Source organism: Hibiscus syriacus, unplaced genomic scaffold, assembly GCF_006381635.1.
Source record: "Hibiscus syriacus cultivar Baekdansim isolate YM2019G1 unplaced genomic scaffold, ASM638163v2 tig00110108_pilon, whole genome shotgun sequence".
NCBI lineage: Eukaryota > Viridiplantae > Streptophyta > Magnoliopsida > Malvales > Malvaceae > Hibiscus > Hibiscus syriacus.
In genome coordinates, this window is record NW_024062592.1 from 398,476 (window position 1) to 470,416 (window position 71,941).

The 71,941-nt window shown below is 34.4% G+C and overlaps 5 protein-coding genes, 1 long non-coding RNA gene and 7 pseudogenes across 9 annotated transcripts in view; 8 read left to right on the top strand and 5 right to left on the bottom strand.

The window, feature by feature from the left end:
• The window catches only part of LOC120214768, a 4,542-nt gene extending 3,550 nt beyond the window's left edge, over positions 1–992 (top strand). For all 3 annotated transcript variants that reach the window (XR_005524898.1, XR_005524900.1, XR_005524899.1), the window contains one exon: positions 12–992. This is a non-coding gene — a long non-coding RNA (uncharacterized LOC120214768). The remainder of the gene's footprint in view (positions 1–11) is intronic.
• A 7,308-nt stretch (positions 993–8,300) lies between these two features.
• On the top strand, positions 8,301–13,058 carry LOC120214812 (phosphatidylinositol/phosphatidylcholine transfer protein SFH8-like). 2 transcript variants are annotated; one of them, XM_039212619.1, is made up of 15 exons: positions 8,301–8,388; positions 8,564–8,694; positions 9,106–9,409; positions 9,795–9,894; positions 9,975–10,241; positions 10,342–10,419; positions 10,534–10,635; positions 10,725–10,774; positions 10,960–11,059; positions 11,169–11,267; positions 11,383–11,496; positions 11,594–11,711; positions 11,822–12,210; positions 12,604–12,678; positions 12,790–13,058. In XM_039212619.1, exons 2-15 carry the CDS (start codon positions 8,661–8,663, stop codon positions 12,808–12,810), a joined length of 1,851 nt encoding a protein of 616 aa, XP_039068550.1. In that variant the 5' UTR covers positions 8,301–8,388; positions 8,564–8,660; the 3' UTR covers positions 12,811–13,058. The 2 variants fall into 2 exon arrangements, with proteins under 2 accessions (XP_039068550.1, XP_039068551.1); XM_039212620.1 differs by having other exon boundaries at positions 10,725–10,771; positions 10,957–11,059.
• Positions 13,059–13,531: 473 nt separating this feature from the next.
• On the bottom strand, positions 13,532–16,878 carry LOC120214813 (annotated as a pseudogene).
• Positions 16,879–17,790: 912 nt separating this feature from the next.
• On the top strand, positions 17,791–19,453 carry LOC120214761 (annotated as a pseudogene).
• A 949-nt stretch (positions 19,454–20,402) lies between these two features.
• LOC120214763 (salicylate carboxymethyltransferase-like) lies at positions 20,403–21,430 on the bottom strand. Its single transcript, XM_039212578.1, has 3 exons — positions 21,356–21,430; positions 20,853–21,259; positions 20,403–20,649 (listed from the first exon to the last, which is right to left on the bottom strand). The coding sequence occupies exons 1-3, from the start codon at positions 21,428–21,430 to the stop codon at positions 20,403–20,405; spliced, it is 729 nt and encodes a 242-aa protein (XP_039068509.1).
• Positions 21,431–22,782: 1,352 nt separating this feature from the next.
• Positions 22,783–24,816, bottom strand: LOC120214764 (annotated as a pseudogene).
• Positions 24,817–26,810: 1,994 nt separating this feature from the next.
• LOC120214765 lies at positions 26,811–27,469 on the bottom strand. Its single transcript, XM_039212579.1, has 2 exons — positions 27,259–27,469; positions 26,811–27,217 (listed from the first exon to the last, which is right to left on the bottom strand). The coding sequence occupies exons 1-2, from the start codon at positions 27,467–27,469 to the stop codon at positions 26,811–26,813; spliced, it is 618 nt and encodes a 205-aa protein (XP_039068510.1).
• A 4,548-nt stretch (positions 27,470–32,017) lies between these two features.
• Positions 32,018–33,378, top strand: LOC120214746 (40S ribosomal protein S25-2-like). Its single transcript, XM_039212570.1, has 4 exons — positions 32,018–32,129; positions 32,198–32,272; positions 32,374–32,508; positions 33,085–33,378. The coding sequence occupies exons 1-4, from the start codon at positions 32,127–32,129 to the stop codon at positions 33,196–33,198; spliced, it is 327 nt and encodes a 108-aa protein (XP_039068501.1). The 5' UTR covers positions 32,018–32,126; the 3' UTR covers positions 33,199–33,378.
• Positions 33,379–34,251: 873 nt separating this feature from the next.
• LOC120214766 lies at positions 34,252–35,930 on the top strand (annotated as a pseudogene).
• A 644-nt stretch (positions 35,931–36,574) lies between these two features.
• LOC120214814 lies at positions 36,575–38,193 on the top strand (annotated as a pseudogene).
• A 2,978-nt stretch (positions 38,194–41,171) lies between these two features.
• LOC120214767 lies at positions 41,172–46,602 on the top strand (annotated as a pseudogene).
• On the bottom strand, positions 46,586–48,361 carry LOC120214815 (annotated as a pseudogene).
• A 7,242-nt stretch (positions 48,362–55,603) lies between these two features.
• LOC120214816 (polyphenol oxidase I, chloroplastic-like) lies at positions 55,604–57,482 on the top strand. The gene is made up of 2 exons (XM_039212621.1): positions 55,604–55,728; positions 55,811–57,482. The coding sequence occupies exons 1-2, from the start codon at positions 55,619–55,621 to the stop codon at positions 57,399–57,401; spliced, it is 1,701 nt and encodes a 566-aa protein (XP_039068552.1). The 5' UTR covers positions 55,604–55,618; the 3' UTR covers positions 57,402–57,482.
• The last annotated feature ends 14,459 nt before the right edge of the window (positions 57,483–71,941 follow it).

Genomic DNA, 71,941 nt, shown 5'->3' on the forward strand with positions numbered 1-71,941 from the left:
CTTGATTCAAGGTTTTGATGATCCATTTAGTGATGACACTAGTGTATCCAGCGTTCAACCTCCAAATTTGGATACTCATTCTCTGCCAATGTTACTCTTCACCTAGTGTATCCCGTGTTCAACCTCCATCAACAAACTCTCAGTTTCTGCCTCAAGAATCGTCAACTCTAAATCAAGAAAATGATATATTGGTTGATGTTTTCTAGCTTCTTTGACCTACACAATCGAGGGTTAATATGTATGGCCAATATGTGCACCCAAGTGCTAATCCATATAGTCCACCGCCACAACCCGGTGCTAATCCATATAGTCCACCGCCACAACCCGGTGCTAATCATTGCGGCTAACCCTTATAGCCAAATACTAATTCATTTGTTCAATGGAAACAAGTCATTTAGCTATAACACATGAGTGGGTCCGTTCAAGTTAGATTCGACCCAATTTTTTGTAGCTCAAATTAGGAACCCCTCTTGTTAGCTGGTTTATTTTGTCTATAAACTCGATTGTTTGATTGGCCTGGACCTAACCGTCAAGCCCAATAGACTCAATTGAATTGAGTTTGACCCAAAACTTGTCTCGGTCCATTTTTGTTTGAGACAATATGACACAAGCCTACTTAGTGTGACCTATTGCCTCTGGATTTGGTGGCCAAGCCCAAGAATCTGACCCAATCATCTAAACAACTTTGCTTGAGCTTAGGTTGTATGAGCTCAAAACTATGTCGAGCCCAACTAAGATTGACCTAGTACTATCCCATATCTCAAATAGACATTTTTAACTCGATTTTATCAATCAATTTTGACTAAGGTTGGCCTTATTAAATTTTGAATCATAGCCCGATTTGTTGACTGAACCAACTTATCTATTATTCTCTATGAGCTCATAAGTATATCAAGCCCAAATAGGATTGACTGAGTACTGACCCATATCTCGAATAGACATTTTTAACTTTACCAATTGACTTTGCAAAGGTTGGCCTTTTCCAATTTTGACTCATGACCCGATTTATTGATTGAATAAACTTATTAATTATTCTGTATAAGCTTGGAAGTATGTCGAACCCAAATAGGATTGACCTTGTATTGATCCATATCTCGAACATACCTTTTTAAATTTATTTTATCGATCAGCTTTGACTACAGCTGACCTTATCCAATTTTAAATTATGACTCTATTCGTTGACTGATTATTAATTATTTAAAAATTTAAGGCATTTGTTACAATAGATTAGGAACTCGGAAAATGTATATTTTATTGGAACTCGTCACATGGATATGATGAGTTCTATAAATAAATTTCATAAAATATAATTATTTATTAAAATTCGTCATGTCTACGTGATAAGTTTATGTTCTACTATAAAAAATGTCTTAGATTCCTATATATTTTTCACATGTCGTATATTCTAAAATAATTTTGACGCCCGGATTATTCTACTAAATTTGCCAAAGATTTGATGTGTATATTCCGTAAATTTTTCTGCTTGTATTTCCATGATTAGTTTATTCAAATATGCGTTTTGTTTATAATATTGGGTATGAGGAATTTCTAATAGTTTCACAAATGTAATTTTTGTATTGTTCACGTCATTAACCCATTGTTTTTTAAAATAAATAAATTTATTTATTAAGTTATTTCTTTTTAGATTTAAACAAAAAAATACGATTTCAATGATTTTATAATTTGTTGACAAATTTATTCTAATTATCAAAATTGTGTTCTTGGAGCTTAATTAAATTTTATAATTATATATTAATTAGTTGGAGTTTATTTTGAATACATCTAAGAGTGGTCCTTTGATTTTAAATTCTAGTGTTGCTATATATCATGGTGATGCTATATATTTTTGAATGGTATATCATGTTGCATTATATATAGGACATGTTGTGTAGGAGGAAGTCATTATTTTTGTAGTATGTATCATAATACAATTTTATATTATCGTTTGCTATCAGGGATTGATCGAGGGGGCCGAGGGGGTAAAGTTGTCCCTTAAAAATATAAAATTATCTTATATTTTTTATTCTTTTATATATTTTCTATTGAAAATCTTTTTTCGTCCCCTGAAATTTTATAAGTCTGTCCCTTTGTAAAATTTTATAAGTTTGTTCTCCTAACATAAAATATTGCGTTCGTCACTGCTTGTTATTGTAATATGATATGTGTTAATGCTTTTTGGAGAATAAAATGTTATTTAGTTTAGGGAAAATCTACTAGGAGAGATTAGAGGATGGATGGATAGATAGGACTTACCATCATGCACTTCATGTCTTGTTATGTGATTGACATGGGCGTGGTTGAGGGTGTGCAAAGTGCGCTCCGGCGCAGGGCCCAAAAAATAGGGACCCCGAAATCGAGTATTTCTATCTGTTGTTGCCATTAAGAAGCATAAAAATAGGTATAGAGCAGTGGTGTAATCATTGGGCCCATGACTTTGTTGATCCTAAGTTCGAATCTCGTTAACAAACAAAATTATTTTTGGGAAAACAATGCAAGTGGGTTTGCTCAGTGTAATATAGCAATAAATTTTTTATTATTTTAGAAAAATAAGTTCGAGATCTAAGGGTCTCTTTATAAGAATTTGCACAGGGCCTCTAACAACCTAGCCACAACCCGGGTGATTGATTTCAGTTGACACACTCTCTGGTTATTTTTACGCACTTGACTCTATAGAATTTTCAGTATAATATAGATGTAAATAAAATAAGTTCGAGATCTAAGGGCCCCTTTATAAGAATTTGCACATGGTCTCCAACAACCTAGCCACGGCCCCGGTGACTGATTTCAGTTAACATACTCTGGTTATTTTTACGCACTTGACTCTATAGATCATTCCTCGTTATCTTCTCATTTTAGATTGGTTGTTTCTTAATGTTAGACTCAATATATTTCGGAGGTATCTCGTATTTAGTTTATTTCGATTTTTAAGTAATGTATTATGTTTTCAGTTTGAGGCTATGTAATTATTTTATCGAATTATTTTGAAGTGTTATTTTGGAAAAAAATTAATTGTTTTAAACTTTGTGACATCCTGGGTTTGGTCGTAATGTCTAGGCCTGATTTAAGGTGTTACAAATAATTGTTTACGAAATTGTATTCTCATGTTTGGTTTGCCATTATTTTTTATGTATGTGTTTGATTTAATTATTAATTTTTAGATTAATTTTCATAAAAAAATTATATTATATTTTTTGTTTTTCATTAATTTTATTAAATATTTTGTTATGATTTTTGTTTGTACAACTCATAAATGTTGTATGAATAAATTATGAAAAAAAAATGTAGAAATAAATACTTACTTACATCGCTGAGTGTACGTACATCTCCCAATATCATTATATTTAAAAACAAACACGTACTTACATTAGTGTAGTATTTTTATGTTTATCACGAAACAAAAATGATAAATGGTAGAAAAAATATATTAAATTATTAGTATAATTTTTTTTATAAAAAACATAAATTAGAAAAAATAGAAAAAAATGTTAACGTTCCATGTATATATTTTGAATGTGCCTCATGACCTTCAAGGGTAATTTTTTTCCATAAAATAAGTTACGAATTTACTGGAAAGTGCTGGGTTCATGTTACTGCATAGCTTGTTGAAGTCATATTTTGAATTCATTGTTGTTTGGTCTGTAAATAATTTTTCTTGAATAATTTTTTATCTTAGTATCTGCCTTTACATTTTTAGATGAATTCGTGCTTGCATTTCGACTCAAAATCCAAATAAATCTAATACAATTTTACCAACCTATATCGTTAATTAGTGAACTTCGAGATGTTGAATAGACTCGAGAGTGAGGAGTTTAATAGCAATTGAGATTGAGCATTTAACTTGGGTGTTTCAAATTATTAAAATACTCATATGAGGTTAAAATTATTGAATTGCCACTACGGGCCTAAGTAAATGATATAACATGAGAGTTTGAATTGCATAGTGATTGAATAATGGTGTAAGACTCGAGTGAGGAGCCTAAAAACGTTGAAATTGATTAATAATGAGAAGAAAAATGATACTCGAATAATAATGTGAATGACTAATAATAATGAGATTTTTAATGATGTGAGATGAGACATTTAATTCTAAAGCAAGAACTTAATGATGAAGAGTCGTTGATAATAATGTGATGATAATGTTATATGTGTGATATTATAAGAATCTTATGATGTGAGATTCTATAAGACTTATGTCTTTATTTGATACTCAAGAAACGACGAGGACGCCAAATTTACTTTCGTCTATTGTGTTGATGGATGTATATTCCATGAGCTATGTGGATATCCTAAAAGTCGTGCCAAGACACTAAAAGGATGCCAGTCGGATGTTGCTCTAATGCTCTTGTGACATAGACTCATCCATTACTTTAGAGGAGTAAACTAGTCGTGTGTATGTTCCAAATGCAAGGGTGACTCATGTCTCGTCCAAGGTACTGGTCTTGAGTGCCATTCGATGTACGTTCCTGATGCAAATGTGGCCAAGTCTCATCCAAGGTACTGGAGTGCCCCAATCACAGTAATAACAAATTAGTGGGTATATGAGGTTGTGATTTGAGAATGATTCACATACTTATGTTTTGATTTTTTAAATTGAGGCTCTACTTTTGCAAATTATTACATTTTCGTACTTGATGTAAATATTTTAAAAGTCGAGTATGATTTAAAAAATGGTCAGTCACTTTGATAATTTCATGTGACATTAGAATATCTGGAATTAACAGTCAAATTCATTAACTCCACAAGTGCAATTAAAATATATTTTGTTCGAAATAATATATGGTAAGGAGAAGATAGTATATGTTCATAATTTAAAATAAAAGTCATAGTGTAATAATAAAATTAAAATGTTCAAAAATTTAAAGACTAATTTAAAATAATAATAATAATAATTTAAGGATCAATTTAAAAAGAATGCCATACTCGGAGTACATGTGATATAATTCACTCAAGCAAAATAAAAAGTCAAAGGAGATTTGTGGAAGCATATTATTCTAAATTAGCCACGTGTAAATAAATAAATGAAGGGTAAATTACGCGTTTGGTAACTAAACTTTATTCTCTCTCCTATTTTACTCACTGTACTTTCAAAATTTTCAATTTATTTACTGAACTTTACAAATTGAATTTTTTTTATCACTCTACAACAACAAAACCCTATTCTCATATGCAATGGGGTAATGGGAGGTAGGGTAGTAGGCTGCCCCCAACGCATGGTTGAGATCAGCTTCCGTGGAAGACTTCTGGCAATTAAAAATTAAAATAAAGATAAAATACAATGCATATAAATAAATAAATAAATACATAGTTGAATTATTTTCATATGCAGTCTTTATATGCGCGTTTGTACTGGGAAGTACTCCCTGCAAATAAATCTCTGCGTAAAAAATCTCTGTATAAAGACAGAATCGTAAGACCCGACTAAAACTTAAAAAGAGAAAACATGAAGAGAATGATACACAGTAGTCAACGTTAGCAAGCTACGAGAAGGAATAAAGTCCAATGGGATAAAACCTAAACTAAGGTAACACTACTCCGCTATCCTAGTTCTAAGCCTTCATAAATTCAAATGACAGAAACGTATAAAAAATAGAAGTCATGGAAATTACTATAAATGCATTAAAAGAAGACAGAGATACACACCCTATAGATGTGACCCGCACTACTCTGCTACCCTAGTCTTAAGTCTTCATAATTTCCTATCAGAGGTCATGTCCTTGGTAAGGGCTAAATCCTTCAAATCAGATCTCAAGCAGTCTTCCCACTTCCGCCTTGGTCGTCCTCTCCTTCTGGCACCGTCGACTGTAATCGACTCTACCCTCCTGACCGCATCAGATGGTTGTCGCCTAAGGACATGCCCAAACCATCGTAGTCTTCTCTCCCTCAATTTTTCGGATACAGGTACCACCCCAAGGACATCCTAATAGCAGAGTTTGGTGTCATGTTCCACAGAGTCTTACCACATGCCCATCGAAGCATTCTCATTTCTACGGCCTCCATCCTCCTTACGTGATCATTCTTGATTGCCTAACATTCTAATCCATACAGCAGCGCTGGTCTTATTGTCATTCTATAAAATTTTCCCTTAAGTTTTAGAGGCACATTCTTATCACACAAAACTCCAGTTGTAGCCCTCCACTTTAGCCATCCCGCCTTTATACGGTGTGTAACGTCATCATCTACACCCCCATCTTTATGTATCATATACCCTAAGTACTTGAAACAATTCTTTAAGGGGAGAACGTGTCCTTCTATGCATACTTCTACATCTTCATCGTTTTGGTTCCCACTGAAGTTTGAACATAAATACTCTGCCTTTTCAATATTGATCCTTAGACCTTTTTCTTCTAAAGCAGTCTTCCAGGTAGCCAGTCAACTATTCAGCTCAGTTTTTTGTTTCAGCAACTAGGACAATGTCGTCAGCGAAAAGCATGCACCATGGAACACCGTCTGATGTCACACAATAGATGTCGTCCATAATCAAGGCGAAGATGTAAGGGCTAAGTGCCAACCCCTGGTGGAGTCCGATTTCCACCGGAAAAGCCTCGGTGTCGCCAACTGTAGTCCTGACATATGTAGTAGATCTACAGTACATATCACGAATCGCCCGGATATAAGCAGTTGGGATCCGTCTCGTTTCCAGGGTCTTCCAGATCGTCTCGCGGGGAACGCTATCATACGCCTTCTCAAGGTCAATGAACGCCATGTGAAGATCTCTATTTTTTCCCTATATTTCTCCATAAGCCGTCAAAGTAAATGTCCTTTTTTATTCCTAAAAAATTAAATTTTAGATTAAAACGACATCATTTTAATTAAAATATGTTCATGTTATAAAGCCGTTAATTATTTAACGGCAGAGTAATCAAGAAAATTCAATATATAAAGTTTAGTGAGTAAATTGAAAAAATTAAAAGTACGATGAGTGAAATAGGAGAGAGTAAAGTTCAGTTACCAAACGTGTAGTTTACCCATAAATGAAATCAGCATTTAGCTTCCACCGACAATTAGACCCAATCATTTTCCCAATTATATTTTCCGTTAACAATTTACGGAATTGCATACACGGATATGTTTGTCAGGACTGGATTGATGATGGGTTCGATCTTATCAGCGTTTGATTTAACTATTATTATTATTATTAGTTAATAAAATAAATAAATGAGACATTTTCATTAAAATAATCTAAATATATAAACTAATTACTTAAAAATAAGGCTAAAGTATACTAGGAATGGGCAAGGGACCGGAGACCGACAGATTTCGTCCCGATCCGATTCGATCGGGTCGAATTTTCTAAATAAATCGAGTTTGGATCGGTTGAGTTCGGATTTAGGGTGAAAATATATGATCCGACTCGAAAAGATTTAATTTTATCTTATATATTTAAAAATAATTGCAATCTATCGATGTCTTTTAAGTTTTTTTTTTAACTTTCTTCTTTGGAAGTGATTTTAATTTTACTGGTTTAGTTGTTTCCTTTTCTTTTCTTTTTTAAAATTTTCTCTTTCATTTCAATTGTTGAAAACCTAGATCTTGCTACTTTTTTGGAGTGAATTTCTTTGTAATTTAGATGTAATTTTAATAGCTATTTTTCTACTTAAATTTTGGTTTGGTTTCAACCTTTTTTTGTCAATTTATTATTTATATTATATATTATTTGCATTACATATAACTTAATATATTATCTATTATTCATTGTAGTATTAAATTGAATCAAGTTGGGTGATCAAAACATAACAAAAACTTAAGTTTAGTAATGATTTTGAAGAAGAAAAAGTTGAGTAACTAAAAAATAAACGTATAAATAGTTGGGCAACTAAATATGAGGTAATGATTTAAACTACAGGCGCAAAACGTTTCGAAAAATACTTTAAGGGGCAACTTTATACAAAATGTACAGTTTAGGGAGCAACGATACATTTAAGCTTTTATTTTTTAATTGATGTTCACTAATTTAAATAAAAAAATAAATTAAAGAGTGATATCGTGTTTTTGTTAGTCATTGTTTTTTTCCTAATGAAATTAACTTTAAAATAAATGATATAATAATTTAAATTTCAATGGATAAAATATTTCAAAAAATACTTTAGAAGATAATTTATACAAATAATATACTTTAAAGGAGAGAGCAATTATAGTACGAATCAGTTTATCTCGTTGATTAAATGAATTATTATTATTTTTAAAAGTTGAAAAAAAGAGGAGAGAGCAATTATATATTTAAGCCTTGATGTAATTAGATACATAAAATTTTGATTTTGATTTTGATTTTGATTTTGATTTAATGCTAATATATAAGGATTTCATCAGACGCATTTGTGACTGTCGGATCAAGCTCGCGATCCGTGACAACAAAGCACAATTTTATTTTCACTACTGATTTCGTTTAAAGTATTATTATTAATATTATTACTCTTACCTTTTTTTTTCTCATTCTTTCATCTGTAATTAATTTCAAAGAAGAGCAAGAAAGGCAAAAAATTCAAAGCACCTGAAAATTTGGAATCTCTGATTCGATTTTTTTATTTCCCCTTTGATTGTTGATGGTAATGCGGGTTCTGATAAGGCGCGTGGGCCGTTAAAGTTTCCCCCGTTTTGAAACCGGTGGATCGGACAGTTAGATTATCGGCGGCGGAGCCTTGATTCTTACAAAGGAAGCGTAGATGTCGGGGCCACTCGATCGATTTGCTAGGCCATGTGAGTTTTTCTTTTTCTGTTTCCCGAACTGATTTTTATTAATTCTAGGGTTTCTTTGTTGCTTCAGTTTGGTTGCTTAGAAAATTTTAGGTAGTGTGTAGATGAATCAAGCTCGATATAGCTACAGAGGAAAGGAATTCCACCATGTATGGTTTTCTATTGGGAAATATAACAGTATTTTAATTTCTTTAAGTATTTGTGCATCTTGTATATACTTATTTATTCATGTAAGTTCTTATTTTTGCATTTTTATTTATTTTTTCTTTTATTAGGGTTTCTGAAGAGTTTCAGAAATATGAATGTGTAAAACGTGTAGAAAAAAAATTAGTATTTGATTTTTAGTTTTTATTTTTCTTTATTCTTTTCTTTCTCTGAAAGATCTGATAATAGTACATGTCTATAATGATGCAGGCTTTGAGGGGATTTCAGGTAGTGATGACAGGAGAGAGAGGAAATCTGATTTCGAGAACTCAGAGGATGAAAGACGCACAAGAATTGGATCCTTGAAGAAGAAAGCAATAAATGCATCTACTAGATTTAAGCATTCTCTCAAAAAGAAGAGCAATAGAAGGAAAAGTGATGGCCGTGTAAGCTCTGTATCGATTGAAGATGTTCGTGACGTTGAAGAGCTACAAGCTGTTGATCAATTTCGACAAGTGCTGATTATGGATGAACTGCTTCCAGGAAGACATGATGACTATCACATGATGTTGAGGTGCTACTTCGTAAATAGCATTGTTAAGTTTCTGGAAACCGCAGTTCACTTGTCTAGTTGACAGTTTATAGCCTAGTTCTTAACATTCTATCTACAACATATAGTTATTTCCATAATGAACTGTGAATGGTATGCTTTATTTGTTAAAATCTTTATGTGAATTTAATTTGGCTTGCTGGGGAAAACGGTAAGAAAAGTTTGAATTATATATATTAGTCATGCTCTATGTTTTGTTTTTCAAACACATGCTTTTATTTTCTGCTTGCTGATGTGATATCTCCTTTTCTTAGTGTTGGAAGCCTTTTGCATCATGCTCCCTTCCTCTTGATTACTTGCCAACTTCGAGTACGATGACAACTAATAACATAGCCTTATTCTTGTGTAGGTTCTTGAAAGCAAGGAAGTTCGATTTAGAGAAAGCTAAGCACATGTGGGCAGATATGCTTCAATGGAGGAAGGAGTTTGGTGCTGACACTATCACAGAGGTAATTATGGTTAATAATTTGCCCGAGTGTGGTGTATTTTGTAATCTATATTTTCACTTCATTTAGCTTTTATGTTTCAGGATTTTGAGTTCAATGAGTTGGATGAGGTTCTAAGGTATTACCCTCATGGTCATCATGGTGTTGATAAGGAGGGAAGACCTGTGTATATTGAAAGGCTGGGAAAAGTTGATTCTAACAAACTCATGCAAGTTACAACTATGGACCGGTATGTAAAATACCATGTCCGAGAGTTTGAGAAGGCCTTCACTGTGAAGTTTCCTGCATGTACAATTGCTGCAAAGAGGCATATAGATTCAAGCACGACAATTTTAGATGTTCATGGTGTGGTATGTTTCATGCATTTATTTTGTTTCTATGTTAACTCCTGAACTTTTTGCTGCTTATTAGTAGCTAACTTCTAATTATTTTCTTTCATCTATGTATCAGGGCTTTAAGAATTTTACTAAGTCCGCTAGGGACCTGATTATGCGGCTGCAAAAGATTGACGGTGACAATTACCCTGAGGTCTGGAATCCTGGTGTGCCTGCATATGAAATTTATGAACTACAAATTCATGCTTGTACCCTTATTTAATATTGAACTGAAATTCCGTTTTGTGGTATTTTCAATTTTTTTTAGACTCTTCATCAAATGTTTATCATCAATGCTGGACCTGGGTTTAGGCTGCTATGGAACACAGTGAAGTCATTTCTAGATCCCAAAACAACTTCCAAGATACATGTATGTTAATAGTTTCTGGTTTTTCCTTTTTGGACTTCACATTACATTATTTGCTGGTGATCTATAATTGTGTTACGGAATGACTTTAGGTTCTTGGAAACAAGTACCAGAGCAAATTGCTTGAGACTATCGATGCTGGGTAAATGGCCTTTGAACTTTCAGGACATGTTATATTGTCCTCTTTAACTTTATATTCTCCTTTTTGCAATCTACCTTTCATCATCATCTGTCTCCTTTCAATGTATATTATATTCTTTTACTATTTTTCACTTCGTGGCCGCCTCTCTGTCTAAAAGCTTATGGGGATATTTTAAATCCATTCAGTGAGTTGCCAGAATTTCTGGGTGGTAGCTGTACATGTGCAGACCAGGGAGGTTGCCTTCGGTCTGATAAGGGGCCGTGGAAAAATCCAGAAATATTGAAGGTTATAAACTGGCCTTGGTATTTATTCAATATAGTTAATGCTGTCATTTTCAAATACTTCAATAGTGTACTTAATGAAGAAACACTTCACTGAATTTATTTTATCTCAGATGGTTCTTAATGGCGAGGCACGAGTTGCCAGACAAGTTGTAAAAGTTTTAAATAGTGAAGGGAAGGTTATTGCTTATGCTAAGCCACAATATCCAATGGTATATAATCTTTCTAACTTCTTGTGATGCTTGTCTATTCTGGAAAATCTTGATATTCCTTTTTCTGAGGTAATATTTTTGCATCATCTCATTCCCTATGTGTGGTATGAAACAGCTTAAAGGTAGTGATACTTCTACAGCAGAATCTGGATCAGAAGCTGAAGAAATTGCATCCCCCAAAGCAATGAAGAGTTATTCACAACTTCGGCTGACTCCTGTCCGTGAAGAAGTGGGTTTTTTGGAACCTCTTAGTCTTTCACAGTGGCTAATTGTTTTTACTTCTTTTTCTCTGGATCATCTATTCACATTCTTTGCAAATTATGCAGGATAAGGTCATTGGTAAAACGAGCTATGCTGGTAACTTCTCGGGCTATGATGATTATGTTCCTATGGTTGACAAAGCTGTTGACTCTACTTGGAAGAAACAAATGTCTACTCCCAAAGGTTAACAGATCTAATCTTGTATACCTTGTTATCTTTTAGACGCTTCATTTCTTCTTAAAGGCTTGCTTAGGCCATTTATTAAGAAAAGGAAATGCTGTTTCGCACTACAGGTGCATTGATGTTGCCAGAAACTCCCAAGGCCCCAGAAGGAATTCTCTCTCGAATTATGTTGACTATTATGGCTTTCTTCATGACACTTTACACTCTTCTCCACTCTGTATCGTGCCATATAACTAGAAAGCTTCCTGACACAGTTTCTGATCGATGTCAAAATGTTGATGCAACTCAACAAGCAGAGTCTCGTCTACCTTCTCCGACCCCTCCTTTTACTCAGGGAGATCTTTTATCTTCTGTGCTCAAAAGATTGGGCGAGCTTGAGGAGAGAGTTGATACATTTCAAGCAAAGCCATCTGAGATGCCCTATGAGAAAGAGGAATTGTTGAATGCTGCCGTATGTCGTGTTGATACCCTAGAAGCAGAGCTCATTGCTACCAAGAAGGTACCATTGGCACTCGTAATTTTATCACTATTTTCGCAAAATATTTATCCAGAGTGATAAATCTGAACCTTGGTACTTTATTTATTGATTTTTTTATATGGCTCCATAATACATTAAATGCTATTTTTATCAAAGTTACATTACACATTAGTGCGAACTTGGTAATAAATCTTCTCGGGAGTCAGGTTTAGGCTCTACTGATTCTCCAGGCCACATGTATTTTCCAGAAAACGCTATCTCCATAGGAATATTTGTGGTCACTAGTCAACTAATTGATCACTTATTTTGGCACGCTTTCAGGCCTTCAAGTCTTTAGATTCTTGCATTTACAGTCTTTATTGCTTTCAATATCTGAAAGTTTCGTCTGGTTTGCACGTACGTGCTATTGAATAGGCTCTTCATGAAGCTTTGATGAGGCAAGAAGAACTGCTTGCATACATTGACAGTCAAGAGGAAGCCAAACTGCGGGTACACCATTTCATCTAATGTTCCTATTGTTTTATGTACTTTTGATGGTTACATCTGATGTTCTTTATCATTTTACGGGGTTTGGCTTACGACTATATCCCTATTTTTCAGAAAAAGAAATTTTGCTGGTGATATGCTTGTTGATGATGGTGAACCTACAAAAGCCACTACCCTATTCCGAGTCCGTCTCCATTTTACCGATGAACATACAACCACTTATTTCGTTCTCCTGGAGGTTAGACTGCTTTAAGCGACAATGTATTCGTCTGTCCGAATACAAACCCTTCTGCACAGAAATGCACAAGAACTGTAATCAAAATTTCTGTTGACTCTTGAATTCCCTTCTCTTTTTAAATGTAATGTTTGATTTGCTTTTCGAACTTTGTTGTCATAAGTTCTACAATCTTTGATCTTCCTAATGCATACATGCTAGCTTAGACCTATTGATTATACGAATCCAAAACCTCGACTCCATCGGCTTGATTCTAAACCCTTTTCTATCTGAACTGATTGTAAAAAGTTTACGATCTAAACCTGTTCAACTCAATTCAACTCAAAACAACATTAACCTGAACAAATAGCTTAAAATGATTTGAATCTGAAATGACCAAAGTTGAAATGGTTAAAACTCAAAATTGATTCAACCCGACCCAGAAGTAGTAAGACTTGAAGTGAATCAGTTCAGATTGGCTAAACCATTTTAAGCAAGAGGCATCAATAGAATATTAACCAAAGAGTTCATTTTCAGGTTATATATTTACAGAGTTTTTCTACTTCAAAGCTGAAACGCCTTTCATGGCAATCTTGTTGGTGTTGGGTTATAAGTACTCTTTTTTTTTCTTCTTCTTGCTTCACTCTTTCTAATACATACATATATGTATGATTGTATATAAAACATCTTGCAGAACATCACAACTAGGACTGACCAAGACCATTTCTACAAGGCAATAGTTGTTAACAATATACACAACTATGCAAGGGAAATGCCAAATCTCCAGGGGTTGTAGTCTGAATTCATCTGTGGGGCTGAATATAACCAAGCCACCAATGACATCATAGATTGGTCACGATCGGTCAGCTTACCAGCGGAGTGGGTTCTGCAATCACAGTCCAGAGAAATGAAACGTGAAGAAAAAAAACTTCAAAGCACAACTAAAGTTTGCATGATCTCAAACTATTGAAGCACTAAAGAACTTTGGTAACTTACAAACTTTTTCTTCCTGGCCTTTTTATCAATGTAGGTTTGAAGTTCCTGCTGCTTACAAAGGGCTTCTTCAAGTTCCTGAATAAGCAAAAGACAATAGGGGAAAACAGGTGATGAAAATTCAGAGACTGACAAATACATTTGCTGCTATATGTATGTATGAATGTACCTTCCTAGCTGCTGATATCTCTTCTTCAAGGGTGCAGACCCTGCTTAAAGCAGCATTCAGCAATTCCTCTTTCTCGGGCGGCATTGTTGCTGGTTTCCCCATGAGAACACTCACCTTGCCTTCCAGGTCAGCCATGCGTTCCATCATGGAAAAGTAGTCGGCACTAGTAATAGGCGGTGGCAAAGGAGGAGCATGGCATGCGGTCTTTGGGTCAGCGTAGTAAACTTGACTACCATACATGTTTGTTCAAGTAGTTTATTTGGCATGTTGTGGGACAAGCGAATCATGGTTATGAGTCCTGTAATGAATCCCATGATTCCTCCAAAAACTTTGTTGCTCATTCTTTTGGTAACCTTCCCATCATCCTTCATATGGTAACCATCTGTGGTTTTGGGGGATTAAAACAAATGGATAAATGGATGGTAATTTGGTATAGCATTGGAAAGTTTCGGTTATCCGGAAAATCTCTACCTTCGGAAATGGAAAAACGTTCATATGCCATTGATTTAGGCCATGAAGCATCCATGGTCTTGTCAACCATTGGAATAAACTTGTCATAGGCAAGGGAACTCTGGCACTTTTTATTGATGGGAGACAACAATGTACAAATAAGACAATGATCGACATAAAAGAACACGGAATAAAAAACCAAAACACAAAATACAAAGTATTTGATTAGTTGCCATTCTTGACATTGGCATGATAATGAGTCAAACATACTTCAGCAACAGGAGATAAATGATCCTTCTCTGCAAGCCTTTTAGCGTTGCTCGTAGCCACCTTTTCTGCATCGAAGGAATGGCTCGTCTTCATGTTTGGAACATCAGAGGGAAAAAGGTTAGGCATTCAGTTTGTAGATGCATGATATAAGTTAGGTCTAGTATAATATGTGAATGTTGAAAATGGCAAAACAATGCATACCTCTAGGTATGTTTTGTCCTCAAAGCTTGACATATTTCTCCTTGTGCACTTGGCCTCACCATTTTGAACCCTCTGCTCATGAAATTAAAGTACTCCGTTTTATTATACCAATTATCGTAAAGTATCCGTATTTAACATTTGTATCTCATTTGTATCTGATGCATATTCAATGTTAAGGCTAATTTTACCTTTAGTATTTCGGGATCTTTCCATGGACCCTTGTCGGACAGCATGCATCCACCTTTATCCGTGCAATTACAGCTACCACCCAAAAACGCTGGTAGTTCACTGTTGAAAAAGCCACAACAAAAGAAATGTTTACATACTCACACAGAGAGAGATCTGTATAAACAACATGCTAAGAGAAACTCTTCATGCTTTTAAATACTCACTTAGCATCAATTACTTCAAGCAATTTGCTCTGGTATTTGTTGCCCAAAACCTGGTAAGAAAATACCATAATGTTGTTAAACAACATTATGTAATCGAAAACCTAATCCGTTTTAAGGTAAACTTGGTGAATCATATACTTACATGGATTTTTGAAGTGGTCTTTGGGTCAAGGAAAGATTTAACTGTGCCCCATAAGAGCCTAAATCCAGAGCCAGCATTGATAATAAACATCCTGTTCAGGGTCTGCGGACATTATCAAAAGCATTCGATTCAATTAGTTTCACCATGCTAGAAATGGACCAAGAATCTCCGGGCACATTTGATCTAATAGAGCAACGAATACCTCGGGGTAATTATCACCGTCGATCTTCTGAAGTCGTTGTAGGAGCTCCCTTGCAGTCTTGTTGAAGCTTTTAAGACCCTGAAAGTTCATTTATGATGCGGGTATTAGAGCTGCAACGAAGCAAGATTTGGACCAGTAAACGGAAAAGAAACGCAGTAACAATATCACATACCACTCCTTCAACATCCAATATGGTGGTGCTTTGATCAATGTATTTTTTTGCTACAATTGATGCAGCAGGAAACTTGATGGCAAAGGTCTTCTCAAACTCCTTTACATGGTACTGCAGATATCGTTCAGTTGTGGTCACTTGAATTAGCTTGTTAGCATCAACTTGACCCAGTCTTTCGATATAAACTGGTCGTCCGTCTTTATCGACTCCGTGATATCCTTGTGGATAGTACTTAACCACTTCACCATATTCCTTGAAATCAAAATCATCCATGATTGTGTCAGCCCCGAAATCCTTCCTCCATTGAAGCATATCAACCCACATTTGCTTTGATTTCTCAATATCAAATTTCCTGGCTTTTAGAAACCTGTATCATCATCATCGTCATCAAATTTTCCTAAACATTTATTCATCTAAAGCCTTTTGATCTTTTGAAAGGAAAAAACCGAAAGATTGTCACCTTAGCATCATATGATTATCATCATGTTTAGCAGGCAGTAGTTCATCTAATATGAGCGCTTGGCGGAACGCATGGACGGCTTGTAACTCTTCGGCATCGAGACATCTTCTATGCTAACTATGGACATAACTCGACTATGTCTCCTCGACTTCTTTATAATAGAATGTCTAAACTTGCTCGAAGCATTAATTGCCTTCTTCGTGAGAGAACCGAGCTTCCTTTTCCTCTCGTCCTCAGAGTTCTCTACATCCGATTTCTCGAGTCCTGTAAACAAGACATTCAAAACCCCCCATAAGTCTGAGATTTTGCACAATCCAACCATCTATAACCAATGAATGTTAACCAAAATCCGGGTTCTTTCGAGTTCTGTTATTTCGTACGCATATTCGATTTTCGAGGACTCACCCATTTTAGAAGTGTCAGCCATGGTTACAGTTTTCTTCAATGTCGTTCAGCTCTGGATCAAACACAGCCCGTGCAAAAGATGTCTATGACCTGACCAGTTGGTTCTATACCTATATAACCACATCAAAACATCTGCAAAAAGGAAAAAATTGATATCAAAGACACAACATGATCTTTTGCAAGACATAAACATCAACACGATCATAAACAATGTCCATGGAGGATCAAAAAGATAAAAACTTTGAGCCATGGCAATGAATGGAAGTGCACAAAAGAAGAAGAACAAGAAGAGGAAGAAGAAAGATTCATACCATATGAAAGAAGGCTGAGAGCTAAACCAATAGAGAGAGGGAAATCAACGAATGATTCTCTTATCGAGAATGTGTTTATAAGAACACAAGTAATGGATTGAAATTTGACATATTTAGCTGTTTCTCGAGATAGATTCTTTGTTAAAACATCTTTACTAATCTTTACTACGTCTAAAAATAACACAAATTCTTGTTTTTTATTGAGTTTTTGCCCTATATGCATGGCACACCATTCAAGCATATTTAAGATTAAATCTTAAACTTAAATATTAAATATGTCGAATACATATCCAAATATTATGAACATATTTTTAGTATCCATATATATTCGTCTCATATGCATACCTTAAACGAAATTAAATATATTTATATCAAAGATATACTCAAATATTATAAACCTAAATCTCGATGAATACAAATAAAACATGTGTATAAATGTTAAGTAATTTCATTCATATCTCTTATATTCCATGTCTTAATAATAGTTTAGTTTACTCTCAAATTTGGTGCGGAACAAAGTCAAGATTTTTATTAAGAGTCGAGATGAATTATGATTTTTGTTTTGCGGTTATTTTTAGTTTCTCTTCTGACTGTTGTCTAAATAGGTTTGACTATGATCAAAGAGTTGTCTAAATTTTTGTAGATTCGAATTATATATGTGTGTGTATATATATATATATAGATTTCTGACTTCGGTCGTGTTTCTGATACAGGTTTTATCGAACACAAATTTGGAAGACTTCCCCATTGAGTTTATGTTTTGCTTTAGTTCAAATATGTCTGCTAACACCATGGTGAGCATTCCTAATGGAAACTGTAACGGCAATGCCGATGTCGATGTCGATGTCCTACCTGATCCACGATGAACTTACGAAGTCGATATGGCCACGACTAAAGATTGGGGTATCGGTAAGGATGGGAAGTTGCCTTGGAAAATACCTACTGATATAAAATTCTTCAATGATGTCACTCGGACTACTTTAGACCCTGGGAAAAGGAATGCAGTCATAATGGGTAGAAAAACATGGGAAAGTATTACCCCTGAATTTCGACCCCTTTCGGGTCGTCTCAATGTTGTTCTGACTCGTTCAGGAAGTTTTGATATTGCAACCGTTGAGAATGTTGTTATATGTGGAAGCCTGGCGTCCGCTTTGGAATTATTAGCTGCATCTCCTTATCGTCTTTCGATCGAAAAAGTCTTTGTAATAGGTGGTGGCCAAATATTGAGGTGCAGAGCATACATTTAAAATGTTTGCAAGATCTCTTAAAGTCATTCTTTTCCTCCCCCCTTGTCTCATATGCACTACCATTTGATGCAGGGAATCCCTCAATGCAGCCGGATGTGATGCTATTCACATTACAGAAATTGAGACAAATATCGATTGTGATACTTTTATGCCTGCCATTGATTTCTCTGAGCCAGTCGGATCGGATCTCTGAATAGAATTTGATTCTAAAATATTTGCATCACTAACAGGTCCTTCGAGAAAAGGGCATTCATATATGGAATGGTAATGCATCCAGGGAGTTTCTTGACAGGTATTATTGGACTCTTTTGCTATCAGTTTGTACTGTTTATCCTGTTGTTACTAACTTACTTTTGAATCACCAATATCAGTATTGGGTTGAATGGAAGGGAGGAGGGTGACTTGGGACCGGTGTATGGGTTCAGTGGAGACATTTTGGTGCTAGGTTGGTGGATTTCAACTTTCCATTTTTCCACCGGCTATGCATTTTTCTGCAACGGTGCTGGTTCAGTTGTTTTGTATCTGATCTTTTTCAGGTATACCGACATGCATGCTGACTACACTGGACAAGGATTTGATCAGTTGTCGGATGTTATTGACAAGATCAAGAATAATCCAAATGATAGAAGGATTATACTCTCAGCCTGGAATCCTTCGGATCTCAAACTGATGGCACTTCCAACTTGCCACATGTTTGCTCAGGTTAGTATTAAGCTGTGATTTTTCGTCTCACGCTTTCCTTTTGTACTTAGATTAAGTTTTCCGACATGAATGTTTGCAGTTCTATGTAGCAAATGGGGAGTTATCATGTCAATGTATCAGCGCTCATGTGACATGGGCTTGGGTTGCCATTTAGCATTGCATCTGATGCTCTCCTGACGTGCATGATCGCTCACGTTTGTGTATCCTTGAAATCGCATGCATCTGGTACGCATCCTAGCTAAGTTGCCATGCAGATGCTCCGCTTTTAGCCAAGTGGATACGTCTCATTGGAAATATGAAAATTCGAGTTTGTACCAATGTTTTGAGCAAAATAGTTTCACCCGACCTGCAGCATTTGATTTGCACAAGGATTTTATTCTGCGAGACTGACTGTTTGTTCCGTGCAATATATTCAGGGCCGGTCACCGGAAGGCTTACGGCAATGTAGCGGCTTACACCGATAAAGAAAGGTTTGCTACCAGTTCGATACAGTTTCGAGGATGATATGTAGCGAGAATCCTTTAGTTCCACATAGTTGGTGTTGGTTTCTAAGGTGATTTAGGATACTCTATTTTCTTGTTTTGCAAGTTAATGTTTATCATTTACTTTTTGGGGTTTCATGTTTACATGAATCATTCACTCTCTGAATTACCGTACACATTCTTGAAATAGATTTGGAAGAACAAGTTTTTTAAGTGAAGGTGCTTTCTTTGGTCAATTTTAGTCCCTATGCTTTTTAAAACTTGAAATTACAGTCCTAATCTTGATGTAGTCATTTTAAATTCTGCTATTAGTCATATTGTCCTTACCATTTGGGTTAGGACTTAAATTTCATGTATTTGAGAAGTATAGGGTCTAAAATTGTTCAAATCAGAGGTCTACTATTTAGGCATAGTACATGGATTAATTTGACATTTTTCTTTATATGGTAGGGCAGTGTAAGGACTGAATCTAAAAAATTTGAGTATGATGGAAGGATCAAAATCATAATTTATCCTTAAACTAAACAGATAAAATGAAATCGAAATTGGAATATTCAACCATTTGATTAGCTGGTTAACTTATAAGATATCCCCTACCCTTAGAAAAGACTAATTTAGTCCTTAAATGTTACAATGTTCTAACTGAATACGTAGACTAAAGTTTAAAACGTTCTGATTGAACCCTTAAACTAAAGTACCATTCAAATCAGGTGCAAATGGAACATTTTGTAGTTTAACACTAACTTAAAATTCAATCCATAGTTTAAGAACATCTAATGTAAATAATACGTAGTTTAACTTAAAATTCGATCCATAGTTTAAGAACATCTGATACAACTAAACCGTAGTTTAAGACTAATTAAATCAAGACTCGATATTCGAATTCATGAAAAATTCAGAGTTTATGGAAGGTGATCAAGCCTTGATCATTGAAAGTGCAATAGTGGTACATTGGCCTCTTTCCTTCTCCAACTCCCAAACGGTGCAAGTCTTCGAAGACGAAGTTCTGATTTCGGAACCGACGATGGTTAAGACCATATGACCTCCTGGAACCATCTCTTCGAATCGCGCGATTCGAGAAACAGCTTGAAGTCCCGCTCGAAAATGTTGAAGTAAGTTTTGTGCACGTTGTGGGGACTTGTCTTCGCCATGCAAATGTTCCCTTTGTTCAATGCAACTCCCGACTCGCTCACAAGACTTTCAGGAACCTGATTATTCATCACCATGTATATACCTTTGAACTTTTGTTAATTGTTCCGTCGTAATTTTGGAGACGAATCACATGTTGCAGACAAAAGTTTCCTGCAACATGTGTTTAGCGTCTTGTTAATTTGATATCCGATAGTAATTATGGTAAATGCTAACCTGATATCGCTAATGAAGATGTACGAAGAGTGAACGAAATGAAGAAAGTTGTTCGGAAAGAGCCTCCCGTAGAAAGTTCCCGGCATCGCAGCGATAAAACACGGTCCGAAATTGCTTCCTTTCTCTTCCATCAACCTCGTGGTGAAGCTCGGCAATGACCTGAAAACGGCATTGAAATCATTACCAGGTAGATCATTAAGGAAAACTTGAAACACGGGTGCCTTGTGATTCAAGCAACAGCATGTCTCGTCGACAACGTCTAGGATTTCTTGAACAAGCAAAAGGGTGTTCGGTCCCGAAGAACACCCCAAGTCTGCAACCTTCAAGCATTTAGGGAAGTTATTGTTGCCGAATAACATCTTGATGCTGTCTTCCAGCATCGGTTTTGCCTTGTACATTCCCTGTTTCTGTAACAATTAATGGTAAAAAACACAGCAAAAATCTCATGAAAACTAAACAATGTCTGAAATTGGACAATCAAGAGAAGTAAAAGAGGAACGGACTTGAATCGCTGAGTTGTTGGCATAACTGGTTTTGCCATCTCCTCCATTCATGTGAAGAAATTGTTCAATCTCCATGATCGAAAGGGTGTCCATTAAAGCTGAAGAAACGACCTATTTATCATCTGTTCTTTCACTCGATCTCAAGTTCCTTAAAGCTCAAGTAATCATGTGAATTTGTGAGCAAAAACAAGGTAAAACAATTCTTAATGGCGGGAAAAGTCATTGGAAATATATATATAATGCAAATTGCGTACGCTATGATTGGATTACATTTCTCGTAGCTCTCAGCAGCTGCGGATCTTTGAAACATAGTTTGGAGGTTTTATTTTAAAATTTTAAAAATTGTGTCTAAATTAAAATTTTCTTATGATGTATCTAACTGAAAATTTCAAAAAAATTAAGACTTCATAACGATTTTTGAAATTTTGATCGGAAACTTCATTGAAAATATTCAAAAAAAAAAATGAAATTTAATGAAAACTTCTAAAACTTTTGAGGGATCAAATTTTGATAACGATTTTTAAAATTTTTCATTAAAATTTTGATGATAGTTTTAGCTGGACGTTAACCTGTTGACTGAAATATGATAGTCGTTTGAGATTTTGAGATCAGATTTTATCATATCACAGTCATCGTGTTAACATCCGTTTCAAACTGCCGTCAATTTTTAACAGAAAATGACGAGTTTGAAACATATGAATAGTTGAGTGACATTTTATAACTTTTAATAGTTGGGGGACTCAACAAAGCAATACCCTATAGTTAAGGGACAATTTTGTAACTTTTAGAAGCCGAATGATTCAATAAAGCAATGCCCTATTCGTAAGAGACCATTTTGTAACTTTTAATGGTTGAAGAAATCAATAAAGAAACACCCTATAGACATAACTTTTTATTTATTCATCTTTCGCTCTGGTAAGTTTGATAATATTACCAGAGCGATTATACAATACATGTAATAACTTGATTTATTCGATTACCTCCGACAATTATATAGGACATACGATTAGTAAACTAGCACAAAGATCTCATAATGACCCTAACATACTTATGATCATAAGTATATAAGAGAATTTTCGTGAGAGAGCACTTCATTAGGACTCTCCTCTTTCTCTCATTCCTCCTTTTCTTTTATCTCAATTTTGTATCATCTCTATTAAATTTTATTATCACCATCTTCGATCACGATATCGAAAACTATCGATCAAATCAAAAGGAATAAACCATCATCGACCGCCTCAACCACCCTCCTCCAATATTATACATCGACTTATCATAAAAAAGAGTTTACTTACGTTAAACAGAAGAAATAAAAAGGTTGGATTTTTCTTTTATTATTATTTTTATTATTATACAATACAAAGTTAAACATCATTCGTTTACGAACGACCGACGTATATTGAAATCCTATCCCATTTCATTAAACTTCAATATATGTTGTCCTTCTTTGTCAATGACATAACTATATTTCGTACTGACATTTATGGGATTCCATGTAGTCAAAGACAACCCCCTCAAACCTACGAAACAACTCATCCATGATGTCTTCCCCAAAATTACTGGACAAAATAGGTTCACCAACCGCTCTAATGTTTTTAGCAATAATTGCAGTCCTTGCTGACTCATCAAGCACCTGGTTTACGTCACCTTTCTTGATGCAATCGTCCCAGTCCATTTTGAACACCTCCATTTTCTGCAGCTCGAAAGATCCTTGTGCTTCTATCACGCTTTTAATTTCTTCTCTACTTGCTGCGTAATATGGCAGATCGAAAGATTCCAGTTTTTGTTCCTCGATCAACCCGTGTACCATCGAAATTAAACACATCATGTCATTGTCTTCAGGGTTTAGGATACTCATTTCATTCGGATCCGACGGTTTCGATCAGATTGGTTTTTTATTTTGAAATTTAAGTTTGGATTGAGTCGAGTTTTTTTAAGGGTAGATTGGATCAGATTGAATTCATGTTTGAGTAAAAAATGACATAATATTTTAATTATATCTTATATATTTAAAGATAATTATGATAATACTTTTTTATTTTATTTTCAATTAGATTCTTATTTTACCTAACAAAAATAAATTATATATACATAGGTCAAATCGGTTCGAACGTGGGCTTTAACCTAAAAAAGGAGGTTGCATTTTACGTCAGATGAGATTCTCCTAAAGCCAGATCAGATGTAGGTGGAAGAGTTCAATAGTCAGACCGGCCTAAGGTGTACTAAAAACCTGATCCAACCCATTATCATCATGGTTTCATACATTAGGTCAATGTCTTTAGGGTTTCATACCTCGGCGACCATGTCATGTAGTTTCAATCCAACAAATTCCTACATGGTAAGGGGATCACTGCTCTTGATGCTGCCCATGGTTGTTAGCAGCATGCGACCACCGGGGACAATCTCACCGGCTCGGCACCGGAGAAACTGTGCGAAATCTCTTTTGAATTGCTTAAAGTATGCTTCGAACACAGCAGGCGGGCTTGTTTTGGCCACACAAATGTTTCCCTTGTTCAGTGCTGCTCCTGTTTTAGTGACCAACTCCTTTGGAGCCTGAAATCAATAAGTGAATGACTGAATTCCTAGTTATATTATGCATGCATGCATGCATGTATGTATATTGTATGTATGTACCTTGGAGATCCACATGATGGCATAAGAAGAATAAAGAAGTGCAAGCTATTAGGTGGGAAAAGTCTGCCGAAGAAAGACCTTGAACGCCTGAAACGAAGCATTTGTTGCTAAATCTTTTTCCTTTGTCTCCCTCCAGTCTCTCATAAAAGCTAGGCAAGGAGAGGTTGAAAATGGCGTTGAAATCATTTCCAGGAAGATCGTTCAAAAATACTTGTACACATGGAGGGGATTGCTTCCGGCATGTTTCGTCGATGATGTCGATGATTTCGGACAACACTAGAAGTGTGTTCGGTCCGGCAGAGCAACATAAATCTGCAATCTTCAGGCAATCTGTAGAGGGTGGCATTGAAGTATAAAGCTCTATTATGCTTTGTCCGAGTAATGGTTTCACCTTTGATATCACATTCCTCTGGGGGGGGGGGAAGTGCATATATTAAAGAAAATCACCTAGAGAAAAGAAGCTCATATAAGAGTTGAGTCTATCGTCCTCAATTTCATGGTTCCAACTTAATGAAACCTTCGGAGATCTTAACAAAGTACGAGAGATAAAATCTCAGTCGAGAACAACACCTAATGTAGTAATGTTGGTGTCTCGACTCTATGAACCCTAGCAGCTCTCGATGTATAGCTTGCTAGGGTTTTCGACAGAATCACACATCAACATAAGAAGATGTTAACGATATTTTACAGGTTTCTCCTATCATAATAACAAAATTAAATACGAGATAATAATAAAGAGAGTGTATATATAACTTGAAGAGAGGAACTGTTTCCATAGCTGTATTTCCCACTCCTCCATTCATGTGAAGAACTTGATCAACCTTCATTGCTATACTTTCAAGGCTACTTGTGAAGACTTTGGTTGCCTCTGGTTAATGTATTCCCTTGTATTTATAGGCACAAGCTACTTATGTCACTCCACATGTAGTTTCTATTATACTATATCGTTTTAATTATTAAATTTCCAAAAATTAGAAGATCATCATTAAGTTTATTCATAGATTATAAATAGTTATCAAGACATTAAAATAATATAAAAGTTCAATAAATTTAATAATGGGGAACATTGAACAACTACTTCTCCAACAGCAGATGGAACTAGACATGCATGCCAATTGCCTAGATTCTAATTCTGATAAGAGCTGATGGGCACAAGTCTAATCCAAGTGGGTGGACAGGATTATCCAAAAACCCAGAAAAGTATATTAAACAAACAATTATGGGTTGTTAGAATTAGAATTGATGCCTAAACCCAACACTTGAGTGTGCTGTTTACTTTTTATGTTTTAACTTTTGTGCTAAGGAAGCCGATACATCGAATTTGTGTATAGAAATTTAAATTTGATTGACTTATCGAGCATTCCTAATAGTAAAAAAGAATATTATTTTTTAAAAAAATTCGAACAATTATAAATATTATTTTGTAATCTTTTTTTATCTCGGGTTAACATGTGGAACTACCGTAGTGTAAATGACTTTATAAGTTCATGTGAAACTTAGGTGTGCAAACATTGGGACCAAATGAATGGCACGATGTCTCTCTAGGATAGGATAAATATTTAAAGACGGTTTGGGGCATGTGGACCTCATATTGCGTTCTTGGCTGACGAGTGAGGTTGCAACTAGGGACGAAGTTTAGTGAGTGCCCAAAGGGGCCCCGATCCCTGTTAAAATTATTAGATATAATTTTGGTCTAATAGTATTTTGATTTATGTAAAAATAAATATTTAATTAAAAAATATAAGAATTTGTTAAATATTTAATCTAGTAATGATCGAACTAAAGAAAGATAACCTCGTGTTCTCAATTTGTTATCTTGTGAATTTTGAGTTTTTTTTAAATCTAGGGTGAATACAAGGTAATATATGTACAAAGACTCTTAACTATTTGACAATGAACACTCGTACCTCTACATGTGCAGTGTTTGAACTCAAGACCTCAAGGATAGCAACAAGCCTTTAATCACTAAGGTCGTTTGATTTATACTTAATTTTGAGTTTAAATACTTAATAGGTCTTTATATTTTTTTTAAATAGTTCAATATTTTGGCCGCTGTCAAGATTTAATTCTGGTTTCGTCTCTGATTGCAACCTAGCATTTATTATACCCCGCGAGATCTCTTTTCCAAGAGTATTTGTGGCTTTGAAATTATATTGTGGCTTGTAGACTAATCCGTTGCTTGTCTATTTAGACAGGTTGTTTTAAGATTAACTAATGAATCGAGAGAATGACTCTTGTCAATTATGTTTTGGCTTTATGATGGGTTAATTTGAGGCACGAATCATTGTGGGAAAGACTGATTTATCTGGAAATTATCTCATTCAAGTGTCACACGACATAACGACTAAATCAGGATATTATTACCTATAGATTTTAGACTCGAACATGTCATTTGTAAAGATGTTTGGACTTTGATTACTAAGTAAGATTATTACACAGTGAACCCGAATTTTAGAATCAATTAAAATCACTGGAGAATAAGAACTCAAATTGATTAGAATTTGTGAATAGGAAAATCGGCATCTGAGAGGATACAATTTTCCAAATAACAAAATTCGGAATACATTCGGAAACCGTGATGACATATCAGCATATGCTCATCTTTTTACATGCATCAAATCCAACTTTCAGCACCACAATATCTGCAAAATCAAGAATTATCTTTTTCACGTAAGGATTCCAATATTAATATACCGAATAATAATCTTTCGAAACTCGTAATTCAATCGAATATCATATCATGTGATTAATTAAACCATGTACATGATAGGAGTATTATGAACATACAAATCATACACTATGGTAAAAAGGGAGCACCAATTCACTCTAAATCTCTCAAAATCACAGAGTATTCTTCTTCCCTTAGTAGCTTCTTTTGCCTGGCAATGAAAGCCTCCACCGTGTTCCGGAACTGCTCGTTACTCATTCCATCCTCCGGACACGAACTCTTCACCGGTTCCTCTTCGGGATCACTTTGTTTGACGTATTTTTCCGACCCCAATCTCCGAAGTTGGTTGCAATGTTGTTTGTGACTTTTTCTTCTCAAATTCTCCGATTTCGTTCTTCGGATATTCTTCGTTTCCTTCGGACTGTTTACCTCGAGACTAACTATTCTCTTTTCTTCGACGGATGATAAACTTTTCATCTCGGTTTCGTACCGATGAACCGCGTTGCTTTTCTCCCTCTTCTCGATGAACTCCTCGTAATATCGGTTCTCGAAGGCGAAAACTGCCCGGCCTTTGCGAAGAGAGTGATGACGATAGCATTACCGACGACGAACACGAATCGAGGGCTGACTAAAAGAACCGATAACCCGCGGAAATACTCGCCGAAGGCAACCGGAAGATGAGTTGTGAACCTGGAGATCAACACCAGAAGGATACAAACTTCAACGAACCTCAACAAGTTTGCTACCTTACACAACTGGTGTTGCTTCGACATGGCGTTTCGCTTCTGGAGTTTGATATCGAACGCATCCATTTACGAAACAGAGCAAGAAAACTCGAAGAAAATCGAAGGAAAAACCTGGGGCTTTTTTCTCACTGGAAACAGAATTGGAGGAGTGTCCCTTTAAGTAGAGAAATGGAGTGAGCTAACGTAACCATAAGAATTTCTGGAGAAGCAAGTGGAAGAGGACATATGAAAGTGTGGATTTTTCCCTGTTGTTGTTTATGGGTTAAATTCTACTCTCCTGTTTGTTCCTGTGTTCTTGAACGCTTGCTTCAATTATGTATTGTTTTGATATATAGAGAATTGAGGGGATGAGGGATATCAACTTTTTCAACAAAAATAAATAATTTCTTAAAAAAAGTACAATTTATATTCCTTACAAAATAAAAATTTAAAGTATTATAGTTTTTTAATGCTTATTAAACTATTAAATTTTCTAAATCAAAAGATAATATATGTTTAACCATGCTCGAATTTATGTCCTCTTGAATCGAAGGCTTTCTATTATACTTTTTAATTCTTGGAGGAGTGAAATTTTGAGATTCTTATTATTTTTAATAATATAGGTGATTACGAGGTAATATATGTTTATGATTTTTTTTAATAAATTAACAACGCACACTCTCTGTATATGAAGCTATTCGAACTCAAAATTTCTAAAGGGAATATTCTTTTTTCAATAATATCATTTTTTTAAAATGGTGGAAATGTCATTACCTCCAAATTCTTAGGTATTACGTAATTCCCGTCACTTTGGACAAAAATACCCTTGGACTAATGATTTTTTTTATAATGATCCTTCTCAATTCTTATTTTTTGTGTTTTACTCAAAAGTATAAACATAATAATAATATACAAATACCTTGATTTATTAAAATATTAATAAATTTGAGAATTTAAAATATTTTATATTTTTAATATTCAATATATTTACTATTTATAATTTTATGGGATGAAAAAAATAATATTATTGTAAAAGTGTAATTATTTAAAATAATATTGAAAAAAGAGATGTTATATATTGAAAAAAAAAACCTTTATCCACTCAATATCATAATATTTTTTCATATTATATTATATTTTGTATAAATAAATATGATACTTATGAATATTATTTTATAATATATATTTAATATACTAATTATATGAATTATATATTAAGTGTATTTTTTCCTCCAAAGTTAGATATTATAACGATTAAAATATTTTTATGAATTTTCATTCAAATATTTATAAATTAATATTAAAGTTTAACTTTTAAAAAACATATATCATAAGGATAATTTGGTAAAATATGCATCCAAATAGTCTCATATTCCTCCAACCAAACATTGTAATCTTACATTCATGCTAAACAAACCAAACAAGGTAATACAATATTCCCATAGTAATGTTATTCCCAAAGGTAATCTTAAATTCCGTAAATCAAACACCCTAAATGGAAGCGACCACCGAAAAGATAGATCAAGGCAAATGCGGGTGGTGTCGTTCGTTGCCACAACTTTTTTTTATTAATCCGGAATAAGTATAAGGTAATATCTGTTTACATTCGTTGTCATGACTTGATGGCTGTTGTAGGGGAAGTTTTATGATCGATGCGAGTAAGGAAGTTCGATATTTGGATTTGCTAAGAGTCGTGGAAATTGTTCAGTTTTATCAATTGAGCTTTAGGCGATACATGAGACACTAAAACATGCATGGAGGTTTGGTTTCCGTGAGGTGATTGTAGAATATGAAAATGCCTGAGGCATTTCACATGCTACCATCATCGATTATGGCTGCTCGAGGAATTGACATTGTCGATCGTATTAGAGCTCTTATTGAACAAGATTAGGAGGTCTGGCTTATGCTTGGCGGCTGACATGCTTACACGTATGACTCGTGGACGTCCTGTTGACGAAAATTTGTATCAAAATGTATTTAAACTATCGTCTTGTGTATCATAATAATTTATAAAATGATAGTTCATATATTTTATTTTATTGACAAAATATAAACACCAAATTAAATGTTTTAAAAATATATATATCACGTTGAATTAAGAGATGCGGATCACATCAGATATTTTAAAAATATAAATACTATATTAAATATTTTGTTAAAATATAAGTATCAAATGTGATATTGTTTTTAATATGATATTGAAATTAAATTTTATTAAAATTCTATTATCTTTTGCCATAAATTAATATAATCATTTGTTATGATTGTGAAAGGAGAAAAACCTAACAACCACGAAAGTAGTATTATTTTATTATAAAAATAGAAAACAAAAACAAAATTGGGAAATATTTATGAAAATATATATTTATAAAAAGTTTTAAAAGTTAGCCACGTGGAATTCAAGGACTATATCCCACCATCAAATAAGATTCCAATGTCAATTACTTCATCACTAAGCCATTGCCACGTAGCCTTCATTTTTATTTTCCATTTTTAACCTTTGACTATCTCAATTATAAAAGACTGAACCAGTAATTAGAAGTGGTCGAACAATTATTTTTTTATTTAACAATAACTAAAAAATAAAATAAAATATTAAATTAATTTAAATTTTTTAACTTTTAATAAATTTATAAATATTTACTCAATTTTAAATCATATGTTATCATCAGTTTTTGATTCAATGATATATCTGACAGATGTCTTACATCCATCTAAAAGGAGATAAAATTATTAAGAAATTTAAGATACAAGATTATAAAAAATATATATATATAAATTAGATTATTAATAAAAATATAAAATTATATATAAATTATATGAGAAACTAAAATTTTAAAAGGTACGATCATATATCGATACCCACTCGGTCCTCTCTAACAATAAAAGGTGGTAAACAATAAATTATTAGCATTTGCATTAATTAATTAAAAATAAAAAGGAATATAAATCCCACTTGTAAGGGAAGAAAGAAGGGAGTGCCACTGATCTTTGGGCTCCATTTGCTTCCTTTAATTTAGGGTTATCCACTTCATACCCTTTCCACATAAAATCCATGTTATTTTTTTAATAAAAAAATATACACTCTTCATAGTTTTCAGTATAAAAATTAATATTCGATCGATTGATTGATTAATTAGATTGAATACTATAAAGATTCATTATGACGATGACTTTTTCGATATAATTTATTTTATTCATAATATTAAAATTTAGACCTATGTTTTATTTAAAAGATCTAACACCTCGTCCTGCTAGGCAGATTCGTCCTAGATTTGAAGGCGTGTGTTATATTTTAAAATGAGATTTCTAAAATATTTATAATAAAATGAAATAACAAAATATTAAAATTCTTATAAAATATAAAAAATAAATTCCAAACATATGAAATTAAGATAATCTCATAAAATAACTCTATAATCGTGACATTTTATTTAAAAAAATGTCATCATTCAAACGCTCTTAGAAGTAAAATCAATATTTTTTAAAGTGCGAGGCCTTCAGATTTTAAGACCGCTAAATCGACTTCGTCCTACTAAATCAATTAATAATAATAAACTTTGAATTAGGGGTTTATCTAAATATAAACCTTTTTATTTAAGAACTTAATATTGCAACTTTTCTTACTCGTAAAGGATTAATAAAGAAGCATGAACACATGGATAAGGCAAAAAACCTCAAATTCAATTAAAGGTCTAATTTTGCCATCAATATATGTACTCTTTAAACTTTTAAAAAAGTACTTTTACTTTTATTCTGTGAATTTAATTTCTCTACTTTTATCTTATTTAAAATTCGAAGTTTAATTGATAAAAAATTTGAGTATTTTCTATTAAATTTGAATATATGGTTGGAATTTAAATTTTAAATCATCTATATGAATAGTTAAATATCACAATTCAAATATATTAAAAAAGTAATTAAAAGTGTTATTAATTGAATTTTAATTTTTAAATCAGACAATTTAGGGAGGCAAATATAAAATAGCAATAAAAGGGGAGGGGTCGAGGCTGATTATTTAGCCTTCGATTTCAAAGTTAAACATCAATAGTTATTTAGCCTAAATAGTTAAGGGGTTTGTTGTTGTTTTTTTAGGTATCGGGTTCAAACAATGCATATGTAAGCATATGAGCAGTCATTATTAATTGATTAAAAGTATCTTTGAACAAATATTATATTGTATTCACTCTCGATTTATAATAAAAAATTTATCAAATTTTGAAGATTAAAATGATAGAGGGATTAACTTTTTGTTGATAGTTTGAGGTAGTATATGTTCATAATCTTTCTTAACCATTGACCGCACACATCATGTAGTCACAGTTACTCGAACTTAGAATCTCAAGAAAAAACAACACTTTTTTTAATCATTAAGGTCGCTCAATAAATTTGAGGGATTAAATTTTAAAATTTTGAAGATTAGAGCAAGTGTGGGTATAATTTTAAATTTATATTCAAACTCATTGTGATTCCACTCATAATTATTTATTAAATAAATTTTAATTTTTTTTACATGAAATATTTCAAGAGATATTTCCTTTTCGGCCTGTTGAAATTCTTTCCCAACGGAGGCCCAAAACTGACACGGGAAAACTGAAACAAAGCGACGCCGTAGCCATATCTAGGGCAAGAGCGACAAACCCTCCATCCTTAAAGCTCTCATCACACTCAAAAACCCAAACCCTAACACTGCGCCTCCGTTGATTCCCCGTTTTCTTTCCACTTCGAGGCTTGAGCAGATCGGATGGTATGTTTCTCTGATCATCTTCGTCTTTCAATACAAACCCTAAAATTTTGTTTACTTTTCTTTTGCAGGCACCAAAGAAAGACAAGGCCCCTCCTCCTTCCTCTAAGCCTGCGAAGTCTGGAGGTGGCAAGCAGAAGAAGAAGGTCGGTTTCTTTAATTTTTATTCAATGGTGTTGGTTTAATTGCATTTTAGAGTTAGATAAGAAGTGGACTTTTATCTTCTTTCTTTTTTGTATGTTAACAGAAGTGGAGCAAGGGAAAGCAAAAGGAGAAGGTGAACAACATGGTCCTGTTTGACCAGGCTACTTATGATAAGCTTCTCTTGGAGGCTCCTAAATACAAGCTCATCACTCCCTCGATTTTGTCTGATCGTTTGAGGGTACTTTTCGTTTTCATTTTTGACCTCTTTTTTTATGTTTTATCATTTGTTTTGGTTATGTATGGTGCTGGTTTCCCTTTTGATTATATGTTGTTTTTTTTTTGCTTGATGTGTTGCGTTTGTGATTATATATGATTTTAGCTTGATTATCTCTGTATTTCTGTCAATTGTCTGGAGGTAGAGATCTATGGATGGATGATTTTGGGTATCTTTTCGAAACTGGATTATAGGGGTTCCTTTGCAGGGATTTGTCCTGGTTTTTGGTTATTCTCCTGTGAATGTGTATCATATTCATTTAAATTGAGCGTTCGTTCTTAGTGGGGAATGCAAGGCCTTAGTTCTAGAACATTTGCTCCCTTCCCCTTGCTAATTTGTGTTCGTTCTTAGTGGGGAATGCGAGCATTCCGGGAGTAAAATACTGAATTCATCAGTGCATTATGGGAGTGCTTCTTTAAGTCAAACTAGTTTTGCCTCGTTTTATCTACGTTCTCCTGTAGATGCATTTGTGAACATATCATTAAATGAAAACCAACATTCTGCTATCATGTCTAATATGATTTTGCATACGCCTTGCAGATTAATGGATCACTTGCAAGGAAGGCCATAAGGGAATTGATGGCAAAAGGGTTGATTCGGCTGGTGTCCGCTCATTCAAGCCAGCAGATTTACACTAGGGCAACGAACACCTAGATGTTTTGTTATGTTTTTGCTTATTTAGCTCTTTGTATTATTTCCATTTCCTTAGCTTGACTGCTATGAATTAGTTTCTGTTTACTAAAGAACACTCTCAAGTGGGATCTTTCTATAATGTGTGAGCAACTGTTTCTTTTTATTGCTATGGTTTAATCGATACTTTCTTCTTCAGATTTACTTTGCTTTGTTTTGGCCACTAGATTTCCTAAATTTATTCTCTAAATTAGATTTTGATATGTGGTTTTGCCTGAAAAAGAAGTTGCATTTCCATACAATTACTGCTTGTGGAGTGTAAGATAGATGTTGGATCTCTCAGAAAATGAGTTCCCAAAATGAATGACAGCTTATGAGCTTTCTCTTTTCTTTCTATCAGGTGATTAAAATCTCATATTTTTTATATTTAGAGGTATAAATGAATTGAACTTGAATGAATAAGTCTGTGTTCGTTTAAATTTTTAATGTCATTTTTGTATGTGTGTTTATTTTTGAAGGTGTTTATAAATATGTTCATTTAACATTATTAAGTATGTTTGTTTATCGATCTCGAACATGTTTATTTATTAAAAGAGTATCAAGTAAACAAGTTTATAAATATTTGTATAAATGAACTTTTAAATGTATCACTAATTAAGTTACTAAATGAGTTTGTTTATGAATATTAATCATTAAATGTATATTAGTATTTATTCATTTATTAAATAAATATAATATTTTTGTATTTTTTAAATAAATATAATACAAATAATTCGTAAATAATAATTTATCGAACATTTTGTGTATTTAGATTATTAATAATACTTTTGCTTTATCCATTTGATATGAATAAAATAAAATTTAAGTGTATTTGAACCTACGTCGACTTGGTCCTATGTTATTTTAAAGTACTTTAAATGCAAAATTATTAGGTTCCACGTGCTGGTTCAACCACACGTGGCCTTGTTTACACTCTACCATGTATCCACTAATCCACATGCATGAATACCGAACTAAGAGAAACAGGAGACGCAAGAAGAAGAGATGGGCATAAACTGAAACAACAAACGAATGGAAGATACGAGGAGAGCAGATTTGCAACAACTAGAAGATGTTATTGAAGGAAGCAGAAGAGACCACAAGGGCTGATCATGTCGGAAACAACTCCGGAAACGATTACGCCACCGCTCTTCAACTCTTTCTTGATCGTATCCCCATTAACAACTCAATCCCTGGCATTAGAAACGCACCTGGTAAATTCATTTCCGACAACATATATAGATAGTTCATAGACAATCATTGTTGAAATCCGACTTGCGTTTTGATTTTTTTTTTTGCAAGTTGTGGAATTGAGAACTGGGGATAGTGTTAAAGATTCAATTGAGTTGTTGTATACAAAAAATGCATTTGGTGCTCCCATTTTAGATGTTTCAGACAGGTTTCCCAACTGCTACATCGGTTTTCTGGATTTTGCTGCCATCGTTCTCTGGTCCCTTGAGGTCATCTGGTTCCTTGACTCACATTCTCATCAACTTGATTCTGTTTTTACTCCTCTCAGTGTATATATGTATGTATGTGTATATGTCCTTTCTGCAGAAATGTGTGCCAATTGTTGGCTATGGCGAGACTGGCAAAAGCAGCAGCCTCATGTCCTTGCTTGAAAAGAATCCCGAAATCGGCAACACCAAGGTAGGGGAGTTGGCGAAATGTTTCCTATGGAATCCGTTTTTCGCTATATACTTAGAGGATACCCTCTTTCATGTTCTGCTGCTGCTTTCAAAGCATCGAGTCCAAGTTGTGCCTGTCATCGACCGATCTCATCTTCAGGTCATAGGTTTTGTAACACAGGTATATTTGAAGGCATATTGAAAATTTTATTCATTGGCGAAAGACTTTTATCAGTAACTTTGTTATTACTTTATCATAGACTGCTGTTATCCAACTACTGCTTCGATTTGATGGACTCACTTGGTTCGACAGTATTGCAGAAAAGCAGCTAACAGACTTTCGGTAGGATAAAACCCAAGCATTTCTTCAGAATACATCATTTGAGTTTTCATTATCATACCCGTTTTGGGTTTTTCTCATTCGTATTCAGGTTTGAAAATGAGAGTGTAAGCTGTGTGTGTGGTGATGAGAGCGTTGCAGAGGTTCTTCATATCCTGTTCAAAAGTCGGATAGGCGTCATTGCCTTCATCGATAGACAAACCCAAAGGCTTATCGGCAGCGTCAGAAAAAACGACGTGTACCTTCTAATGGAGAACGATAAGATCTTCCACAATCGAAAGTGAGAAACGTCTTCCTCCGATGCTACACTGAATGCCGCCATTGACATGTCGTAAAACCTATAGACTTTTCCCTATTTACAGGATTGTGACCGTGGAGGAATTCATTCATACGGAGACTACCAACCCAGACCATGATCCTACCATGGACCGAGACATGGGAGCTCTTTTATCAGCAGGGATGCTTCAGCTACAAAACAAGTACCTTCCGAGAATGGACACGCCGGTCACTAACAAGAAAACCGACACCCTCAAGCAAGCGATGAAGAATGTGGCAGGAACTAAAAGCGATTTCAGTTTTCAGGTTGATGATTTGCAGCGTCCACAAGGTATCCTCACATCCAGAGACATTATCCTTCAGTTTGCACCACCCTCTATGAACTCGAACATCGATGGAGGGGCTTCTTTGAATTGGCTCTTGAACAGACTAGTTGTCAGATCCAAGGTGGAACCCTTGTTTGCAATCATTGATGCATTTACTTGATTCACGAGTTTACGGTTTGTTATCGCATTAGTAATCACATTGTTGCTAGAATTAGCCTTAACAAACATGTCCTCAACGTCACCATGTCCTCAACGTCGTGTTACCACTCTACGTGGCCACGATATTAGCTTAAGGTTTAGTAAAATGGTGGAAATTGAATCTTCACCCTGATCAGTGCTCCAGCATCAACCGCTTCGTTGCTCTCTTTGATTTTTCATAAATAATCATGTTACAAGTCGAGTGAAAATAAAATCAAACGATCAATCAATGTCACTGTTCCACATAATCAAATAGTACCAAATTAGTTGATTTATTACGTTACATCAATATTTATTACCCTTACCAACGATAATTTATGACAAATAATCGATTTATTATAAATTAATATATTAATGATTAAATTATTATCTTTAAAATATCACTAAAAACGGATCATTTATGTAGTTTACACATGTAACAATACAAGACAAACGCAACGTATACGCATCTACGAAAAGCTAAAAAAAAAGGGCAAATTCTAAATTCTATCCCGTTTCCTCGGCTCCGTTCTTTTCAACGGCCCTGTCACCGTCGGTAAAACTAAAAATCAACGCGGTAAGAATAAGGATAAAAAGGGGAAATATCTCCGAATAGATCTGCTCGTTTATCGGCTCTTTGCTTCATCTTAGTCATAAACCACCAAAAAGACATAATTTCTCAGAGTCCAAAGCTGAACAACGGAGAGTCATTTTGAGGTTACCCTTTTCTCATTTCAGCATTTTTATAGTTTAAAGCTTCTTCTTTTCTCAGTTTTATGTTGATTGTTCATAAAGATCTCAACTTGTTTTATTCAACGATTTTATGCTATGTAAATATAGGGCTTTTGTTGTTTTATGGATTTGGGTTTTTGAACCTTAGTTGTTTCCTAGGTTCTATTGTTTGGATGGTGAGAAAGTTGAAGTAAAGTTTTGGGATCTCATGTTTTATAGGAAACTTTGGGTTTCTGGTGATGTGTAATTGGTTTTTTGTTGCATTTTAGTTTACGGGTTATTTTAATATCAGGTTCTGGATTTTGATAATGAGATTTTTATACGAATTCCTGGTGAACAAACATAGCATTAGTCTTTTCCTCTATATTGGATTCATTGATTGAAAATTACTAGCTACTTTGCTTTGGCTTTTGTTGGTCTATGTTCATACATTGTGATGCTTATATCTGATGATTTACACAGCGGAACTTTTAACAGTTACTGTGATATTTTTGGGAACTTTAGTGGATCTTTTTCTCAAGTTGATTGGATCTTCTCTTATAGCATTTGAAGTTAATACCGAATGGAGGGAATCGGAGGAGATGCTGCACCGGCGACATCGCCGTTGCCTCAATGGCGTCACGATGCTTGGAGGATGTATCAGTATTATCTGGATAAGTCAACTCCTCATTCAACTTATAGGTGGATTGGAACCCTTGTTGTGGTTGCTATCTACTGTTTGCGGGTCTATTATGTTCAAGGGTTTTACGTCGTCTCGTATGGCCTAGGGATCTACCTGCTGAATTCGCTGATTGGGTTTTGTCACCGCTCGTTGATCCTGAACTCGAAGGCTCCGATGGACCTCTGTTGCCGACGAAAGATTCAGATGAATTCAAGCCGTTTATTCGTAGGCTACCTGAGTTTAAATTCTGGTAATTGGAAACTTTATCTTTCACTTCCACATGTAATGATGCGGTAATTGTTCCTTTGTGTGTTCTGTGCCTAAGGGATCAATGTACTCGAGCTTTGTTGATCTATTTAGGCCAACTCGAAAGCACTGTCTGATTTTCGAGATAGATGGAAACATACCCTTTATGATTACTGAAAAGAGAAGATATGTAGAAACATGTGCTTCCAGGTTCGGGTTCATCAGGTAGATGTTAATGTTAATGTCCTACTCGGGTGCTAGTTAAAGGTTTATTTAGATAAAGTAGTAAACTTCATGATCTTGGATGCTGGTTGATGAATTAGTGCTTTAAGTAGAATAGAATACTCAAGTTTCATGATTTTTTTCCAGGTACACGATGACAAAGGCTTTCTGCATAGCATTTCTCATGACTTTCTTTTCTGTATTCGATTCCCGTCTTTTGGCCTATATTGCTCTGTTATTGGGTCGTTCTCTTCGTTCTTACGATGAGGCGCCAGATTGGGCACATGATCAAATACAAGTATATCCCGTTCAACATCGGAAAGCAGGTCAGCTCGTGAACCGAAGAATTTATTTCTACTGTATTTGCAAATCTGTCGATGATCACCTTTTGCTTTTAATGGAAAATATGCAGAAGATACTGACATCCCAGAACTGAAACTTTATTGTTTATACACATTGCCAAGATTTGATCAAGTTTTTGAGATTATTGGCCAGTAATGTGTATACAACAAACTATGTTTCTCTCCTTTGCCCTTTATATTAGTAGCTAATTGTTAGTGACAGATTTCTTTTATGTAATATGTACCTATTAAATATTCAATTAGGTACATGTACTTTGTCAGAATGTCAAATGCAATACTTTTACTTTTGAAGTGTGCAATATGATATCGAGTTTTGACAAAATATCCAATATAGTACATGGAATCTTGTTAGTTGATGTAGCACTGATGATGCAAAACCTATATATCATAATCGTATATAGAATTTCATAATATTCTACAAGTGCTGGTAGCATATTGGATATTTTACGAGTGTAAATATCGCAGTTTAAGTATTAATTTGAGAAGAAGAAGAAAATCATATACGAATTTGAGAAAAGTTGAGACCTTCAGGTACCATCTTGTATATAAGCCAACAATATTTGTTAGAAATTAAAAATTGGTCTTGATGTTTTATTCAAATAAATTTATATTTTACATATATAAGCTTCTTTTTAATTATCTTTAAAAACCTATTCACTCATCCCGCCGCCTCGTCGTCTTTTGTCTTCTGACCTTAGACCCTAAGGTAAAGTTTTGAAATCCTAAACTTAACTTGAAGATTGATTTCTACTTTGGGCATGAGATTTTGAGTTATATGCTCTGAATATGCATTGCTTTACTATATATGATTTTCTGTTTCGATCCTACTGATTGATACTGTGTTATTATCTTTAAAACCTATTCACTCATCCCGCCGCCTCGTCGTCTTTTGTCTTCTGACCTTAGACCCTAAGGTAAAGTTTTGAAATCCTAAACTTAACTTGAAGATTGATTTCTACTTTGGGCATGAGATTTTGAGTTATATGCTCTCTGATATGCATTGCTTTACTATATATGATTTTCTGTTTTCGATCCTACTGATTGATACTGTGTTTACTTTGTCGAGAAAAGTGTGTGCATTTAAAGCTATCGATTTATCTATTTTTCTATTACAATGCATTTGCGAACGTTATCCGTTGCTGTTGTTGTGAAAGTTTGTTCACGTTGCTATTGAGCTCATTGCCCCGGACCACATAATAGTTACAGAGAGAGGGGGTGTGTGTTTAGTTTGCTGATTGTTAATGAATGTCCGTAGTTGACATGTAATTGTTATGATGGATGTATGGCAAGATTAAGAAGATATTGAGGGTATTCCATTAGTCTTTTAAATCTTAATTACCTTTGGAAATGGTAGTTAATCTTAGGATGATAAATGAAGTGGAAAAGGAGCTCAAGGCATTAGGTGAAGACCATAGGGGATAATTGATTCCTGCCTCTGTTTGTGCATTGCTCTGCTATATTTGATTTTCCGTTTTTGATGCTTCTGTTTGTTACTCTGTCTCCCTCTGTTTACTTTGCTTTGTTGAGGAGGAGATTTTTTTATAAAAAGGCTAGGTTTAGTTATTTTTGGTTTGGGTCTTAGGGTTTGGGAGAAATTTTTAAAAATCATTTTAACTTGCCATTTCCCTTTATCTTCTTCTCTACCAGCTGTTTGGCGTTTAATTTGGATTCGATTGAAGAGGGGATATGGGAAAAGTGAAAGGGAGCATAGGTTAGATAAGTTTAATTTGGATTCGATTGAAGAGGGGATATGGGAAGTGAAAGGGAAGCATAGGTTAGATAAGTACTATCAATTAGCCAAAGAACAGGGAGGGTTATTTCATTATATGTTTGCTCAGGGTTGATGGGTTGATGATTGGATCAACAATGTCAATTCATGCCCAGTTGTTTATGCATTCGTTGTTAGTGATATAGTTGACAATCTCATATTTTTGGGGGGTTATAAATTGGGTTGCAAGGTCAGCTAATATGGACCCGATGCTTTAGCAAGGCTGGAATAGGCTAATTTTTATGTTGTTTGCTTTTCAGTTTAGCATTTGATTCCTGTTCGGGTGATTTATAGACTGTTATAAGGGTTATTTCGAAGAGATCTATCTAGGTTGTAATCTTATTTTCTTTAATGAAAATAGGCGCTCTTTCTCCTTTCGATGATTAATGGAGCTTGAATCCGATGATTAAGGAGCTTCTTTTCAAGCTCCATTAATCAAGAAAGAGGTTTTAATGAGGCCTTCTAATCTTATCAAAAAAAAAATAGCCAAAGAACACGGCTACCGTTCCAGAGCATCATAGAAGTTAGTCCAACTGGATTCCAAGTTCTCCTTTCTAAATCAGGCATGCTGTCCTCGACCTTTGTGCTGCCCCCGTGGTGGATGCAAGTGGCCGTGCAGCGTGCACCAGTCGCAGTCTGGGTACTCGGTCTTGATCTTGTTCCCATCGCTCCTATACGAGGTGCCATTGCTCTCCAACAAGACATAACCAAATCCGAATGAAGTCCAAGGTTAAACGGGTCATGGAAGGCACAGGGTTATGGCTTTTGATCGTTTTGCATGATGGTCCCCTAATGTTGGTGGAGCTTGGGCTCAAAAGCAATGAGCCAAATTCTTTGGTTATGATTCTTTTAAATTGGCTACCCAGTTCTTGGCTCCTAAAGGCACCTTTGTCACTAAGGTTTTTAGGTCCCAAGATTACAGTTCGTTCTCTATTGTCTCAAGCAGGTGATTAACAAAACCATAGAGAATATCTCTCTGTAAAGTTTTGTTTTTTTTCTTTTGACACACGTGTTTGGTTTGATCTGCAGTTGTTTGAGAAGTTGAAGTTGATAAACCAGCTGCTAGTCGCTCGGCATCAGCTGAGATTTATGTTTTGGGGCTAAATGATAAGCCCTGCAAAGATTGATCCACGTCTTCTTGATTTCAAACATCTGTTTCAGGGATCAATAGAACCGCAAAAGAAGGTTTTAATTTCATTTTATGTTTCAAAATCTCTTAAATGACTAATTTTGTTATCCTATTGGTTGTATCTCTGCTCATTATTTTTCCCTGCCACATACTTAGGTTTTTAATGAGGCCTTCTAATCTTATAAAAAAAAAATAGCCAAAGAACACGGCTACCGTTCCAGAGCATCATAGAAGTTAGTCCAACTGGATTCCAAGTTCTCCTTTCTAAAATCAGCGCATGCTGTCCTCTACCTTTGTGCTGCCCCCGGTGGTGGATGCAAGTGGCCGTGCAGCGTGCACCAATCGGCAGTCTGGTACTCGGTCTTGATCTTGTTCCCATCGCTCCTATACGAGGTGCCATTGCTCTCCAACAAGACATAACCAAATCCGAATGTAAGTCCAAGGTTAAACGGGTCATGGAAGAGCACAGGGTTATGGCTTTTGATGTCGTTTTGCATGATGGGTCCCCTAATGTTGGTGGAGCTTGGGCTCAAGAAGCAATGAGCCAAATGCTTTGGTTATTGATTCTGTTAAGTTGGCTACCCAGTTCTTGGCTCCTAAAGGCACCTTTGTCACTAAGGTTTTTAGGTCCCAAGATTACAGTTCTGTTCTCTATTGTCTCAAGCAGGTGATTAACAAAACCATAGAGAATATCTCTCTGTAAAGTTTTGTTTTTTTTTTCTTTTGACACACGTGTTTGGTTTGATCTGCAGTTGTTTGAGAAGGTTGAAGTGATAAACCAGCTGCTAGTCGCTCGGCATCAGCTGAGATTTATGTTTTGGGGCTAAATGATAAAGCCCTGCAAAGATTGATCCATGTCTTCTTGATTTCAAACATCTGTTTCAGGGATCAATAGAACCGCAAAAGAAGGTTTTTAATTTCATTTTATGTTTCAAAATCTCTTAAATGACTAATTTTGTTATCCTATTGGTGTATCTCTGCTCATTATTTTTCTTTCTGCCACATACTTGATGTAGGTGATTGATGTACTTAGGGTAACAAAACAGAAGAGACACCGTGATGGGTAAGCTTTCCCTTTATGATACAGTAATGTTACTTTGTGATAATGATTGAACATTGTTATGGAATTTATTCCTCTGGTATCTGGTTTTAAGGTTTTTGTTATGTTTGTTTCTAACTACATGCCAATTACAGTTATGAAGATGGGGAGACAATCTCAAAGAGATGTCTACTGCTGATTTCATTTGGTCTGTTCTCCTCTCGAAATCCTCGGTTCAGTTACTACCGTAACCTTTGAGGATCCAGCTTCATTGCCTATGAAGGATCACAGTTCTACCACAGAAGAGGTTATTCTTTTACAGTATTGCTAATCTTTACCCGCGTTAATACTTGTTGTTACTTACTTGCTGCTGTATTGACGGTCAAAGCTCTTTGTGATGATTTGCGAGTTCTAGGTGGGCTTCAGTTGCTAGGTGATTGTCGAAAGTGATTGCTCGTCTGCAGTGGAATGGATTCATTCTCCGGTTCTGGCACCTATTTTTTTCTTGCCTCTTGTTTTTCAGATTTCAAGGCTTATTAGTGATAAGGTTCATTCAGTTAGGTTGATTCCTAGGGAGTAATGGAGAGGCAGATATCTAGCAAGGAAGGGATTGGGTGATTGTAAGGGTCTTTTTATGATTTTCTTCACTTTGTGTGTAGGTTTTTATGATGGGAGGAGTGTTTCAGTCTTAGTCAAGCATTTAGTGTTATTTTTAACTATTATAACTTTCAATATTTATAAAAGTTCCAAGGCACTCTTTCCCTCCTTCTTATGATTAATGACCTTTCTATAAGGTCCTTAGTTAAGAAGGGGGGTTTTAACGAGGCCTTTCTTTCCTATAAAAAAAAAAGATTTTCCCTTTTGAGTTTTTTTGTCTAAACAATTTGTGATAATATGAAAATCTGTACAAGTAAAGCTATATCAGTGGGAGCTTGATTTGAATTCCTGTTGTTCATCAGATGAAATATGTTAGATTTATGTGCATGAACGTGACGTATTGCATGACTTGATTGCCTTGATTTTTAGGTGGCGGATGCTATTGAGAAAGCTTTGTCTCCTTCAGAGAGGCTACTTCTCCGACTCCTACCACTGCTAAAGATGATGATAAAGGGGATGAGAACGAAGATGATAAATTACTCAATGATGGAGGAGCTCACATATGCCATGGAGCGTAAGAAGAAAAGAGAAAAGAAGCTTCTTGCAAAAAGACGAGCGAAGGCTTATTGCCTTGTTGAAAAAACTATGATCCCTATGTTTATGTCTTAGTGCATGTTACCATGCGGCAAATCATGAATGGAGCGAATTTTGTGATTATACCAATGATTATGCATCTACAATATAGTGATTAAGTGATGCCGGTATTCTTTTTGAAAGAGTTAAGCTTCCATCTTATAGGGGTGATAGATATTTATGGTGTTCCACTTTGTTGTAGGATGTTCCCATGCACACTCATTTGTTGCTGATTTCTTGCCTCTTTTTGCAGGACAAATCACGGAAGGCAACAGGAATGCAAATAGATGCCCTGGAAGATGGTTACGTTGATCATGAGTTGTTCTCTCTTTCTTCCATTAAGGTTCGTTTTACTAAGGCTGCAAACTGGATAACTCCAATAATGTTTGATTTGAATTCTGTTGTTCATCAGATGAAAATATGTTAGATTTATGTGCATGAACGTGACGTATTGCATGACTTGATTGCCTTGATTTTTAGGTGGCGGATGCTATTGAGAAAAGCTTTGTCTCCTTCAGAGAAGGCTACTTCTCCGACTCCTACCACTGCTAAAGATGATGATAAAGGGGATGAGAACGAAGATGATAAATACTCAATGAGATGGAGGAGCTCACATATGCCATGGAGCGTAAGAAGAAAAGAGAAAAGAAGCTTCTTGCAAAAGACGAGCGAAGGCTTATTGCCTTGTTGAAAAAACTATGATCCCTATGTTTATGTCTTAGTGCATGTTACCATGCGGCAAATCATGAATGGAGCGAATTTTGTGATTATACCAATGATTATGCATCTACAATATAGTGATTAAGTGATGCCCGGTATTCTTTTTGAAAGAGTTAAGCTTCCATCTTATAGGGGTGATAGATATTTATGGTGTTCCACTTTGTTGTAGGATGTTCCCATGCACACTCATTTTGTTGCTGATTTCTTGCCTCTTTTTGCAGGACAAATCACGGAAGGCAACAGGAATGCAAATAGATGCCCTGGAAGATGGTTACGTTGATCATGAGTTGTTCTCTCTTTCTTCCATTAAGGTTCGTTTTACTAAGGCTGCAAATGGATAACTCCAATAATGTTTGTAACTAGTAAAAATACAATTTATTACTGCAAGTATAAAAGACGACTAAAACGACACTCAACACAAGGCTGCAGTTATGTCATTTGAACCAGGGGCATAGTTGTTTGATTTTATTGATTATTAATGTTTGTAACTAGTAAAAATTCAATTTATTACTGCAAGTTTAAAAGGCAACTTAAATGACACTCGGCACAAGGCTGCAGTTATGTCATTTGAACCAGGGGCATGGTTGATGTTATATTTTATTGATTATTAATCTACTTTTTTCTGAACTTTGGTAGAAACTTTCATTGATGTCCGTCAATTACTATCTCTAGGGTAAGAAAGATCTTGCGGCAGTTGATTCCACGAGCATGATGATGGCAATGTTGACCTGAGGGGTAGCGAAGATGAACAAAATCAAGAAGAAAGCACTGAAGATAGTCATCCAGTGATATGATTCTGATGAAGAACGTAGAAGGTTAGTATCTGCTTCACAACTGATATATATATATATATATATATAATTTCTAACAGTCTCTGTATGTTAACCTTGTGATTTTAATGCTAGATATGATGAAAAAATAGAAGAGATCCTTGATCACGCCTATGAAGAGTATGTGTCGAAAAAGGATGGAAGTACGAAGCAGAGGAAGCGTGCAAAAGAAGCTTATGACAATTTAGGTATGAATCTCTAAAGTGTGTATTAGAACTAAAAAACATTTGATCATTGTAGCAACTTTAACTAACAAGTGTAACAACAGTCTTTTCTTTCTGCATTGAGTACGACTTCCCCCCATGCTTAACTTTTGTTCATAGAAATCCTGTTTCCACGTTGCTACTGTGCTAGTATCATTCCCTTATTTATTTATGCTTTAAATAGATGATGACGAATGGTTGTTTATAAAAGCTGACTATTCTTTATCGAATTTCCATTCATGGCTGTTCAGGGTGGTGATGGTGATATTATTCTTTCTGATCATGATTCGATATGGAAGAGGCTGATCCTGAAGCAAATCCTCTTATGGCACTGGATGATGGGGGAAGGACCAACTCAGGAGGAGATTACAAATAAGTGGTTCGGTCAGGATATTTTTGCTGAAGCAGTAGAGCAAGGGGATTTAGGGAAGTAGACAGTCATGATGAAATGGAGGCCGATAAACGAGAGGTAATGCCAGCTGTTTCCGAGAGGTCCAAAGTAAAGAAAAAGCAGGACGAAGAAACTAGTATTCCGAACAAGCCAAGGAAAAGAAAGCAAACAATGCTGCAGACCCCAAAAGCACCAAACTCCAGGCTTCTAAGGTAGATGACGATTTTGAAATTGTCCCAGCTCCAGCTACTGATTCCAGTGATGACTCGTCCTTGGATGACTCGGAAGATGATGATGTTGAGACAAAAGCTGATTATTAGCTTGTGCTAAGAAGATGCTGAGGAAAAAGCAAAGGGATCAAATTCTCGATGATGCTTATAATAAATATATTTTTCACGATGATGGTTTACCAAGTGGTCATAGATGAAGAAGAGGCATCGTCAACCAATTAAGCCTGTTACAAAGGATGAGATTGCTGCAATGCAGCACAATTCAAAGAGATCAATGCTCGACCGGCTAAGAAGTTGCAGAGGCAAAGGCTCGAAAGAAGCGGATTGCAATGGAAAATTTAGACAAGGTCCGCCAGAAAGCAAACAGCATATCAGACCAAGCCTACATCTCCGAATGGTCAAAGAGAAGCAAATTGAACAACTTTACAAGAAGGCTACCCCAAGAAGCCCAAAAAGGAATACGTGGTCGCAAAGAAAGGGTTCAAGTTAGGGCTGGCAAGGGAAAGTCCTTGTTCGGCGGATGAAAAAGGATGTCCGGGCACAGGGAACTGGTAAACCAGGAAAAGGTAAAAAGAAGGTAAAGACGGAAAAGCTCGGAAAGGTAAAGGATCTGTCAAGACTTCAGGGGGAAGGGAAACAAAGGATGGCGTTTGCATGACTGAAGCAACTTGAGTTTTGAAAGATACTATTTTGGATGAAATTAAAAAATTAATTCAAATGTTACGACTGTTTGTTCTTTTGTTGCGGTTGATTCATTAGAATTAAGTACAATGGTTGTGTGCGGATTCAAGTACTTCCATTGTAGCTTAAAGAGCTACAATGCCTTATTAAATTGTACCTTACATAAATGCTCGATAGTCATGAATCTTGATTATATCATAAGTTAATTCGGATTAAACTCCTTAATGGAGGGAGAAAGTTTCACACTAGTAAATGCTCACTAACAGTAGTGAATTTCAAGTGTGGATAGAGCTGTCCCATCAACTCCACAAGCCTGGATATCAAAGTACGTATGATCCCTTTACAAACGCTGAATAGATGAAAATCATCTCCATATTCTCCGGATATGAACTTTCTGCAAATTCCGAATCGACAACTTTAGTACATTTCCAAACAAGAACCAAACTATCACTAAACCGAATCCAAGTAAAAGCTATAACAAGGAATACTTCTCGATAATCTTTTGCGAAAATGGTGCATTACACGTACCTTTGATTCTCTGAAGAAGTTCCTCTTCTTGTACATAAATCTTCTCGAGTTTCTTACCAATTTTATCCTCCCACATTGCTACCAGCTGATTCATGGAGCATGCATTCCCCGGGGGTCTCAGATACAAAGTCTTATTAAGTGTTCGAGGATCATCTATGGCACTGATGGCGCATGCTGCAACATCGACATCCTTAACAAAGACAGCTGCAAGAACAACCAGACCAAAATATCACATTGCTTCATAGATGTCCTAATTTCCATATTGAAGTATAAACTTACTAACCCTAGCAGGTCATTAGCACACCTTTGGTGTTTCCATCTCCAAAGATGGTGACCTTGTCCCTTGGTGGAGACTTTAGACCAGGTTGAGCTAGCCATGGAAGTAAATAACTCATGAACAGGTTGCAGCAAATGTAAGTATAAGGAATGCCTTCAGCTTCTATAAGACGCCTAATCTCGGCCTTTCGAGAATAGAACTGATTATCCAACTCGGCTATCTGAATTTTATCAGGATCCACACCGAATTCGGATGGAATGAACTTCTGTTGCCAATGCCATTGCAATTATTGTGTTCAAATAAGAGCTGAGTTTATCATCCAAAAAGATGAACTTAAGGATTGAAGTTACGACTTGCAACTATATCAACAATTCCATTAAGAATCAAATTATACAAGCACTAAACCGAATAACGTATTCAACAACTACCAACTCGCTAAAATTACTGCGAATTAAACCTACACTTGGTGGGATTTGAACCTTGATCCTCAAATTCTCAGGTGTCCTACTTGCCACCAAGCTAAGGCCTCATTGGCAAGGATTGATAATTTACTATTAGCTAAACCAAGAGATTCACAAATCACAATGGCGTTACAAACCTTTTCCAAAGTCTAAAACCAATGGAAAACTGGGTTCAATTTACTGTCCTAAAATCCTTTAAGCAGACAAAAAGGGGCAATCCTCAATGGAAAACCAAGATGAATAAGGGCTACTAACCTTAATGCACCCAGATTCTTTAATGACCTTAATGAGTAGTTTCTGATCAAGTGCTTGTTTTGATGGGATTGAACAGATAACCACATCCACTTGCTTCACAGCTTCAATTAGACTCTTCTCATCATCAAGTGAACCTACAAAATCCAATTTCAGAAAACAAAGTTAAAAATCAATCCTTTGGGTATCAAAAACATTAAGAAATGTAGAAAAAAAAACTAAAAAGAAGTAACCTTGATGGGAACGGCCCCAGCAGTGGAGAAAGTTGAGCTTTTGAGCTTTGTTGGGGTCATTAAGAGAGTCTCTAATGAGAATAAAGTTGGGTGACCAAATTGGAGGCTGTATTGAGCTAAATGGTAGCCTAATCTTCCACTTGCTCCTATTACCAACACTCTACTGTTCTCCTCCATTGGTATTATGGGAACCTTGTTTCACACTATGGGAGCAAAGGGTAACCCTTTTTTATTAGGGAAAGCAAATATTGCAAAATAAATTGGCTGTTGGGCTTTAAAAAAGCTTCAAATTTCAAGCTTTGGAACAAATGTTGTGGCCCTTTAAACTTGGAATCTTTGCTTTCAAAATTAAACTTTAGGATGAGAAAGTGAGAATCTTTATATTTGATTTCCAGAGATTGCAAAATGCCCATTTTTTATGAATCCATGAAAGTTCCATTTCAAGGAGAAAGATAAAGGTTCCATTTTCCTCACTCTTTTATAGGTGTTTTATTATATAGAGTAACATTTCAAGATTATAAATACATGTACTAGATAATGTACTTTATATTTGATTTAATTATAAATTAAACTGAAGATATTACGTTCGAAAGTAAGAATAATAACGACATATCAACTATTGTTGTAAATCCTTAGATATCTCAACCCAACCCATGCGCATCCCTAGATATCCTATTGATCTACAATTACATCAAGAGATCACCAATCTTCAACAACATGCAAAGACCACTCATCACAACGAAAAAAAACTTCTAAATTCCATTGGAGCGAAATAAACCTTGATATATCCACCATTGTTGCAACAGCCAACAACATCAAAACCAGACTGGAATCACATCGTCATGCCTCGACGATGATCAGATTGGGAGTTAAGTTTAACACGATGATGATTGATTTCCGATCATCAAGGAAAAGATCGCGGTCGATGAAGAATCTAATGTCACGACAAGTTTGAAGAACTGCAACATGTTACCTTGACATTGAAGTGTTGATGGATAGACCATGGGAGAACCAAATCCTTGATATAGAAATTTTCAACCTTTATATAATCATTGTGTAATTATAATTTGTTTGAATATACATATATATATATATATATATATATATAATTAGTTTGTATATTTTTTGGGAAAAAACTTTTACAAGCAATGCTAGGATCATACCAAGTATTATTTTAATAAATTTAAGAATTAAAAAATAAATATGAGACATTTGTCATCATGTTAATTTCGCACGTGGAAAATTTTTCCACAGTTAGTACACTTTTAAATAGTTAATATATATATAAATGATTTTTTTTTTAACAATATACGTTTAAACATCCTTGTAGATATTATGTTTGAACTCGTGACCTTTAAAGATAATATCATCTCTTAACTTACGAAATTGTTTGATTTGTATATTAATAATCTTTATATTAAACAAATAAAATTTTTAAAAATATATTTTTAAAAAGTTAATGCATAAAATAATTATCCCCATACCTTTGGAGTTGTACTCCACTAAACATAATCGTGTATATCTCAAGACTAATGGAGCCAATCACCACTCCTTCCCAATTTTCCACCCCATTTAAATATGTAAAATAATTTATTTTCAAAATAATAATCAAATGATGTGGTCCATACCCATTCACATGAAGCTTTATGTCTTTTGACATATTTATGTTTTGGTATTGGAAAAACACTCATAAAAAACCTTCTCCATTTGTGGATACTTTGTAGGTTTTAAGTCGGTTGATATCTCTTCTTTTTTTTTTAAGTTAGTTGAAAGGTACTCAGATGATCACTTGAGTATGTTCGATATTGTACATTGACTAACTTTTAAATGAAAATTTTCATCAATCTATTTTTTTAAATCTTTTTGAGTGCATGCGAGATGATCTCTTTATACTCACATAGTGCTTTACGTATTTGGTCTGCTATTGTTAATTTTCATCAATCTATGCTGCACAATGTTCTCACAAAGTTTGATAGTGTTCGAAAGCAGCATGCACTCTAAGCTATCTTTATCTCTAAAAACAACTCAAGGTTAAACATACATTAAGCGTTTTTCCTCTCTAAAAAAACTCAATATTAAAACATAACTCATAAATCATATCATTGTATTGCATGTCTAGCTCAGTTGGTAGAGTGCAAAGTTCTTAACCTCGAGGTCGTGTGAGGTCAGCCTACTATTCTACCCTCACCTTATCCTATATTACATATGAGAATAAGGGTCATCTAATTTTTTTTTCTCCATAAATCATATCATTGAGCAAAATCACATAACAATCATTCCTTTAAACATCTTAAGTACAAACCAAAAGCTAACAACATCTCAAAATTAAACATCCAACTTAAAACTAAAGTGTATTTTCCCCTCTCAAGTAAGACAAAACGAGGCAAAGAAAGAACCCAATCGGCACCGCTGCTCTAAGACTGCTGCTACACTCCACGACAATGAAGTTAAGCTGCCATGGCATGGAGAAATGCAAGGAATATATGAAAATGGTCAAGAATCTAGAGGTCTCAAAAGTGTAAAGATTAACTCATTTTATAAGCTCAAAGGTCAAAGCATCCTCCAATAGGAAAATATGATTTTCTTTCGTTTCCTTCAATTTTACAGCTGGAATGGACAACTGTCCAATTCCAGAAATTTCCATAATTTCTTGTTGAGTCACCATTTTCTGCAGATTTGACTTAGCAATCCAGTACAACATCGTCCCACAACATCGTTTGTAGCATCAGTAATGTCACAACATCAGTGTATCAGAATTATGCAATAACTTCAAAATTGTGCCTAAAGTCATCTACTATTCCTATAATGCAAATGATGTAAAAATATATTAAAAATGATTCTAACATGCTTCTAATGTTGCTAAAGTTCAAACTAAACTTAGGTAAAAGATTCTAATGATAACTCTTTTGGAGAGTTGTCCAAGCCATATTTTATTGATGCAACCTTTGCCTTCTGTTACTCAAGCCTACTCGATGGCGTTACAGGAGGAATCTCAGCATTCTCAACTCTCTTTGATTACTGCTCCTGATGCAACGACGTTGTTTTCCAACTCTAGTGGGAGTACTGGTTACCGTCGTTTCTCTAGTTTATGTGACTTTTGTAAGGTCAAGGGGCATAAAAAGGAGCGGTGTTATCTTTTAATTTGGTTTCTACTGGTTATAAGTTCACGAAGAAGAAAGGTGTGGCTAATTCGAGTCAGAGCATTCAGCAACCTTTTGGTGCCTCTCCTACAGCACCAACGTTAACTAAAGAGCAGTATAATTAGATTTTACTCATGTTGAACAAGGCTTTTATTGCTGATTCAATTATTAATCTAGCATGTATCTTTGATAGGATTTCTTTAAACTCTAAAGCTTCTCTTACTTGGCTTGTTGACACATGTGCCACTGACCATATTTTATCTGATTTCAAGAGCATGGATCATCTTGTTCCGTGTACATCTTAATCTCGTTTAGTGCACCTGCTTGATGGAAAACTTGTTCCTGTCACTTACCTTGGTTCATGTTTTTTTTACTCCTAAACATACTATTCACAATGTCCTTTTTGTGCCTAATTTTAGTCACGATTTGCTTTCAATTTCTAAAATTACTAATGTGCTTAATTGTTTCTTCACTTTTTATCTTGATTTTTGTCTCCTTCAGGATCTCTCCACTGGAAAAATAAAGAGGATTGGTAGGGAAGCGCATGGTTTGTATTACTTTGAGCCCTCACATGGTTTAGGCCTTACTTCCTCTCCATCTTTACATCATCTCCTTCAGGATTTTTAATTTTGTCTCTGTTTTGGATTAGGGCTGTTCAAATTAATTCATTACCATTAACTGATGTAGTCGCTACATTTTACAAGTTAATTAATCGAACCGTGAAGGTTTAAGGGATTTAGATAACCAAACCGTTACAATTATCGGTTAACGGTTACGGTTAATGAATTTTGATAAATGGTTAGCCATCGTTTAACAGTTAATAAATTATAATTAATTAATTATATTTTATAGAATAAAATTAGAAATAAAATCAAAATGATTCCTTCAATTATTTTAGTTATCATATTTATCTTATATAGGAACACATTAAATCAAACATACATGGAAGAAATACATAATTTTAAATTATAAAATATAAATATACACTTAAGATTTTAAACTGTAAAAAAAATGAATATACCTCATAATATATATATATATATATATAAATAACTACGCTTTTTACAAATATATATGTTTCTATCGTCATAAATTTTATGATATTTGAAAAATTTTAAGTTGTGTTTTGTTGAAAAATATACTACTAGGTTAACCATATGTTACCCTATAATCGAACCGTTAATAACAATTTATTGTTTATGCTACGCAACTATTCCCAAGCCTTCTGATAAATCTTCCCCAAGATCTTTGCCCTCTGTTTTTGTTGGGTATTCTCTCACTCGAAAAATATGTATTCTATTCAACCTTGTCACCAAATCTTTTTTTTTTTTTGTAAACCGAGATATTGTCTTCTTTGAAAATGTTTTTCCATTTCAGCTTGCATCCGATAGTTTTTTCTTCTTCTCATCCTAATGTTTCAGATTTAGAATTTTTACATATTGCTTTTCCTTCTTTACCTGAACCCTCTTCTTCACTACTATTTGCTTTTGTGCCTGCATCATCATCCCCTACATCATCACCACCTCTTCCTGAACCGTCTCCATCATTATCATCACTTGTGCCTGAACAATCTCCCTTGATTGTACCATCATTATCATCTATTGGTTCTGCTGAGTCTGCAGAGTATAGAAGCATGACAATTGACACCTACAACTTCATAAGTCGTTTGGTTGAAAGGTCTGTTGAAAGAACTTGGAGTTGATGATAACAAGCCAATAAAATTTTTTAGTGACAATAAGGTAGCCTTGTAGATTGCTGTTAATCCTGTATGCCATGATAGAACAAAGCACATAGACATAGATTATCACTTTGTGAGAGAAAAGATTCATAAGGGTTTGATCCAAATTGAACATGTTACTACCACAGAGCAGCATGAAGACATCTTCACCAAAGCCCTTGGAGTTTCACGGCATGAATATTTGTTATCCAAGTTAACGATGAAAGATGTATTTTCACCCACTAACTTGAGGGGATTGTTGAGAGATAGGTTGTTACTGCAGTTATAAGCTAGTTGTACAGTTATAAGAAGTTATGATTAGTTGATAGCAGGGAGTTAGCTAGTTTTGTTATATAATGGAAAAATAATGTGGGAAATTAACTTTTTTGAAAAAATTGATTTACAATTCAAATATTTAACAATAGTATCAAAATGTTTAAAAAAATAAAATTTTCAACTCTAAATTTTTTTATACATAAAAAAATAAAAATCTATAAAGTTTAATCTTATTATTTATGTATTATTTGAATCGTGACAAAAAGCTAAGAAATAATAAAAAGTATATGAACTATGTTTGATTAAATTAGACCAACAACCAGTTGGTCTAGTAGGATGAGGCACTAGGTCTTTTAAGTAAGGTCAGAGGTTTAAATCCTGAAGTTTGCGAATGAAGTAAACTGGGTTGGGAGGGTCGCCCTCGCCTTTGCAGTACCCTATCTGAATTAGTCGGTTAATAGATCAAATATCAGTGATTAATTCAAAAAAATAGAACAAAAATTGCATCTACAATTTTTATATACGGTGAGAATTCGAATCCTGACGTTTGTGAAGGGAGCAAATTGAGTTGGGAGGGTCGTCCTCGCTTCTGTAATATCATATCGGGATTAATTAGTCAATATATCAATACCAGTGATTAATTCCAAAAAAAAATAAGGTGACACGTGATGAACCACCTATTTTATGTGTCATTAAATATGTTTTTTATTTTAAAATTATCTTATTTAAAATATCTTGTTAGAAATATCAATAAATAATAATATTTATATTTCTTTTTTTTTATCTTTGTATGTTTCACTTTTTAATACCTATTAAAATAGATCTATCAATTATATTTTAAAGATAATTTTATTATTTCCTTTAATCAAATATATCTCCTATGTACAAAATCAATATAATACAAATTATAAGGAGAGAATAATAGAGTTCTTTTTTTGAGGTTAACGTGAGTAGTTGTGCTATTTGTTTGTCTAATCTTTATATTTTTGCATTATTTTATGAAACACGTCCGGTGTAAAACTTGTGTGTAATTTTCTTCCATTTGGGTTATCTTGAAAGTTTGAACTTGAATTTTTTTTTATGTTACCATGGTGATGACATCATTTTTAGCGTATTTTATAATTATTTTAAATGTAGATAGACTTTTTTTTGTTCTTCCATTTTTTTTCTTTCGGTATAGATTTTTTTTTCAAAATCTCTTCAAAATTTATGAAATGAAACTCAATAATTCTATATTTTTTGGGTTTGAGGTTTTCTCGGATTTGAAGTGTTTGGGGTGTACTTTTTTTTATCAAAAATTTGAATAACAAAAAATTATTTTTTGAGAAGCAAATAATATACTTCAAAATTAGTTTATGAGACGACCTCTAAAGAGATCAAAATAGAATATTGAATATTTAGATGATTTTTTTAAACAAATTTCATGAAAAAATAACCCGTTGAAAAAAATAGAAGTAAAATATGAATATTTCATAACGACTGAAGACAGATAACGAGTACTCAACAATAATAATTTAAAGACAACAATAACAACAACAAAACCCTATTCTCATAAGCAATGGGGTAAGGGGGAAGTAGGGTAATAGGCTGCCCCCAACTCTAGGTTGAGAGCAGCTTTCGTGGAAGATCTCCGGCAGTCAGAAAATTAAAAATAAAGATAAAATATAATACGTGTATAAATAAATAAATACATAGGTGAACAGTCTTTATATGCACGTCTGTAATGGGAAGTAATCACTGCAAATAAATCTATGCGTTAAAATCTCTGTATATAGACAAAAACGTAAATCTCAGCTAAATTTAAAAAGAAGAAACATGAAGAGAATAATTCACAGTAGTCAGCGATAGCAAGGTACGAGAAGGAATAAAGTCAAAAGGATTAAAACCTAAACTAAGGAAACACTAATTCGCTACCCTAGTTCTAGACCTTTATAAATTCCAATAACATAAATGTATAAAAAGTAGAAGTTATGGAAATTACTACAAAGACATTAAAAGGAAGACAGAGATGCTACACCCTATAGCTGTGACTCACACTACTCGACTACGCTGATCTTAATTCTCCATACTTTCCTATCATGTCATTTCCTCGTTAAGGGCTAAATCCTTCAATTTGGCTAGACCTGCCATGTTTGTATCTTACGACTGGCTTCTCTTATCACAATGATACATAAATTAAACCTCGGTACTTAATGTCTCTTATCATAATGTCGTTGTTGTCGTCATCGTTTCCTATTTAAATCTCCTCATAACCAAGGAATTTCATTGAACAGCTGAATCGAAACTCGCCCGTTGATTCAGTTTGTTCATCATTTAAGCAAGGTTTAGCCATGGCAGAAAGAAAATGGATTCTTATAGTTTCTTTAGCTTTCATCGTACTCGTGTCTTCTTCTACTTCTCGAATCATGAAATCTTCTCAACTTCAGTATTCATACATGGGGTATTTTTCTATGTTCGACAATCATATGAATTCGGATTATGATATGTTTTTGTTTATCACTGTGTTTATTTTGATTGTTCAGGGAACTAACGAGCATGATACTGGGTAAGCTTCGATTCTGGGCAACGTTCAACAATGGCGTCGACGACAACGCTGCAAAGAGTAGAGCTATTGGGCCGAATATGACAGCCTGCCACCACTCGTATGGCCGACCGGATCTTCTGGTTTACTGTTGCCCACCGGGATTCGAGAAATCGGTACCCTTTGTCGATTTCGAGTTCCCCGATCCTCGGTCGCTGGTTAGACTTCGCCGTCCGGCACACCTTTTGAACGAGAGCTACATCGCCAAATACAACAAGGCGTTATCGATAATGAAGTCGTTGCCCTACGACGACCCTCGAAGCTTCGCCCGTCAAGCTGAGTTACACTGCCAGTTCTGCACCGGCGCGTACGAGCAACTAAACCACTCCGACTCCTCGGTGAACATCCACCGTACGTGGCTGTTCTTCCCCTGGCACCGCATGATGATATACTTCCACGAACGAATCCTTGGTAGCCTCATCGACGACGACTCGTTCAGGTTGCCGTTTTGGGCTTGGGATATCCCCGAAGGAATGCCGATACCGGATTATTACGTCAACAAGAAGTTAGCTTTCTTTCATACGGAGCGCGACTTCTCGCATTTTCCACCACGGGTTGCCGATTTAGCTTACAGCACCGATCAAAATCATCCCCATGTGAGCAACGATGAACAAACTGATGTGAACTTGAAGTTTATGCATACTCAAATGGTCTCCGGCGCGAGAAAAACGGAGTTGTTCATGGGATGTGCATATAAAGCACACGACGGCTACTGTAATTCACCCGGAACCATCGAGAGTGCGCCGCACAACACTTTGCACACATGGATCGGAAGCAGCTTCAACCCTGGAAGAGAAGACATGGGCAAGTTTTACTCGGCCGCGAAAGACCCGATTTTCTATGCTCATCATTCGAACATCGATCGGCTGTGGGAAGTTTGGAGAGAAATTAATGATCAACGGTTAGATATCACCGATCCCGATTGGCTCGACTCTTTCTTTTTCTTCTACGACGAGAATTTAAAGTTAGTCAAGAGTAAAGTTCGTGATGTTCTCGATATCACGAAACTCGGTTATTCATACGAGGAAGTCGACCATCCATGGCTGAGCCACCGTCCCCCACCGTCGGTTCCGCCGAAACAAGCTCGACAGATGTTAAAACTTAAAGAAAACAAAAAACCAGTTTTGGCATCCGATTTCAGGCCCGATGGGCGAGTGTTGGACGGTATCATCACAGTGAAAGTTTCCAGGTCGATGAAGAGGGAGAGCAAAGAGGAGGAAGAAGAAGAGGCCATTGTCGTGTACGGCATTAAAGTTAAAGGAAACGATTACGTGAAGTTCGATGTGTACGTAAACTTAAGCGACGAAACGAAAATGAACCCGAAGTTCAGGGAATTCGCCGGCACCTTTGCGCACATCCCCGGCGGCGGCGACGCGATGAAGAAGAAGGTAAAGCTTAAATTGGGAATTTCGGAACTGTTGAAAGATTTGGAAGCCGATGAAGATGAAAGCATCCGGGTAACTTTGTTGCCGATGACGGTGACTTGTACAAATGTATCCATCGAAGGGATACAGATCGACTACATCAAATGAATTAATTCATGTTATTACAAACAAATAAAAAAATCAAATCATGTCTTTATTACAAAATTAATGTAAAATAAAACAAGAAAATTAATTGTTGTCGGAGACGTAGGAGTAGAAAGGACGGTTAAGATTCCGATTCGATTCCGATTCCGATTTCCGATCTTAATCGGTTGGATCGGTTGATTTGTTAGTGTGTTTTCTTTACTGATTTAATATAAAATATTATTTAATATTGTGATAAAAGTAGATAGTTGGTTTGATATAATTTCTGTCTACAATTCCGTGGAAAACATGGTTATATATTTATTTAAAACTATGACCAAATAAATTAGTTTGAAATAAGTTAAGTATAATAATAGATATTATATTGATTTAAACGTTCACGTGTAAGACTAAAAAGTATTATATTTTTTAAAATATTATTTTGTACTAATATTTGAATTAATAGATATTGATTTAAACGTTTAGGTTTCTTGACACGTATGTTCATGTTATTTGTATGATAGGTATACACATGTTTATATTTTTTATTCACACGTTTTAATATATTGTACTTCAGATTTGAGACACGCTAGATTGATAAACTATGTGACTGATATAATAATAAGAATAATTTGAGAATTTAATTAAAATATTTTGAAACTTATTGTCCAATTTAAGAATTGAACGAAAATTTGAAGTCGATCGATGTTGTTAACTGAAATTATAAATAGAAACAATATTATATACCACTCTCGAATTGGTCGACCCGTCGCATACATTTCATTCTTCGCTTAAGGATTGAAGTTCTAAGGTACCGCTCACTAATAAATTTTTTCAATGCATATTTTAAAAAAGGCTTAATATTTTTTTAAATGTCTAAATTATACTTCAAATTATGTTTTGATACTTAAAGAATTTTTTGTTAATAATATGTGTCTAATGTTTTCTCTGTTACCATCTTAGGTGTCTGTAGATTAAATTTTGTTGTTAACGAACACGTGTCACCCTCGTATGTTTTTGAAATTTTTATTTAAAAAAACTAAAATTATTATTATTTTAAAAAAAACCCTATATTTTTATTCTTTTCACAAAACACTCCAAAATCATAAACCCCAAATACTCTCAATTCTCTAACCCAAATTCCGACCAAGCCCCTACCGATGATGAAACCCACTACCGACCATCCCTAACTCAAAGTTCGATGAAGCCCAGCCACCGTCTTCAATCGATTTACGACGATTGGTGCCCATTGTTTTCAATTTTACGCATGATTTCCAGCGATTTGTAACTGATTTTTGTCCGACGACAAATTTAAGGGTGACGACAAGGGACTTGACAGTAGTGGAGTCTGATGACCGGTGGGTATGCAGCTGACGACGACAACAATGGCTGACAAAAGAGTTGAATGATTTGGGTTTCGAAATCTAGTGGTCATTTTGATATTTTGAAACATTTGAGTTTTTAAACAATAATTTTGTTTTTTTAGAAAATAAAAATTTCATAAAAATTGAAAGCGACAAGTGCCAATTAACGCATGTTGATTTTAAATGGTCGTTACAACCCATGGACCTAAAAGTATAATGAGAAAATATTAGATACATACTTTGAGTGAAAAAAAAAATTAGACACCAAAACATAATTTGAGGTATAATTTAGAAACTAAAAAGTATATTAAGCTTTAAATTTTTTTTGGAAGAATTGATAAAATATTAAGATATCTATCCAATCATTCTGTCTATAAATTATGATATTTTTTTATATATTTTTTAAAGAGGCTTTTGCTTTTTAACTTTTTGCTTTTATTATTATTTTTATTATTTTAGGTGAGATCTAGACAATCTGAGAGAGGTGCCACTTTTTACTTTTCAATGTCTCATGGTAGCATGTGGGATTAAGAATAATATTATAAAAATATCAAATGCTTTGATTTAAAAAATAATAATAAACAATGAAAAGTTATTTTCTTTTAGATTTATCTGTGACAATCATATATGTTGATGTATAAAGTTGGGTGTTCATAAGGATTGATATTTACTTTTTTTTAATTTGACATATAATATTTCAATAATTTAATATATAAATATCACATTAATAATATGCGTTAATCATTAATTAGTTAACAATTTTATCCATCAAAAGTTATTTTAATAAAAGATTAAAGTATTGAGGGCTAAAGTGATGGATAATACAACACTCGATGCTAGTCAATACTAACTTTTTAATTTCATAGTAATATTATTTACTAACATAAATCACTCTAAAATATAGGGACCAAATGATCATTCTTATAATTTTGGGACTAATTTTAATATTATGTATTAATATTTTTATAAAACAATTTATAAATAAATATAGGAAAATATTAGGATGATGGAATGAAATTTTATTTCATGGTTTTGTTTTGTTTTTTAATAAAAATTATTTCAAAATTTAATATTAATCGTTGGCGTGTGATTCAAAGTGGGGCCCGATTATTGCAGTGTTCGTATGCGAATTGTAATAAATCAAATACTTGGATAATTTTATTTTAGGATAACTGAATATGATTAAAGAAATATGATATTAAAAATATTATTGATTTTTTTTAATAATTTTAGTCAAGTATTATCTAAAATATTAATATTTTATTGAAAATATTAATTTTTTATCTAATTTTTGATAGAAAAATCGGTAAAAAAATAATACTTTAGATAACACTCAATATTATTATTTTCGATAAAAAATAAAATTTTAAGTAATATTATATTAAAAATGTTAAAAAACTAATAATATTTATAATAAAATCTTACTTTAACAGTATATTAGGCTGACTTACTGATACATCCCCGAAGAACTTATGGTGAAATTATTCGTTAAAAGTGGAAATTGCTCATGCCTCGTACAACACTCTTCCAATTTTTCAGGGACACATTGAGAGAAGCATGCGAATCACGTGAGTAATCGTATTTTACATGTCTGAACCGGGTAGGGATGGGACGGACCGGTTTTTTTAACGTCCCGTTCTAATGAATTTTAGTTTTTTTTCTTAGATTAAAATCCTAATCCTGATCTATTCGGTTTGAATATATTATATTTTAAAATAATATATTTTAAATAATATATTTATAATTATTTATTATATTTTAAAAGGTTAAAATAATATATTTTATAATATTTTTTATATTTTTAAGGTAAAATGGTACATGAGGCCCTCATACTTTTTTAAAAAAACTTATGTGGCCCTTGTCATTTATTTTGCACCTAATGTGAACCTCAAACTTAGAAGAAAAAAAACTTAATGTGGTCCTTTAACTAACAGTTTTATCATTGATCGTTACGGTGCTAATGTGGCACTTACGGTGTTAACGTGGTGGTCCACGGTGGTTGGTGATATGGAAGATGATGTGGCAAATGGGCTAGATTGATTTTTTTGGTCCAGTTCGAGGGTCCAATTGGGTTATTTTAAAGTTTAATGACTTATTTGATTTTTCAAAATAAAATATTTTAGATTTTAAATTTAAACTATAAAAATATAAACAATTAAATATAAAATAATAAAAATAAAAATTAGATTACTAATATTTCTCTCTCTCTCTATATATATATATTTAAAAATTTTAAAAATTAAATTACTAAGAAAATATGAAGAATAAAAATGAACAACTTGAACTTTTATTTTAATTTTTTGTTTTCTTATGCAACTATTTGCGTATAGGAAATGTGGGACTCTGATTATTTTAGGCATTTAGTTTTACGTAATGGTGAGTAAAACTTGACTCGACTCGAAAAGTTATTTTTTCAACTCGATTCACTTAAAAAAATTCGACTCGAATTAACTTCGAGTTGTAATTTCATAAACTCGACTCGACTCAAAAAAAACTTCAAGTTCAAATCGAGTGTATTTTACAACTCGAATAACTCGAAATTTTTACTAACTACTAGATTGATTTTCAATTTTGAGTCGAAGCTTGAGGCAAGTCCCTCGACTTTATATGGTATACGTAAATCACATATGAAAACAATACAAATATATATATTATATATATATATATATATATATATATATATATATATATATTGTATATGATTATAAAATTATTTAAATAAGAATCCAATGATGTCATAATATTGTAAATATTTTTAATTAAATTTAAATAGAAATTCAAAAATTGACTCAACTCGACTCGAATTTTATAAATTCGACTCGACTCGAAAAAATTTCAAGTTAATTCCGAGTTATAAAATATGATTCGTCAACTCGAATAACTCGAAATTTTTTGAAATCAAATGTTTTATTTCTATTAAATTTGTAGATAATATAATAATTTATGTTGATTGTGTTATAAATACATAATTTTAGGTTTGAAGTATTCATGATACTTTATTAACATTAAAAAAATTAGGTGTCAAATTAAACATTAAAACCAGATTCAGAGACCAAAATATATATTTTCCCAAAACAAAACACATATAAAGAAGATAATAATTAGGAAGCGTCGGTGGTTGCAGTAAATGGAAAACATGTTTTTCTCGACATGTTTTGAGTATTGGTGGTCTGTCACTTCCATGGACGGTTCTTAAAATGTTATCTACACGATGCCTGTACGAAGAGGAACAGATTATTAAATAATATTTATTGTTACTGTTGTAATTTTAATTCTGGTAGGTTCGGAATTGGGATTATACTTAAATAATATATTAGAGTCGTCACTGATCATTTAAAATTAAGTGATTGAATACCTTAATTTACTGCTTTACCTGATTCACGTTTTACCATAAATGTATCGGATTCGACAGTCGATTATAGTCAATGAAGGATTAGCACTCTCGTACTGCCCTTTCGGTAACAATTTAATTTTACGGTTGCCTTAATTATGTAAATTAAAATTTGAAATTTGATCTGAATTACTTACCTTTGATTTGATTAAAATTGTCCTATAAAAAGTCAAAATAAAGTTAAATAATAAAATAAAATAAAAAATATTAAATAAATAAAATAATTAAAAGAAAATTCAAATTAAAAAGGATTAAATTGAAAAGAATCGAAATTCAAGGATCAAATTAGTATTAATTGAAAGCTGCTAGAAGAAAATAAAAGTTAGGGGTTCAATTGCATAAATATAAGAAATATAAATAGGGATTAAATTGAATTAATTCAAAATTCAAGGTCGAATTTATAACAGGTGACCAAAATGAATAACACATCAAAATACAAGGATTGCTGAAATAATTTAAGAATTTCATAATTGCACAGGAGTCTTGTAACATACATTCCCCGTATACCCTTTTGTACACGAGATATAGATGTCCCATTACTTTTGAAATCTTTCTTCTTTTTAAAATCACGTAAATATATATATATATATATATATTTCTTTTTGAAAACATAACATTTTAATATAAGACAAAATATTGATCTCAAACTGTTATAAATTCTACTTAACTAAACTTAAAAAACATTTAAATATTGTGATTACATGCCAACGAAGTTTTTTTTCCAAAATAAACTAAATTGTCTAGGTGTCACGGATAAGTCCACCTTAGTTGATGATCACCACAGCTACAAAAGCACTCTTTACTCAGTTAATCTTTGCTTTTACCTACTCGTGAGAAACAACACACGTTAAGTAATTACTTAGTGAGATATAACATGGTAAAGAACATTAAAGGATACATAAGTATCTCATAGTTATATGACTTCAAACTAAGTTATAACATCCATATGAATTATTGAAGTCCTTCATATCTTAGCCAAATCTAGGTCATTTAAACTCATAACAAATTTTAGTATGTCCAACATACTTCTCGTTAATTCATTAACTTCAATTTTGTCTTTTTCACGTATGAACACATCCATTTATACATTTTAATTATGACATCCTTTCATGTCTTAATTCATCCTTTCATGCATTTTAATTATGACATCCTTTCATGCCTTAATGCATCCTTTCATGCATTTAATTATGGCATCCTTTCATGCCTTAATGCATCCTTTCATGCATTTTAATTATGGCATCCTTTCATGCATTTTACATATTCTAAAACTCGTTTATAATATTCTTTCCATACAGATAAAGATATCATAATCACCATTTTAGACATATATAAATTTAAAGCATACTAAATTGAATCTTTATCATATAGCATACTTATATTAGAGTACTCACCTGATAGTCCTCGCTAACAAAGTGTAGAGACTTCTGACTAATCAACAACTTTATTTTTATCCATTTTCTTGCTAGATTTTGGAGCTTGGTTCCAATCTACACAATTATCCATTAAGTACACATAACATACCAATGTTAGTATACTCCTTACTTGTATTTTAAGAATATTCAAAATATCAGTATCTCGATTTCTATAACAATTTCAACCTAATTAACCGTTCCAAGCTTAATGTTGAAACCCTAGCCTTGTTGGGCTCACCGGGTCACTTGCTGGGTCAGGCTTGCCCACCCGATTGGGCTCCTTGCTGAGCCCCTTGGAATGTTGGACTTAGAACTGAAATAAGAAAAATAAAATAAATAAAATGAAAATAATAATAATAAATGGAAAATAAAATGCTAATAATAATATGTATATATTAAAAAAACGTTTTTAAAAACTATATGCTATATGTTTTCAAAAATACGTTTTCAAAAACTATATATATACGTTTTCAAAAGAAATTTTAAAAACTACATATTATATGTTTTCAAAATGTTGTTCTTAAAATTATACATTATATGTCTTCCAAAACCGATTTAAAAAACCATATATCATATGTTTTTTTAAAATATGTTTTCAAAACTATATATTATACGTTTTCAAAAACGTGTTTTCAAAACCATATTATATACATTTTCAAAAACCGATTTTTTTTTAAATTTTGTTTTCAAAAACTGTCTTCTAAAACTTATATATATGTTTTCAAAAGTATTTTTAAAAACTATACTATATTATATAAGCCCCGGACGAAAATGAGTGACTACAACTATAATTTATTATTATGTAATATACTCTTAATATTTAATTGAGTAATTGTTTTAATTTTTATACTTTTAAATTTCTTTAATATTTAATATTTTATCTTTAATTAAAATGATATTTTTCATTATTTATTGATATATTTCAAAATGCAAGGACTGATCGATAGATGCAGTAGATAAAGGAGGTTTATCTTTAGTTATTGTATTAGATTATATTTGATTGCTTGATTTCATGTCTAACGTGTACAAAGGAAACGAACATTTTTTAAACATATAAACATGTTATTTGGAAAAAGGATAACAACACGTGACACTTTGGATAATATTAATTCAATATATATATATATATTTCATACGTAAAAGGTTAAGTAATTGAATCTTCAACTTATTTATTGATAAAAAATACTATGCAAGCCAACTCAGATTGTGAGCCTTGAACGTTGATGGAAAGTAATAAGATGTAAATGAATAAGTTAATGTAATTGATTCTGTCGTAGACTATTACACCAATTGGAATATTCTTCCAAATTTAAGACAATAACAAATCATAAAGAATAATGAATGTCGGAGAAGCAATGTTAGCTAAAAACCATAAACAATTGATGTCGGAGAAGCAACCGCAATGGCACTACTGTCTAGAGGGGCTTTTGAATTTTTTAGGTGCAGGTCGAAGCCACCCTCTCCCTCCGATCGTGTTCTTAGTCAAAAACGGTGCAACTTCTGGTTGCGATAGCCGGTGTGACCATGGAACCCTCTTCGACATAACCGCTCCGGGACCATAACATTTATATTCACCGTAATACGCTGTACTGTCGTACGAATTATGTTAAATTAAAGTTGAACGGTACTGAAATTGTAATTAGACCTTTATTGTTAGATGATGTACCTATGCTTGGTTGGATCTTGCCAATCATCCCATCCTTGAGGTGCAGTAACATTGGACATGTAGGTGTATGCAAGGATATACCTATAGTTGGGATGAAGTTGAAATGTTCAAAAGTTTGGAGACTAATTTAGAACGAATATTATAGTTTGAAGATGAAATTAAAATATTCAGAAATTTATCAGTTGGTAGAGCGCAATGCTCTTAATCTTGTGGTCGTGGGATCGAGTTCCACGGTAGGTAATTCATATTCTGACTGCCGGAGGTCTCCCACGGAAGTTGCTCTCAACCTGGCGTTGGGGGCCACATGAACAACTTGTGCGCATTGGATTGGTCTCTTGTAAATGCTTAAGTCATTTGTTTATGGGTACATTATGTAAATGGTTGTCCCTTGTTCCCATATGTAATGGGGTAAGGGGGAGATAAGATAGTAGGATGCCCCCAACACTAAGTTGAGAGTAGCTTCCGTAGGAGACCTCCAAATTATGAAATGTGCTCCATGAGACTCGATCCCACGACCTCAAGATCAAGGTTAAGAATCTTGTGCTCTACCAATTGAGCTGGATGGTCATTTCACATTATGTAATTAACCATATATTTATAAATCATAAACTACTAGCTTTAAATATGAAGATGTATATTCCCGAGAAGTTAATGTTGTCACTGATGCTATAGCCAAATTGACTGATAGCTAGGGGTGTTCATTCGGTTAAAACGGTGGCCGACCAAACCGAATTATCATTAACCGAATTAACCTAACTTTTTTTTCTTTAACTGTTAACCGAACCGAACTTTTTTTTTAAATATTAACTGAACCAAATAAATTTCGATTAATTCGGTTAAATTTTGAATTAACCAAATTTTTTTAAAAATTTTCTAAATATATAAAAATGATTTTTTTTAAAATTAAAAAAAACAATTTACAATTAATTTAAATAATATATAATTATAAAATAAAATTTTATATGTATTTTAAATTAATTAATATTGATTTAAGTTTAAAAGTTATTGAATCCTAAATTATTAATTGTGTTTTAAATAGTTTGGGCTGAGCCCATATGTTATATATAATATATTTAAAATTTAAAATTTAATTTCGGTTAATTCAATTAATTAACCGATTTTGAACCGAATTAACCGTTAACCGAATTCTAAAAAATATTAACCATTCCCGACCGAACTAATTCAGTTCGATCGGTTAATTAAGTTAAAACCGAAAAATGAACACCCCTACTGACAGCTCTTCCTTTTTTATAAAGACTTATGAATACCTTCCCTTAGTTATTTCTTTACTTGCTCGGGACAATTAGACCCACCATATGTGCGTTTAGCTTAGTAATACTTTAGTCCTCTCTAAAAAATTAAGATACTAAATTCTTAAAAATATATTTTGAATTTTTTTCATGATGATTAATCATAAACAAATTAATATAATCTTCCTTTGTTTACTATCTTTTATAGATTTTAAATAAAACGATCGACCTCTTTTTCTTAGTGAAATTTCATATTTTTTTTCAGTCAGTATAAAATGATCGATCTCTTCATATAAATGATTCATGCATCCAACATTATATGAAGGTCGTAGTTATTTTCAAGATGTATCTCTATAGTGGAGCAGGTGGGTGATAAGATGTCAGATTTATTGATAGACTAATCCATAGTGAATATTGAAAACGCTCATTATGGGGTAACCTTTTCAAATGATTTATTTTATTTAAAATATCAAACTAGAATCCATAACCTTATTCAATGTCTCGTCCCACTAACAAACCAGTTGTTGGTATCGGAATGTAATCTTTAGATCCTAAAACACTATATACCCTTTTCTAATTGAACTAAATATAATCTAATTAAAACTTGAAATATGAGGGAGTCTCGATTAATTTTAGAGTTAAATCGAATCGAATTGTTTTTAAAATACTATTTTTTCTATTTATAAGATTTAAATTGATATCTTAATTAAAATTCGTTAAATCCCTTCTCACTTTGGCATTAATTTATAATATTTAGCATTGTTTAAGGAGATAATTCTAATAAAGGAGATTAGGTCCAAAGGCTTTAGCATTTATGGATCAATAATGACCAATTCCAAAGTCATGAAACCCATTACCGATATGGATTGTAACAACCCGAATATTTACAAAATAATATTAATTGAAATTGGAGGTAAATTGTGAAAATGGGTGAAATTAAGTGACTAAATTAAATTTATGGAAACTTGTATTTTGAAGTAAAGGAAATTCAGGGACCAAGCCCTGAATTTCCCCAAAACTGTCGGTAAGCTTGATGATTTAAGCGTGATTTCTGATTTACAATCAAAAACACAAAGGTTATTCCTTCAATTTTCTTCCTCTCACACCTCCACTTTCAAGTCCAATCCAAACGCCGTCCGAATTTCGATCGTTGTTTTGAAAACCACCGTTGTGTTCATCATCGAGCGAGGAACAAATCCTTCAAATTAATTGAAGCGAAACGCGGCCACAACGTCGGGAATTTCCAGTCAAAGTAGCGACGGTTTTTGTTAGCTCTATCGCCGAGAAATCTTAAATTCACTGCTGATCGTTGCTCCGTTTACGACACCTCCCGCACCATCGTGTTCCTTGTGCCGTTCCGAGTTCATCAGTGTCAACCTTGTCCGCCGTAGACGGCGGCGCGTGAGGGGGTAGTGCAGTCAAGAGTCGGCCGATTTGAAATCGAGCTCTCCGCCGTTCAAAAATTTGAACCGATCGTTGTAAGTATCTCGAAATCGCTCAAAATAATTTTTAGAAATTTTCCAGGATTTTAGGGCCCCCTGAGGACGCTTCACGCGCCACACGCGCCGCGCAGGGCGAGTGGCTGCTGGAAACCGGTTTAACCGGTTTTCAACCGGTTTGACCGGTTTCAACCGGTTGACCGGTTTCAACCGGTTTGACCGATCTGACCCGACCCGACCGTTGACCCGACCCGACCGTTGACCGTGACTGTTGACTTTCTTTGACCAAAACTTAAAATGGCTTTGACCGAGCATTAAACGACCGTTAATCTTTTCCGAGTATACCTATCCTGATAGTTTTCGACGTGCCGAATCCGTTTCCGTGGTCCGTTTTGTCAAATTCGAATCCAAAGGTCTCCAAATCTACGGTCAAAGTGGTTGACTTTGACTTTGACCAAGAATTTGAATTTTCGAAAAGTCATACTTTATGTTTTTTGACGTCCTGATTCCGATTCCGCAATCCGTTTGGCCAAATTCAGACTCGAAATACCTCAAATTGATAGTCAACAAAAAAATACGTATACTTAAGAAGTTTAGCTTTGAACAATTAAATAGGATTTGAGACTGATAAATATTATTGTTTGAAGGTACAAGAGACTCTCTGGATCGTTCGAAAGCTCGACCCAGCTCTTCTAGATCAGTTAAACCACGTGTGCCAGTATTCACCCGTTCGAAAACTGTAGCAGAGCGTGGAAACCAGCAATCAGTAGATTTGTTATTTGAATCTATTGTCGAGGTGTGTTCCCTACTTATACTGAACTGTTTTATTGGTTTTAATATGTGGTACACCGAATTCATGGGTATTGTTTTATTGATGCACCAATTAATGTGACAATTTATGGAATATGGCTGCTATCTAATTTTTGTTTTGAAATGGTATATGATTACCATGTTTTTGGATTTATGGAATTTATGTCACGGTGCAATTGAATTTTGGAATTGAATTACGATGGAATAGCTCTGATCAAGCTAACTGGCCTAATGTGACTCTTGAGGGCCCTAAGATGTTTCATTAGGTCAGCTTTCCTTTGCTGTGTGCTTAGGGTAAGCTATATGGACTTATGACTTGGGCTTAAGGATACAAGCTTCAGAGCCTATCCTTAAGTCGGCTTTCTTTTGCTATGTGCATAAAGTAAGCTATATGGAAAATAATTTTGGGAACTCTGATGGTGTACCAGAAAAGGGTTTAAACTATGATTTTCAAAAAGTTAAACTCTTACGAATTTGTGAGATTACTGGACTATGATTTGTATTGTGATTTATGGAAATGTTGGGACACACTGAGCATAGCTCACCTTTTGAAAATGTTTTCCCCCTTTCAGATACTGTTGGTTAGATACCTTGGTTCGAGCACTTGGAGGATCACATATCTCTTGAAGTAAATCAGATTGTAAGTTTTATCTGGCAAGTTGACTTATTTTGGTGACATGGACCTTATTTTAAAATATCAGATTTTATAATGATAACTCTTTGCTAATACTGCTCGGTTTATTGTGATTTTGAATTGAAGACATGTTTTAAATTAAATTATTATTTATTGGTACTATATTTACGTTGGATTTTGATAGTATAATTTGTTTATAATTTCATGTTATTTATAATGTGATTTTATATTGATGGAATAACGGTGCGAAAAATGTCTTTAATAATCATAATGTGATCCACTAGACTTAGTCGAAACGCTTAGGCCGGGTCTAGGGGGTTACATTTATTGGTATCAGAGCTTTTGGTTTTTAACCCTCTGACTGTATGAGTCCACATTGAAAATACGGTTTTGAAATATTTACAAAACGAGTTACTAAGGCCATGTCACAAAGTTATTAAGATTTAACTATGTTTGAGACTCCAAGTGCTATCTAACCCTAAGTTTATCTTTAGTAAACTTGAGAGATCCATCAAAATGAGTGCTAGACGTAGTCGTCGAACTAGCCTGGACGAGGTCGAGTGGCTAGATTCGCAGATCCGATCGATGAGATACGGGTAGATCCCCCACCTCCGATAGGTGATCATACTCTACGACCCCAACGGATCTGCCTCCTGCGCTGGTATTGCTGACTACACCGATAATAGGAGCGACGATATTGAGTCAGAGTCTACCGGAGTTGCTTTGGATGAGAATTTGGTAGACAATTTCTGCAGTTAATACAGGGAGCAGTCAGAGCTACTGGTGTTTGTATCTGAGGTTCCTATTTCGCAGACTTTGATTGCCAATGGAGTTAGAACTTTTGGGGGACAGATAGGTGGAACTCCTACTGAAGCTGAGGATGGCTCCAGGATACAGAGAGACGCATGGATCAGTGGGTTTGGACTCAACTAAGAGATATCAGGGTGCTGTGGCGATGTTATGGCAATGCCTATACTTGGTGGGGGAGTCACCAGTAGTGTTCCTACCGATCGTTGACCTGGAATTTCTTTAAGGATTGCTTCGGAGCCGTTTTCTGGGAGAGCGCTACTTAGCTCAGAGACGACAACAGTTTCAAGACCTGGTTCAGGGAGACATGAATGTTTCTGAATATGAGATCGAGTTCTGAAGTTGCTGAAGTATGGATTCAGTATGGTACTCGGAGAGAGATCGATGTCGTAAATTTGCCCTTGGACTCAGATACGAGCTGCGTAGGCAAGTTGTAACCCATCAGGATGAGATATTTGATGCTGGTGGGCAGAGCCAAAGATGCGGAAGAGGTGGAGGTTTTAGCTTTGGTAGAAAGCGTGTTGACCAAGATCGATCTAAGAAATTTTCAGGCCCGATGGAGTCATCAGCACAGTCCGGGAAGAGGACTCGTACTTCAGCCCCTCAGAGAAACAATACGTTTCAGGCCTACAGCATCCTCACCTTTAGCTGTCAGTCGAGACGGTTCCTCGTCGTATTATAATGGGACCCTTTGTGAGTATTGTGGTAAACAGCATCAGGAGAGTCGTAAGAAGATGGGTCTTTGCTATCAGTGTGGATCTAGTGGTCATTATCGGAGGGATTGTCCTCAGTTAGTTTCGTTTGAGCAGACCACTACCCAAACTCCTGTGTGTTCACAGACTACAGTACAGACCCCAATTAGAGATCGTAGTCAAGGAAAGACTCGAGGATCAGCGTCCGGACAGACAGTAGAGCCCGACCTCAGCAAAATAGAGGGCCAACAGCTTCTGAGGCTAGACAGCCAGCTTTAGTTTATGCAACTAGACGTCGTGATGACAGAGATGAGCCTGAGGTTATTGTAGGTACATTTACTATTTATTATACCCATACTTTGCATTATTGGACAATGGCTCCACTCACTCCTATGTATCGAGCTCAGTATCTCGAAACCTTCAGATTCCGATCGAGAACACTGAAAATACTGTTACAGTTACAAGTCCAGTAGGACAAGCGGTATTAGTGAATAAAGTATTTCGACATTGTCCTCTCGAGGTTCAGGGAGAAATTTTTCTCGCTGATCTTATGGAACTTCCTTTAGGGGAGTTCGATCTAATTCTTGGAATGGATTGGTTGAATAAACAAGGTAAAGCTGGATTGCGAATACAAGCGGGCTACTCTGAAGACTTCAGATGGTCGGACTGTTGTGTTAATTGGTGAACGGCGTGGTTATCTCTCCAATATAGTTTCAGCGATGGAAATTGATCATATGATCCGGAAGGGATATGAGACCTTCATTGCTTGTATTTTGAACACCAAAGGTGCATTGTCCACGATCGAGGAGATTCGTACAGTTAGCGAGTTTCCTGATGTTTTTCCGGAGGAGTTGCCTGGGTTACCTCCTGATAGAGAGGTAGAGTTCGAGATTGAGACTTATCCGGGTCTTCACCTATTTCTATGGCACCTTATCGTATGGCTCCAAAGGAATTTAAGGAGTTGAAAGTCCAATTGCAAGAATTATTCGATTGAGGATTTATCCGACATAGTACTTCACCATGGGGAGCTCCAGTTCTATTCGTGAAAAAGAGGATGGGTCGCTAAGATTGTATTGACTATCGGAAATTGAACAAGATG

Excerpts from the sequence above, each read along its gene's own strand:
- LOC120214812 (XM_039212619.1), top strand. The coding sequence starts at position 8,661 with ATGTCGGGGCCACTCGATCGATTTGCTAGGCCAT. Across the intron at positions 10,242-10,341 it reads TTTTAGATGTTCATGGTGTG|GGCTTTAAGAATTTTACTAA; the intron begins GTATGTTTCATG and ends TCTATGTATCAG. Across the intron at positions 11,060-11,168 it reads AAAATCCAGAAATATTGAAG|ATGGTTCTTAATGGCGAGGC; the intron begins GTTATAAACTGG and ends ATTTTATCTCAG.
- LOC120214763 (XM_039212578.1), bottom strand. The coding sequence starts at position 21,430 with ATGGAGATTGAACAATTTCTTCACATGAATGGAGGAGATGGCAAAACC. Across the intron at positions 21,260-21,355 it reads CCAACAACTCAGCGATTCAA|AAACAGGGAATGTACAAGGC; the intron begins GTCCGTTCCTCT and ends TAATTGTTACAG. Across the intron at positions 20,650-20,852 it reads ATCTTCATTAGCGATATCAG|GGAACATTTGCATGGCGAAG; the intron begins GTTAGCATTTAC and ends CATTGAACAAAG.
- LOC120214765 (XM_039212579.1), bottom strand. The coding sequence starts at position 27,469 with ATGGATGCGTTCGATATCAAACTCCAGAAGCGAAACGCCATGTCGAAG. Across the intron at positions 27,218-27,258 it reads TCGATTCGTGTTCGTCGTCG|TTTTCGCCTTCGAGAACCGA; the intron begins GTAATGCTATCG and ends AAGGCCGGGCAG.
- LOC120214746 (XM_039212570.1), top strand. Across the intron at positions 32,273-32,373 it reads GTGGCAAGCAGAAGAAGAAG|AAGTGGAGCAAGGGAAAGCA; the intron begins GTCGGTTTCTTT and ends GTATGTTAACAG. Across the intron at positions 32,509-33,084 it reads TTTTGTCTGATCGTTTGAGG|ATTAATGGATCACTTGCAAG; the intron begins GTACTTTTCGTT and ends TACGCCTTGCAG.
- LOC120214816 (XM_039212621.1), top strand. The coding sequence starts at position 55,619 with ATGGCAGAAAGAAAATGGATTCTTATAGTTTCTTTAGCTTTCATCGTA. Across the intron at positions 55,729-55,810 it reads CTTCAGTATTCATACATGGG|GGAACTAACGAGCATGATAC; the intron begins GTATTTTTCTAT and ends TTGATTGTTCAG.